Consider the following 70,360-nt stretch of genomic DNA (forward strand, 5'->3'; position numbering starts at 1 on the left):
TCAAGAAATTGAGAAATATTAGAGATAAAATGTCATCAACTGCTTTGAACAGGTTTGAAAGCCGTTATGGGGATATTTTGGACTTGCTCAAAGTTAAGGTTCAAGAAGAAGCGATCACCGCTTTGATCCAGTTTTATGATCAGCCGCTTAGATGTTTCACTTTTCAGGATTTTCAGTTGGCTCCTACTTTGGAGGAGATGGATGCTATGCTTGGGTTTTCAAGGGTTAAAAAAGTATTTTATACAGGTGCTGGAAAAAGGGTTGAGATGTCTGATTTGGCCAAAGCTTTGGAAGTACCCGTTGCGGATTTAGAAGCTAATCACAAAACTGATGGAGGAATACAAGGAATTAAAAGAACTTATTTAGAAGCTCAAGCTATGTCTTATGCTCAAAAGAAACAATGGGAAATTTGTGGACATTTTTTAGCTCTTTTAATTTTTGGTGTTGTTTTATTGCCTAATAAGGCGGAATATGTTGATGATGCTGCTATCCATGTCTTCACCTCCTTTAGAAATTCAAATGAGGATCCAACTCCTACTATTCTTGCTAATATTTACTATACTATCCATGATCGGTATGAAAAGAAAAGGGGAGCGATATCTTGTTGTCTTCATTTGTTGTACTCTTGGTTGACTTCTCATCTTTACAAGGCTAGCTATTTAATCAAAGATTTGACTAGGCATGAATGGTCTCAAAAGCTAAGAGCTCTCAATGCGGATTCTATCTTTTGGTTTGCAAGGAAATTAAATTCTGAAAGAATTATTTATAAATGTGGAGAATTTAATAATGTGCCTTTAATGGGAACTTTGGGTTGTATTAATTATAATCCCGTGCTTGCGTTGCGCCAATTGGGTCATTCTATGGATTGTGAGCCTTCCGATCAACAAGTGGAAGGATTGATTTTGCATGATAATGGGAAAGGAGATCCAAGAACATTAAAGAAAATAATTCAAGCTTGGAAACATGTTCAAACAAAGAACTATGGGCCGAAGAATATTGTTGCTAAGGAACCTTACACTAGATGGGTTCAAGAGAGAGTTGGAAAGATTTTGCTACCTTTTGTTGTGGATCCCGCATACAAGCCCGATTCTCCTAATCCTATTTCTCTATCCATCGAAGAGATAGAAGGAATCAAGGCTGCCCTAGAGGCGTCCCGTAAGGAAAAGGAAAAATTAGAGCTTGACATACATCGACTTTCCAACGAAAAAAGCCAACTACGCTTCGATCTTAAGGAGAAGAGCCAAGAGCTTCAAGCCGCTAAAGAAGAGAATGATAGACAAAGGAATAAAAGGAAGCGAGCAACCGAAGGAGTACTAAGTGCCAACTTTGATTTAATTGCACATAATGAAAGGTTGGAACAAGCAAATATAGAAATTGCAAGGTGGAGGAGGCGTTATGAAAAGGCTTCCCATGACAAAGCAGAATCCGAGAAAAATCTAGAAGTTGTGGTCTTTGAATTAACGGATAGGACTAAAGATCAAGAGGTAGAAATAAGAGATCTCAAATTTGATCTTCAAGAAGCCCGCAATTCTGGACAAGAGGAACGCACAAGGAGGTTGACCGCGGAAGAAGCACTTTTACAGCGCACCGATGAGCGTCAGAGAGCACTTCAGGCTATGGCTTTGCTTAGGCAATTACTTATAAGGCAAAAGGAGATGTGTGAGGCTGCAAGGGATGAAGGGGATTATTGGAAGAGGCAATACACAATTGTTTCTACGGCATATGAGCATGTGAGCATGGTTCCCAAGATGCTTGAAGAATATGAGAAATGTCGTGACAATTATGACAAGTTGGTCTATTTGTGCAATGATTTAATCCTAGACATTCCAAAGAGCTTGGCAAAGGCGGAATCATCTCCTATTATCCTTCCTGAAGAAGTCAAAGAATTCATGGAGCATTGTAGGGACATGGTGGACAAATTCAAGGAGGACATTCATAGGCGTTCTTAGATATTTATTAGTTTTTTTATTTTAAATTTAAAAGTCTTATTTCTATTTTTGTTTATTTCTTTTCACAAAGTTGAACAATTTTAATTTGTACTTTCTTTAAAGTATTTTAAATTAATAAAGTGTGTTTATTTCCGCATTATTCAATTTCTTTGCAATTTTTCACCAAAAGGGATTATTCAGAAAAAAGAGATTCTTACTACCAAAAAAAAAACAAAAAAAATAATATATATATATATATATATATATATATATATATATATATATATATATATAGACATATATGCTAATATATAAATATATATATATATATATATATATATATATATATATATATATATATATATATATATATATATATATATATATATATATATATATATATATATATATATATATATTATAATAACAATGTGGATAAGAGACGAGCATAGCATTTGCATATCATTCATAGCACGCATATCATTGCATTTTTTTTTAAAAACATTAAAAGGAAAACTGTCTTCATCTCCAGTCACGCCATTGCAACCCGATCACTCATCCAGACAAGAGCTTAGAAGAAGAAAGCAATGGAACAACTAGAGCAGAATCAAGCCGCCCTTCGCGAAGAAATGACCCAACTGAAAGGCACTGTTGAGGACCTCAAGGGAGGGATGACCCAAATGCTGAGCTTCATGAAAGACCTCAAGGATAAGCAAGACAAAGCTAAGGAGGTTCAGGATCAGTACGAAGAGATACCAAATGATGGCAACCCATTGTTAGGATATGTTCGAGGCCATGACCCTCACAAAACGAATGCTCATGCATCTAAAAGGGTCACCACGACCCATGAAGAGGGAGAAGCCTCTCAAGAAGGGTTTATTCCTGCTGCTCAGAAGGAAGGGACGTCTCGCACAGTTCGCATTCCTGTCAACAATCCTCTTAGGGATGAGGACTACTTGGATCTACAGTATGGGGACACTGATGCCACAAACCAAGTCCCTCAACCCAAGCTGACCTCTACTAATTCTGGGGAGGATTCTAAGGATAGTGGATAAATCAAGGCATTGGAAGAGAGACTGAAAGCTGTAGAAGGATATGATGCCTTCAACGTGGATACTTTTGAAATGAGTTTAGTCCCAAATCTGACAATTCCACACAAATTCAAAGTTCCAAACTTTGAAAAATACAAGGGGCTCACATGTCCGAGGAATCATTTGCGCATGTACGTGCGAAAGATGGCTGCTTATGCTCATGATCAAAAGCTGATGATCCATTTTTTTCAAGATAGCTTGAGCGGAGCGTCGGTTGACTGGTATATGCAATTGGAGAAGTCTTACATCCGAAGCTGGAACGACCTTGCTAATACATTCCTGAAACAATACAAATACAATTTGGACATGGCACCCAATCGGATGCAACTCCAAAATTTGTCACAGAAGAAAGAGGAATCGTTCAAGGAGTATGCCCAGAGGTGGAGGGAAATGGCTTCCCGAGTCCAACCTCCCCTGTTGGAGAAAGAACTTGTAGACATGTTTATGGCTACGTTGCAAGGACCATACTATGATAAAATGGTCGGAAGTGTATCCTCAGGATTTTCGGACTTAGTGGTTATTGGTGAAAGGATAGAGAACAGAATTAAGAATGGGAAGATACAAGGGGCATCATCTGGATCGTATCAGTCAAAGAGGCCTGCTCCCACCTTCGCAAAGAAAAAGGAAGGAGAGACTAATGCAGTGGTGCATCAGGAAGCTAGACCTCCCATATCATTCCCACCGCAACAAAACCGGTTTCAGGGAAGTCAAAGGAGATTCGATCCGCTACCTACTTCCAAGATGGATATACTAAGATATCTGATAAATGAGTCCTTGGTAGAAATTAAACCATTGGCACCTCCTCCTCCAGGCAAGATCACACCCAAATACAAAGCTAATGAAAGGTGTGAATTTCACGCCAATTCTCCCGGACACACATTGGAGAAATGCTGGGCTTTCAAACATATAGTCCAAGACCTGATAGAGTTAGGGGCAATCGCCTTTGACAAACCCAATGTGAAAACAAATCCTATGCCACACCATGATGGCGCAGTCAATGCAATTGAGGTCGTTACTGAGCAAGAGTTAGTTCAACAAAGAAGTTCCCCCATAGACGCCCTTAAGAGGTATCTATTTATAAAGGGGTTCGTCTTAGAACACAATGAGGCTTTTAAAGACACTTTGCAGAGGCTCATGGATCAAGGATTGATTCAGCTGAAGGAACATTCTGAGGAAGAGTATGTGGCTATGGTGGATAGGAACGAGCCGTTGATCATACCCAGTCAAGGGGCAAGAAAGCCGTTAATCATCCCCTATGTGAGACCACCATTGATGATACCAACGCAAGAGCATACTATGATAATCCCAATCAAGGATCCATATCCTTTGGACAAAATGAAAGTGATGCCTTAGGAGTACAACTCTGGTATCAATCCTGTTGTGTCAAGCATTGTAGGACCTGGGGGCATGACCCGTAGTGGTCGTATATTCAAAATTGCACAAGCGCAACCCACGTCTAATGAAAACTCGACGCAATCTGGTGATCAAGCTGTCGTGAGGCCAAATAACAAGGCTGAGCCCAAGGATAAAGAAGCTAGCAATAAAGATGCGGAAGAGTTTATTGCTTTGATCAAGAAAAGCGACTACAGGGTGGTGGATCATTTACATCAGACACCTTCTAAGATATCACTCTTATCATTGCAGATACATTCTGAGAGGCATCGAGACGCCCTGATGAAGATTTTAAATGCTGCCCATGTAACTAAAGACATCACAGTCAATCAGTTTGACGGAATGGTGGCTAATCTAACTGTTGGGGCATGCTTGGGCTTCAGTGATCATGAGTTACCTCCACAGGGAAGGGCGCACAATAAAGCCTTACATATCTCTATACAATGTGGAAAGGCTCATCTGGCTAGAGTTCTGATTGACACAGGTTCATCACTAAACGTGATGCCAAAGGCTACATTGGATAACATAGCTTTGGAGGGTCTTGTAGTTAGACCAAGTCGTCTGGTGGTTAAAGCATTTGACGGATCACAGAGTCCGGTGTTTGGAGAAGTAGACCTTCCTGTTATAATTGGCCCGCATACCTTCTGCATCAATTTCCAAGTGATGGAGATTGAACCAGCTTATACCTGCCTACTAGGGCGTCCTTGGATTCACGCAGCTGGGGCAGTCACCTCCACCCTCCATCAGAAGATAAAGTTTGTGGATGGAAATTCTATAGTGACCGTTAGTGGAGAGGAAGACATATTCGTCAGCAACCTGGACTCGTACAGATACATTGAGGTCGGAGAAGGGGCACTGGAGACTGCATTTCAGGCATTAGAGATTGCAACTGCTGTCACACTACCCGTGGAGAAAGTGCGAAGGGCGGTAACATCCTGGAGAGATCTACAAGACTTGAATGTAGAAGGCTGGGGCAAAGTACCGGAGATCTTAGAGAAGAAGGATCGTCTAGGACTGTGATATCAACCATCAAAGGTCACAAGCACTGTGAAAGAGGAGCGACAATTCCCCCCGATTACGCAGACTTTCGTAACAGGAGGATATGAACATGTGGCTATGGTATCCAACAAGGATTCTAAGGAAGGAACGTCCAACTTCATCCGAGAGGTCAGACCAGGAGAATAGCTTCAGAATTGGACGAGTCTGGAGATACCGGAGATAGTTTTTATTTCAAAGTAATTTGCTTTTATGTGTTTTATTTCCCTTTCAAATAAAGAAAAACAATAACGCTTATGCCTCGCCCGAAGCATAGAGTTGGTTTGTAAGGGCCCCATTTATTTCCAAGTTTAAAAGTTTATTAATAAAATTGTCTTTGCATTTGGTATTGAAAACATTGTCTTTTCCCGCATTTATTTTCCTTTCAAAATGACAAATAAATTTCTTGCACAAAAAGCACGTTCATACCTGCATACTAAAAACAAAACATAAAACGTGTGCAGATCACCTTCTAACACTACCGATAATAATACTGCTGAAACTCTACACAAACTCGAGGCTCTTGCTAATGAGTCTGAAGAAGGGGATGAGGAAGACGATGAACTTCCAGAGGAGTTGTCAAGGTTAATGGATAAGGAATCCAAAAGCATGCTCCCTCCTCAAGAGGCCATTGAAACCATAAATTTGGGTACAGGCGAAGAACCCAAGAACATCAAGATTGGGGCAACACTGAACGAGGACGTGAAAGCGACGCTAATCAAGCTCCTCCACGAGTATGCAGAGATATTTGCTTGGTCATACCGTGACATGCCGGGGTTGGATACTGATATTGTTGTACATAGGTTACCACTCAAAGAAGGATGTGCACCTGTCAGGCAAAAGCGCCGAAGAGTTCGACCGGATATGGATAGTAAAATCAAGGAAGAAGTGCTCAAACAGTTCGACGCCGGGTTTCTTGCTGTAGTTGACTATCCTCCGTGGATTGCCAACATAGTGCCAGTTCCTAAGAAAGATGGGAAGGTACGCATATGTGTGGATTACAGGGACCTGAACAAAGCAAGTCCAAAAGACGATTTTCCACTACCACACATAGATGTCTTAGTGGACAATACAGCGCAAGCTTCGGTGTTTTCCTTTATGGATGGGTTCTCCGGGTATAATTAGATCAAAATGGCTCCCAAGGATATGGAGAAAACAACCTTCATGACATCATGGGGTACCTTCTGTTACAAGGTAATGCCTTTTGGATTGCGATATGCAGGGGCAACATACCAAAGAGCCATGGTCACACTATTCCATGACATGATTCACAAGGAGGTCGAGGTATATGTAGATGATATGATTGCCAAATCTTGCACAGAAGAAGAGCATATCACGCACCTACATAAGATGTTCGAGCGTTTAAAGAAGTTCAAGCTGAGGTTAAACTCGAACAAGTGTACATTTGGCGTGAGGTCAGGAAAGCTATTGGGATTCATTGTGAGCCAACGAGGCATAGAGGTTGATCCCGACAAAGTAAAGGCTATACAAGCAATGCCTGTTCCAAAAACAGAAAAAGAGGTTCGTGGGTTCTTGGGTCGATTGAATTATATCTCGAGGTTTATTTCGCATCTGACGGCTACATGTGAGCCTATATTCAAGCTGCTCAGGAAAGATCAACCTATCAAGTGGAATGACGATTGTCAGGTAGCCTTCGAAACTATAAAGAACTACTTGCAAGAACCACCGATACTCTTACCTCCTGTACCAGGGAGACCACTGATCATGTACCTCACAGTTCTCGAAAGATCTATAGGGTGTGTACTGGGGCAACAAGATGAAACAGACAGGAAAGAACACGCTATCTACTACCTTAGCAAGAAATTCATGGATTACGAATCTCGATATTCACCATTGGAAAAGACATGTTGTGCCCTAGCATGGGCCTCCAAACGTCTAAGGCAATATATGCTGAACCATTCCACATGGCTGATATCGAGAATGGATCCTTTGAAATACGTGTTCGAAAAGCAGGCTCTCACGGGTAGAATTGCAAGATGGCAAATGTTGCTGTCAGAATACGACATACAATACGTCACCCAAAAGGCGATAAAAGGGAGTGTACTGGCAGAACATCTTGCTCACCAACCCATCGAAGAATATCAGTCTATGAAGTTCGACTTCCCCGATGAGGACATTATGCTAGTAAGAGACTACGAAATACCAGGACCCGACGAAGGACCCGAGCCGAGCTTGGTATGGACACTTACGTTCGATGGAGCCTCAAATGCATATGGACACGGTATAGGTGCCGTCTTGACATCTCCTGACAATCGACACTTACCCTTCACTGCAAGACTATGCTTTGATTGTACCAACAACATTGCAGAATATGAAGCATGCATATTGGGGTTAGAAGCAGCCATTGATCTAAGGATTAAACTTCTTGAGGTGTACGGGGATTCAGCACTGGTAATCCACTAAGTCAACAAAGAATGGGATACTCGAGATTCCAAGCTAATCCCGTATCGAGACCTTATACTGGAGTTAATGGCTGAGTTCGAGACGATCACTTTTACTCATATCCCAAGGGACGAAAATCAAATGGCTGACGCATTAGCAACACTTTCCTCTATGTTCAAAGTGACCTGGCCAAACCACGAACCACGGATAACGGTTAGACACTTTGATGAGCCTGCTTACTGTCTCACAATCGAGGAGCAGTCTAACAACAAACCATGGTACCACGATATCAAAAGGTACTTGGAGAAACAAGAATACCCGGAGAATGCCTTTACGATTGATAAAAAGACACTAAGGAGATTGGCAGCTAAGTTCTTCCTGAGCGGAAGTATCCTGTACAAACGAAATTACGACTCGGTGTTATTAAGGTGTGTGGATAAAAACGAGGCCAAGGAGATCATCAGAGAAGTACACGAAGGAACCTTCGGAACTCATGCAAATGGACACTCAATGGCTAGAAAAATACTGCGAGCAGGGTACTACTGGTTAACAATGGAGGCTGACTGTTTCCAATACGCAAGAACATGTCATAAGTGCCATATTTACGCTAACAAAGTGCATGTACCGCCAAATCCGTTGAACGTTCTGAGTTCACCGTGGCCGTTCGCAATGTGGGGGATTGACATGATAGGGATGATCGAACCGAAAGCTTCAAATGGACACCGATTCATATTGGTTGCCATAGACTATTTCACCAAATGGATCGAAGCTGCCTCCTACACCAACGTGACGAGACAAGTAGTCACTCGGTTTATCAAGCATAACATCATATGCCGGTATGGGGTTCCAAGCAGGATTATCACCGACAATGGGTCGAATCTAAACAACAATATGATGAGGGAGCTATGCGAGGAGTTCAAGATTGAACACCATAATTCTTCACCATACAGGCCTAAAATGAACGGCACTGTCGAAGCTGCAAATAAAAATATCAAAAAGATAATACAAAAGATGGTGAAAACATACAAGGATTGACACGAAATGCTTCCCTTCGCCCTACACGGTTACAGAACCACGGTGCGTACATCCACAGGAGCAACACCATTCTCCCTGGTTTATGGTATGGAAGCAGTCCTCCCTATCGAAGTGGAGATTCCTTCATTAAGAGTCCTGGCTGATACAAAGTTAGAAGAATTGGAATGGGTAAAAACTCGTTTCGATCAGCTTAATCTCGTTGAAGAAAAGCGACCGACGGCTTTGTGTCACGGGCAACTCTATCAAAAAAGGATGAAAAAGGCGTTCGATAAAAAGGTCCGTCCTCGAACTTATAAAGAAGGTGATATGGTTCTCAAGAAAATACTATTACCTCGACTTGACGCCCGTGGAAAATGGACACCGAATTGCGAAGGTCCATATATTGTAAAAATAGTGTTCTCAGGAGGAGCATTAGTTCTCACTGCAATGGATGGGGACGAGCTACCGCACCCAATCAATTCTGATGCGGTCAAGAAGTATTACGCCTAGCAAAGGCAGGATTATTGATCATAAGCTGAAGACAGACTACGAAGGATAGGGATTCGTGCAATCATCTACTTCTAAGGTCGAAGGATTACTGGGACCCTTGATAACAAAGGAGCAACGGCAGTATTAATATCATTTCTATTTGTCATTTTCTTTTCTTGCATTTTTGTACACTCGCCAATTCAAGGCAATATCAATAATAGTTTCTTTTCTTGCATACTACGCTTTCTTCCTCATTTCAATACCATTTGCAAAGGTTAAATTATTTTCATAAGCTTTAACTTGGATTTAACATGAGAAACTTACAAACTTTCAATACAAAAGCAATAGGATAAAACTGCGAAATCTACGGAAGGCTACATACGCCCTACGCTGCAATCACTCTGATCTAATATAACTTTCACAAAGGATAATATCAATGGATCATTCAAATACAATCCGAGCTAGGATTCACAAATACTTCAAAAAGGGTTAAGCAAAGGCAATGGGTGATAAGGCGTTGGGGTTATCATACATATTCATTTACATACATGTAACATCTGCATGTGTAAACATCCATACACATACATTATACAAACAACAGGGGCATGCGCATAACGCATAAGCATGGTGCATACGCATTTACAAAACAAACTTCTATGCAGGTAAGCTTGCCCGAACCAGGGTAAGCAATCCTAATGGTGCAGGTGAACTTGCGATAGCACCCGCAAACAATCCTAATGGTGCAGGTGAATTTGTGATGACCCTCGCAGATGACCCTAAATGGTGCAGGTAAGTCTGCTATAAAGCATAACAAACTAGCCTAAATGGTGCAGGTGAAGTTGCTATAAGCATAGCAAATTAGCCTAAATGGTGCAAGTGAAGTTGCTATAAGCATAGCAAATTAGCCTAAATGGTGCAAGTGAAGTTGCTATAAGCATAGCAAATTAGCCTAAATGGTGCAGGTGAAGTCACTATAAGCATAGCGAATAATCCTAAATGGTGCAGGTAAAGTTGCTATAAGCATAGCAAATTAGCCTAAATGGTGCAGGTGGAGCTGCTATAAGCATATCAAATAATCCTAAATGGTGCAGGTAAAGTTGCTATGAGCATAGCAAACTAGCCTAAATGGTGCAGGTGAAGTTGCTATAAGCATAGCAAATTATCCTAAACGGTGCAGGTGAAATTATCCGAACTAGGACAAATGATCCGAATGGTGCAGGTGAGCTTGTCAGAGCTATGACAAGTAATCCTATTGGTGCAGGTGAGCTTGCTAGAGCTATAGCAAGTGATCCTATTGGGGTTCACAAACTATGAAAACTTACTAGAACTATAGTAAGTGGGGTTCACAAACTGCGAAAGCTTGTTAGCAATACAGTAAGCTAATTACACAACCAACGGTAAGTCCTCGCTATGTAAGACTCAGGCTTTAGCAGGACGATTCTTTCCTCACACTCAAGTACAAAGTAAATTTAGGGGTCTTCCATTATTTAATAACTCTTCGATCCGAAAAGCGTGAGACCTGCGTATTCTCACGCCATTCAATCCAAGGTAATTAAATAGGGGCAGCTGTCATACCCCAAAATTTACCCGGTGTAATTCCAATTTTAATTTATTAAGGGTGTTAAAAATTAAGAGCCATAGGGTTGAATACACCTATTATTAAACTCGCTCTCTTATAAAATGCCCGTATAAATTGGTGGAGGTGTGAACATCAAATATTTGAGGTCCAATTTATTTTGGCCCATGTGTTTCTAGTCATTTACTCATTTTTATTACAAATTTTTCATTCTTCTATTAAATAATATTACTATTATTAATAACTATTTGGATTATTATTAATAGAATTATTATATAATTTTGTTTCTAAAAAAAATAGGAGTTCAATTATATTAAGACTAATCATTCTTATTAGGGTTTTATTAATTTTAATTATTAATATTATTAGTTGATTAGTTTGTTTTTTTACTGATTAACTAATTAATTGAAGCTTTTTGGTTTTTTGTTGTTGGGCCAGATGGAGTCAATGGGCCTTATGGGTCATCAGGGGTCGGACCGGGTCAAACCCAACCCGGTTCCTATTCACCTTCTCTCCCAAATGAAACCCTAGACTTGCGCCTCCAGCCAAAGGCGCCGCCCACCTTCTCTGCACCACACAAACCCTAAATCCAAATTATCCAGGCCCAAGATTCAATCAAATCTTCAAACTCAATCAAATCTCAGAAAACGAAATCAAACAATAACGTAAATCAAATCTTAACAAATTGAATCAAATAATTTTATTTAATCAAACAATGATTTACAATTTACAACAAAAATCAAATCCGGACTAAATATTGAATCAAAATCAAAACCTAAATAATCTAATCTAACTATTCCTAAATTAAAATCTAACCTAGCCTATAAAGCAGAAAGAAGTAAACAGAAGAGAGGGTCGGAGGATTTTGCAGAAAAAAACCCTGAAAGGATCTTGTGCCGCCGCGAACGCCACAAGCCCTAAGAGCCTTGTTTTCGTCTTGACCTGCAGAACGCACACACACAGGGAGAGATTAGAGAAGGAGTGGAGCTTACACGTTCCAGAAGTTCAAGAAATCAAGGTAACTAACTCTTTAACTTAGATTAGGTTTCATCGATTGTATGTTTGTATGTTGTGTGTTTGTGAATCCGGGTCGATTTGGGGGTTAGGGTTTTGTTTTTATGTTGTTTTCTGGGTTTTGACATGAAGATGGTGATGGGGAAGATGAAGATCTTAAGGATCTTCATCTGGATTTACGCTTCTGGGGAGTCTGGGTTTATGGGGTTCGAAGGTTCGAGTTCTCCGGTTGAAGATCAACCGGGAACTGGGTTTCTTGTGGAGGTCTGAGGGTGGTTTACGGCGGAGGGGTGGGTGGTTTGCGGTGGGATTCATAGTTTTGCTGGGGTTTGGTTGAAGAACGAAGAACAAGAGAGAGAGGGTCTGAGTTAGAGAGAGAAAGGGAAGAGAATAATGAGAGAAGGGTTTGCGTGGTCTCTTTGATAATTATCCCTGGGCATCCCGACCGTCGCCATTTGTCCTCTCATGGACACTTGGCAAGCATCACTGAACATGATTCAGTGTGTGCTTCCTAACCATGCGCCCCCAGGTTCATACACATTCAGACCTTTAGATAGCCACATATAAGATCCAACGTCTCTGATCTTGAGCGTACACCCTAAGCCATACGTCTTCACCACATGTGATCAACTGGACCTCTATCTTAATGGGCCTGGTTCATGACTATCCACACCCCCAAGTTTTGCTACTAAGAACAAAATACACCCCCCTACGAAAATAACAAAATTAATAACTTAATCTTGTAAATTGTTAATTATTTAAATGATTGTTTTTTGTATAATTTAATTTTCTCCTCGAACCGACTAAATCTATTAGTCGCAGTAGACGAGAAATAATTTGGATCAATTCAATTAATTTAATAATTTTAAATCAATTCTCTCCTCGACCCGACTAAAGCTATTAGTCGCTTTAGACGAGAGATGAAAAATAATTAAAATTAAAATACATTTTAATTTGCTGCCCGCGACGGTCAATCTATCGATCTGAGTAACCAGCAATGCCCTTAATCCGTTAGCTATACTGACCAAATCTATTGGTCACCGCATCTAACGGTGCCATATCAGGGTTGTATACCAAACCTCAAAACACTTTCATCTTTCAAAACAAATTTCAAAACTACGACAGGCCACTCAAAAAGCCTTTAAACAATTACAAACAACCTCATACTAATTCAAAGGCGTACAACCCTGTGCCTGAACTACGTTGACTCTGATCCTCCATAAGGAGGAACGTAGGCACTTGGTAACAAGGCGAGTCTCCCCCCTTAAGATTTCAATTCTTTCTTAAATTTTATTTTTTTACCCTTTTCAATGCATTAGCTATAAACCCCATAACTGTTGCCATAAACCTTATCTTTACAATGTTAGCCTTTAGGAAAGGGTTGAGGGTGCCTAACACCTTCCCTCAACCTGATTATAATAACTTACCCTGAATCTCATATCTGCGTAGGGTTTCCTATTCGCCCTTCAGAATAGGCGGCGACTCTAAAATCTTAATTTTTAGGGCAGGTTGCTACAAAGAGGTCATGAAATATGAAAAGTTTTGCATTTTATAGACACAAATAAAGCCTTTGGAAATCACGACAATGTTTGAAAATAATTAGAATAATTATGCATTGGTTCAAGAAAATGTTCCATGAAAAAGTGTCATGAAAAGATATTGCAGTGTTATAAAATTTAGGTGACGTCATATGTTTTGATTCATTTGTTTTTATTTAACTATGTATTTAGGTGCTGACTTGATTTTTGTATCTAATGTTGGATTGATATTAACAATGTAAACTTGATATATTTTGAAACATTTGAATGTATATTTTGTTTTTCTAAATTTTAGTGTTTCCTAACAGGATCTGCCTCAATAATAGATTCTACATGAAAACATGTTTTATTTGTCTGCTTCAAGACGCACCCGATTTTATAAAAAAATAATACTAACAAGGGATAATATAAAACTGCATTTATTAAGAAGCCCTTTTTCATGTGATTTACAAAGCGCAACAGGGTTAATCTTGAAGTACATCTCTGGAATATCCTTTGAGACAAGATTGGGTGTCTATGGTCTATATTCATCTAAAACTTGAATAAATATGGATACACCTCATATTGTTAGCCAAATCACACACAAAATGTCTCAATATTCATATCTCTTTTTGTCTACTTCAACGATGAGAGGCTCCCTCTTGAATTTAGGTTCACAGGGATCACTCATCTTGTCGATCTAAAATCCACACTAAAGAATCAGTTATGCTACCCAGATAATTGAATAGTTGTGAAGCTCTATTCTCATTCACACTCGATTGAGAATGAAAGGAAAATACAAATCAACAATTTTAAGTTGAAGACGGCGATGCAATTTGAGCTCTATTTATAGGGTGATGATATGATATTCTCGCTAAGAGATACTCACAGCTTGCTTAGTGCACCTACTTTCTTTTCCCTCAATACATGTCGGCTCATCCTGCAAGTGGTCTTTTTCGTATATCCTCGATTATCGCACCTACAAGCTCGTTTAGCGAGCAAACTCTTCCTTGCCCATGAAGTAACTTATACTTTAAATTTTGAACTGACAAACCTCGCTTAGTGCACCTAATATTGCACTGATCGAGTTTTGTTTCTTTGCCTTGAAGTTAATAGGATCTTAAGTATTCTTTTGTCACCTTTGCTTTCTTAAAAATGCCTTTCTTTTAGCTAAGAGGGTTTGATGCATGAGGAGTGATTTTTGTCTAGTTTTGGTGCTTTCTTGGTACTTTTTGCTCTTACTAATGAATACATTGTTAAAATTTCATACCATCATTATATCGTGTTTTACTGGTAAATTGATTTTTTTTCATTGATTGCTTGCAAAATAAGTTAATAGCTGCCTATGCATTTAAAATATTTTTGACACTTATCAGTTTTCCCATTCAAACATCATTTCCTTTTAGGAAAGTTGATTAAGGGTTTTACTATTCTTTAAGTTGACAACTCCCTATTGTCCTACATAGAAGTTTCAAAGTATCATTAGTCTTTCTTGCTTGGCAACTTTAGCTACCATTCTTTTTTCTTTAGGAACGTTCTCCCTAACAAATTTGGTAAGGTTGAATTCTTATAGGTTATATCAGTTGCTTGACTTTTCCCCTATGATTTGTAAAAGGACCTTTAGATGACTGAAGCTTTAAATAATAATATAATGTTTTAATAGGTCGTGAGTGATTTGTTCAACCTTGGATGACTTAAGAGTTTTTAAATCACCAAGAACATTGACTATTAGATTTTTTTCCTTATATAAAAAATGTTCCACTCATCTTCACATCTCTCTCTAGGGATTTCGATGAGATGACTTAGGTTTCCAAACTTACTTCACCTTTTATTTATCCTTCTCATCCATTTTGAAACTCAAAGGTTTTGATAAAGACACGATGTCCATACTCATCGATGGAAAAATACCGGTCTCGACAACCATCTTTGTGATTCTGTTATTAACCAAGTTAAATATGCCCTTCTTGATAGCCTTCTAGATAACTTTCCATAAATATATAATTAGTTGTCGTGTGGTTATATGACTTATGCCACTTGTAGTACCCCTCTGCCTTTGATCTCCTCGACTTTAGGATTGTGGTATCAAATACATATTTCACCTTACCTTATTATGAATTGATGTTTTCCCTTTAACATGTTTCAATGTAGTACGTAAATATATTTCCTTTTCCAGATCTAAACTGCTATTATATCTATTGTTGAGTATGCTGACATATCGCCATAAGATTCTTCCATATTTCTGGTAAAGACTTGGTGTGTGCCTCTTTATTGGCTAACGAGTTTCTTCCTATTGTACTGAATGATTTTTTTGTAGCATTATACACTAGAAGCTAACTCATACATGTACGAATATAATTTTACTAGGCCCTAGTAATAGCGTCAAAATAGAGTTTAACACCTAAAGGAGGGCTAACACCCAAAGAAGGGGCAACACCCTAAGACTAGCACCTGGTAGCATAGTGAGAGGATAAGCCCCCCTAGGGCTGGCATCTGGCTGACCAAAAGTGGTCGCCCCCATGGCCAACAATTTATAGCCAAGTGAGGAGATAAGCCCCTACGTGGATGGCCCCTAGAGTCCCAAGAGTGGTTGTCTCAAAGGCTAACACCTGATAGCCCAACAAGGGGATAAGCTTCCCCGGAACAGGAACATGGTAACCTAATGAGGGATAAGCTCCCCTTGTTGGAATTAGGCTAAGATACTTAATTCAAAGATCCATTCAAAGTAAAAACCACTTCCTCATTGATTATATGGGAGAACAAGCCTCCACCTGACCACTTTCTTGGTCATGGAGCGGCCAACTAAGTCTGCAACCTAGACTCGAAAGAGCCTATATAAATACCTCACCTCTAGCATGTAAGAGACAAATAATAACTTACCCAATATAACTCTATAACACACAGCCTCTCACCTCACGTGGGTTGGCCCTCTCTTACCACTGTGATTATTATCGAATATGGTATCTCACCACTGTGAGCAAGCCCTAACCACCCTTAACTACAAAGAATTATGAGTATCCCCTACCCGCATAAGGTTACCATACACTCATGTACTTTTGAAAAGTACAACGCATATCATGGCAAGATTGTCTAACCAATTCCTCTTTTAGTTAAGGTTGAATGTAATTAATGGCATATGAGGCATATTCAACGTCAAGAAATTGAACGGAATATTTATTGACCTTCTTTATGAACATCTCAATGAAATCAACAATTGATTCATCTACTTTCTATTTCAAGTTCATCATATTGGTTGTCCTAAGTTTGGGATGATGTTAGTAGAATATGTCATGGAAACATCTTTTAATATATATCGATGTTTATATAGAATTTAGTGAGAGAGAGAAGAATACCACAGAAAATATTGTTCCTACCAAAAATAAAGAAAACAATTGTAATATGTAGAATTTGTCATGGTTTCCCTCACCGTGTTGAGCTATAAAGCTTCTTTCTAAAAGGTAGCAAAATCAAGAGTTTTGTAACCATTGGCAAGAGGAACTAATATGTCCATTAATTTATAATGAGCTTCCTTTAGACCGACAACTTATTCACGAGCTTAAGTTGTATACTAAAGTACCCCTTGATTGTATTAGCCTCGACCGTAGTTGGCTTGTGCCACACATTATATAAAGGATTTTAAAAACCTGTGAAAGTGAACCTAGGGTAGGGATTCCTCTGGGTGCTCTTGGTTTATCTCAACATTTTTCTCGCATGAATTCCAAAATGCATTAGTGCATTGCATTGGTAAATTAAATTTTGTAATCCATGGTTATTCACCAACATAACCAACAACTAATCTAGGTGTCTTCAAACCCACCAAGGGGAACTGTTAAATTAGAATTTGGCAATTATGTTGTGTGATTAACCAATACATATGGGTAACTTTCTCATGGTTTTTGATTCTGGCTATTGGGGTGACGACTTGTCCTATGTTGAAGGACATGTTGTTGGATTGTATAATGTTTCCATAAGGCGATAATCACTGTATATTTATGTCTATATGTATTTTCCCAAATTAAAGATTAGCCTGATTATATGTACCATTCTCCATTAAATGCCCCTCCCCACCGCCTTAAGGTTATCCGTGGCAAGAATACTCGGCTCAAAATCATATAGAGTAAAATATGCATGTCTTAAGAAATTAATTGGACAGTGGAAGCCATATTGTTGTATTGATCAACTAACTTTGTGTGATAATACTTGTTTGGTCTTGATTTCCTGAAACTCTTTGCATGGTAGACGTGACAAACTTTCACCTGAATTGACTTGTTTGGTCTTCAACTCCCTTGTTGGTTGGGCCTTGTTTTGAACCATATGTCTTACAATATCAACAAAATGTTAAGAAATCCTTTACATGATATCATTTATCCCAATATCCAAATGCTCTCTAACTAAATAGTGGCAAAAAAATTGTCAGATTAATGATTGTGGTGATTATGTAACGGTTAGAGAGTAATGGCTTGAGATCGTTAGTGCCAATGTCTTAATTTTAAAACAAAATAAAAAATTAAAAATAAACTTTTTGTCTGTTTTCAGTACTTATTGAAAAACGGTTTTGAAATAAAGTAAAAAATCAAATAAACTTTATGGTATAATAAAGAAAAATTATAAAAATTTTAAATTTTTTTAAAAATTATTCTTTATTAATAGCATGAAAAGATAAAATAAAAAATATTTAATAATATATTTTTTCAGTCTCAAAATATAAGAGAAAAAATAAATATCAGACTTATTAAAAAAAATAATAACATAATAATTTAGATGAAGATTTTTATGGTTTTCTTAAATCAATTGTCTTGAGAAGATGTAAAAACAATTCTAATTAATTGTTAATTATAGAAAAAGTAAAAGAGAGAACAAATTAAATGTAGTTTGTATTTAAATTTATTTTAAAAAATATGAAAGTTGATTTTTCTCTTATATTTTATTTTAGTATATGAAAAATATATTTTTTTCTCATTATTAATCAATGAGTAATGCTATTTAGAACGAAAGAATTTGGAGAAGAAATGCAAGAATGAACATACGTCACTATATTATAGGAAAATTTTTAATTTAATTTTAATTTAATTTCCTTTTTAATAGAAATCATGGGGTGGAAGTGATAATGAATGGTTGAGATTTATTCTTGCCTTTGTTGTTTTTATGTTTTCTTAACGATTAGCATTTTCCTTACTCAATCAATTATCTTTGAACCGAGTGATAAATTAAATATTTTGCCTTTCCCACTTTTTGTAGTAAAAAAAAAAAGAGAGAAAGTTCTAGAATATTTAATCAACTTTTTTTCTACCATGAATTTAAAAAGTCTCAAAAGTACGGTTGATTGTATACACTGCATTGCATTCATTCACCGGTATTAAATAAATTTCATTGTTAACTTAACCAAACAGGGTCTAATTAAAAATCCAAGTCATTATTAATTTAACTAATTTAACTACAATTAAAAAACACAAAAATAATAATAAATTTCAAATTCAAATCCATTCTCCAACGGTCATATTTGCCTACGTGTCAACGCTCCATACGAACCCAATCGCAGTATAAATTCCCACACACACTCGTTTCTTCTTCATCGAATACCCTATTCTTCGCTTATTTGTCTAAATCGCCGCAATCACTTCAAAAACCTCAAAACATCTTGTTTTGCTTTACTATCAATTCTCATTCATGGAGTTTCACGGTCTACCAAGAAAGGAGCTTCAAGCTCTTTGCAAGAGGAACAAGATTCCTGCTAATATGACCAACGTTGCCATGGCTGACGCTCTCGCCGCTCTTCCTCAGGTAATTAGTTCTTCATCTATTTACTGTCTTTATGTCTATTCGATTCATTTCTAGGGTTTAATATCTTTGATTTGATTATAGGTTTGTAATTGTATTAGTCATTGTTTAAATATCAGTGTACTGTTAATTTCGTTTCTTTGATTTTAGGTTTGTAAGTTTTTACTAATTTTTAGGGTTTAGAGTTATTGATCCTCATGCGATGAATTGTTGAAATTCGACATTATTATAGGTTGAGGGATTGGGTGAAATTATGAATCCAAAGGAAGGTGTTGATATTGGTACTCCGGCTGTTCAACCTCGAACAGCTGGTAGAGCTACAACTCAAAGGAAACCGGTGAAAGAATCGGAAAGCTCTAAGATCTCTACCCGACCTAACCGTGGGGCGAGATCTGGAGTAGCTGAAGGAGAGGTTGAGCAGGAGAACAAAAATGCAAATGTCCCTGTTACTACTCCTGCTGTTGTGCCGTGTACCAGGAGAAGAGGTCCTGCGGTTTCTACTCGTGGAAAGAAGGAAGTGATCATTTTAGATGATGATGAGGAAGATGATAAGAATGAGGTCGATGAAAAGACGAAGGATGTGCCGGCTAAAACTCCTGCTGTAGCGCCTAAAAGTAGGACAAGAGCAGCGGGCCGATCGGTTCGCGACAAGAAAGATGTCTCGGCTGGAACTTCGTTGCAGAATGCTTATAGCACAAGGAGGTCTGTGAGAGTGTTGGGCAAGAGCTTGTCCAAGGTTAGCTTGGTGGAGACTGAGGACAAGGAGCAGACCAAGAGTGAGGATGTTTCTGAAGACGGTATGCTGGTTCTTTTTGTTTTTAATTTTATAATTATTGTGAATTGCTGTTCTATTTGCTTCGATTTTTTTAGTGTGTTTTTAATTAACTTGTGTTATCAATCATTGCAGGAACTAGTTTGCAGACAGAATCAAATGGGGTTTCTCGGAACAATGATGAAGTGGAAGTTTCCTCTGTAAACAAAGCTGAATCTGAAACCAAGTCACATGATTCTGGTTCAGAAGAGAAATCTTCTGACGCAGAGGATGTGTTGCAGGCTGAACCAGAAGTAGAGGGTTCAGAGAATGTTAATCAAGTGGAGGCACATGAGAACCTAGGTTTAAATCTGGAAGACAGTTTTGAGACATGTGTTGATTCAAAAGAAGCAGGTTTGTTATTGATCCGCTGCTGGTTCTGAATTTTTGTTATTGTTTTTGTGCATACAATGATAGTTTACTTTTGTTTACTCATTTGAACATGATACTGAACCCTTTTCAGAATCAGAGCAGCCTGACCTGGAAGAATCTGGTAATGCTGATGGAACTGAAAATAAGGAAAGCTTTGGAGCCAAACAAGATCAAACTATGGAGTTTGCTGCCCCAGAAGAGACACCTCTGGAAGTTACTGACCAAGCTATTGGTGATACTGCTGAAATTGAAAATAAGGAAACCTTTGGAGCCAAACAAGATCAAGCTAATGAGTTTGTTGCCCCAGAAGAGGCTCCTCTCGAAGTTGCTGACCAAGGCATTGACGCTTCGACTGATGTGGTGTCTGGTGATATTTCTATGGAAGTTGCTGACCAAAAAGAAGTTGCTGGCTTGTCTGTTGAAGCATCTGAGGAAGCTTTCAAGGGGACTGCTGAACAAGCTACTGTTGGCTTGTCCGTTGAGGCTTCTGAAGAGGCTTCTAAGGAGATTTCTCACCAAGTTATTGCCTCTTCAACCGACCTGGTGTCTGATGATTCTAAGGAAGTTTCTCACCAAGAAGAAGTTGCTGACTTGTCTGTTGAAGCATCTGAAGAAATACCCAAGGAAACTGCTGAACAAGCTTTTGTTGGCTTGTCCTTTGAGTCATCAGAAGAAGCTTCTAAAGAGATTTCTCACCAAGCTATTGCCTCTTCAACTGATGCTGTGTTTAATGATGCTTCTAATGAAGTGTCTGCTGAGGTATCTGAAGTGGCTTTTAAGGAGATTGCCGAACTAGCAACTACTGAGGTATCTGAAGTGTCCCTTGAGTCATTTGAAAAAGCTTCTCAGGAGTCTTCTCACCAAGCTATTGCTCCTCTGGATGTCGTGGTAGCTGATGATGCTTGTGTTGATAACCTTGATGAAGGTGTTGCTGACATGGTAGTTGAGGAGGTAGAGAATGTAGAGGGTGCAGTTTCTGCTATTCTAGCAGAAAAAGATGAAACTTCTGGTAGAGCTGAAGATGAGGGCGAAAAAGAAAGCAGCGATGTTGAAAAGGTAATTCTTGAACTTTCAATGATGGATGTTTCTTCAAAGAAAGAGGCTGACCAGAATAATACATCCCAGAAGCTGGAAGTAGCTCAAGCTGAGGAACTTGGCACAGAAGGACACGCTGAACTTGAAGATGAGAGCGAAAAAGAAAGCAACAGTGTTGAAAAGGTAACTCTTAAACTTTCCATGATGGATGTTTCTGCAAAGAAAGAGGCTGACTTGAATAATACATCCCAGAAGCTGGAAGTAGCACAAGCTGACGTACTTGCCACAGAAGAAAACCCTGAGCTTGAAGCGGTGGTTCAAACCAATGATGAGAAAACCAATGAGTCCGTGGCTGTTGAGCAGATAATGGAAGAACCCATTTGCTCGCCTCAGTTGGAAACTAAGGAAAAGTTGAAAACCATTCAGGATATGAGTGTGCGGAGACTCAGAAAGTTGCTGAAATCAGGAACCAGGGAAATTTCAAATGAATTTCAAGCAGTTACTAGTGTTGACAGTGACATGAACAAGCAGGTACTGAAATCAGGAACCCAAGAAATTTCAAATGAAATTCAAGCAGTTACTAGTGTTGACAGTGATATGAACAAGCAGTTACTGGAATCAGGAGCCAAAGAAATCTCTAATGAAATTCAAGCAGTTGCTAGTGTTGAGAGTGATGTGAACAATCCAAATGCGAAGAAGGAAAACTCGAAAACCATAGATGTTCAAAATATGAGTATGAGAGGTCTGAAAAAATTGCTGAAGGAGAAGTTAGATGGAAAACTGGCCATGTCTGATAATGATGATGTTCAAATGCAGGGAGTGGAGAAGAAGAGAACTGCACTGCAAGCACTGCCACAGAATCAGTTGGCTGAGAAAAAGGCCGCGTATTAGGAGTGATAAAGTAATATTAGGTGAGACCACTTAGAATGTGGAGTATGAGAGTTATACTTTATGAGGTGGAGAATCCAAACCTTGGTTTGGTTTATGTTTTTCTCATTTTTACTGTGCAAGTTTTAATGGTATTGCATTGTTACAAACACTTATTGGGGCACTCTTTTATGCCCCAAATTGCCTATTAATTTTATGTTGCTTTATTACCTGTTAGATTTTGAAACAGTTTTTAGATGAAATTTATAATATATTTTGAGACATATTTATGAATCTCTAATAAACTTGGAGTTCAAGGATTATCATTTGAACATTAATTGATATTGGAGCTTAAAATTATTTTTGAACATTATATGAATCTCTAATAAACTTTCATGATTCTGTAGTGATCACTGAAAATATCATGCATTTTTAGTCTAAACTACAATCAAAGTTCTCATGGTTTGTGTTTACCATAAAATCCTACTGCATTTTTTCGTGGTTTCTAAAAATGGAGTTTGCAAGGTGGAGAAATTGAAAATGCGTGGAGTTTGGCCACTGTGAAAGCAAAATTCATTAAAAATAATTAAAATTATAATGTTAAGTTAAATTAAATTACTCATAATTTATGATTTCAATTTGGTCCTTTAACTTAGTAGTCCATTCGATCGGATTAAAAAATATCAAACTGTTTGATATTGAAAATCTATTGTAAAATAAAATCAGAAAAATTTGTAGCATACTCCATTTAAAAAGTTCAACACATCTACAATCTTTTTTCTTCAACAATGGGCCCCAATCTCCATTGAATTTCATGCTAACAATCAAAACAATATTTTTATCTCTTTCAGAACTTACCATGTTCCCAACTCAAAAGATGATGAAGTTTATACCCCACATGGGATTTCTGATCATGTTATTTGAGTTAGAAAATATACTTCAAATTCTTTATGAAATCCCAATTTTCCACTGAAGGAAAAATAATATGAGAATTTCTTCTAAAAGCGGCCTTATGTCTCGACGAAAACTCCAAAATACCTCCGGCATTCGAAAATGCATATTCAACTCCATAATTTTAAGTTTAGAAGATTTTCGGAGATGTATATCCGAATCGATTTTAAGTATATATTTAACGTGGACAGAACCCCTCATTCTTCCATGCTTTTTATTTTATTCACACAAACACCTAAATCATTCATATCCCCATTTTGAGCAAGTTACCGAAACAAGTGTTTCAGAGATTTTGAAGAAGTAAGTGTTATCGAAGAAAGTGTTTCTCCTCATTTCAACAAGTTTCCAAAAGCTCCAAATTTGAGTAAGTTTCTCCGAATGATTTGTTTGTTGTACATTGTTGCATGTATGTAATATGTAGTTTATTATCATTTAAAATCATTAGATTGAAGTTTAATCTGGAAGATGTGGTTGTTTGAGTCATTATTTTAAGTTTATTAGGTCACTTAGGACAAGAACACATCTGTTTATCCATGGTTGTTCGCAGGGGTGTTCAGATGTGCATATTCAAAATTCCCTCTGCGTAATTTTCAGATATGCCAATCTGAAATGTTGTCTGAGTGTTTTTTTTTCTTTCATATTTGTTCAATTGCTTCTCTTTAATTAATGTTTTTTTTTTCAGGATTATGGTTGAGAACCCTAGATTGAAAGAGAGAGCTGAGCAGTCTAGAAGGGCACAACGAGCATCCACTTCTGCTCTGAGGAGTCGTCGGGCTCATTCTTCCTCGTCTCGGAATCACGTGGATAATGAGCAGGAACCCGAGGAGGAACATCTTCGAGCACATGCTGCTCCTGATATGCAGGTTGCTCCTGATATGCATGTTGCACAACTACGTGCAACAATGAGGGAGACTGCCCAGAGGTCTGCCCAGGAGTATCCAAGAGGGCCCTATGATCCCTCCCTTTTGATATATTACAACACCAATGCCGCTCCGCATGTTTGGCCAGGAGAGGTATTTTTGTTTACAATTTTTCATCCAATGTTTCACTCACAAATATGTTAACGACAAACATTGATATTAGTTTTTACAGGAACGACTACCCCTAAAGTCTGTGAACCACGCGCAAAAAATATTTGATCTTCTTCATCCCGGGAGGATTGGTTCAGGAAGGCCATCCTCGGCTCCGGACTTGTCAGACTTTGTTGTTTTGGTAATGGGATTATCAGCCACGGAATGCAGGGGGAATTTTTTGGGCGATGGCACAAGGAAACCTCATATTTCCATTTTCCTGTTGGGGAGATAACGATCACACTTGATTAAGTCACATGTCTGCTACATCTTCCTATTAGAGGGAGGTTACTTAACCACTCCCGGATCAGTCGTGATGAAGCGATTGAATGGATGGTCGAATATTTGAGAGCTCAACCATAACACATTTTTCATCAGTGTGCCTCAACTAATATAACTCATGCCAAGTTCTCCTTCCAGAAGGTATTATATGAAGAGCACCTGAATGCGGCAGAAGTATTCGCGAGCGAGGGCAATGATTTTTTTGTTCAGTACCATCGTACTTTTGCTTTGCGGTGTCACTCAGTGTTCTTGGTTGACACGCCCATTTTTGTGAACAAAAGTGAAACCTACATGGATGATGCATACGTCTAGTACTTCTTTGATTTGGATACAGTTAGCGAATGGAACTAGGGGGACGACTTTTTGGTATACCTATAAGGCAGTTAACAGACTCTTGCACGCTACTGACGACACTTTTCATTCCAACTATTAATTTTTAATTTGGTATTAATATTTTGTTCTTACATAGCTCTACATTGATGAGGAGTAAGAGTTACTACGGGTTGTCATATATCTTGCAAAAAGGGAGTAATGACGTGCTGCCATTCTGGATGTATCTTGATCGGACTATTCATGATGACATCAACTGGATGTCTTAAGAGGATCACATGGAGATGGTGCCCTTCGACCCCATCTCATTATATTCAGGGCGGCTGGCATGTGGGAGTAACACTATGGTTAGGTATCTTCTTGAGCGATTCGGCATGCGATAGTTTGGCTATGTGCAAACCATCCCCAAATTTCCCTTTCCGGCTGCTCCTGACACCATTGTCTGTCGAGATCTGGATGGAAACTTTCAAGATTGAGAGCATCATATGGTGCCAGAGGAGTATCAAATGATACCAACATCGAGCGGTTGACAATGTGTGGATGAATATGTGACATGGTTCTACACAATGTCACACCTTATCTTGACACCGGGTGCTCTTGGACGTCCACATAGGCTAGCTTATGAGGAGATCTTAGAGAACCAGCAGGCCCAGGATGACCATGCCATTGATTGTTTGTTAGCGTATACAGTTGATTGAGCAAGAAGCTTTGCACTTAGGAGTGATTGACAGAAGGGGTCCTGAAGTAATGGACATCGTAGAAAGGATGGTTAAGGAGGCATTGAGTGTTGCAGAATATAGGAGGCAGAGGGGGTTAGGGGGTTAGGATTAGGCATACATGGCTATGCCTTTTTTTTTAAAAATTTTTTCGATGTATTAATCTTACATTTAGTACTTTCTGAACAACAATTGTATTATTTTTCGCTATATCAGAATAATATTTCCTACCTTCATTTTGATTTTTTATTGTTTCTCCGTTTGCGTGTTTATACCTCAAGATTCCTGCCTCTTTGCGTGGCAAAAACTTTGTCCATCAACCTCTGATAAGTAGCCCCTGCATTCTTGAGGCCAAAAGGCATTACCTCATAGTCGTAGTTACTGTGATCGGTCATGAAAGCGGTGAAACTGGCATCGGCCGGGTTCATACGAATATGATTGTATCCGGAATAAGCGTCCATGAAGCTGAGAAGTCGGTACCCGGAGGAATCATCGATCAAGCGATGGGCAGAGGGTATGGATCCTTTTGGCATGCTTTGTTTAGATCAGTGAAGTCAACACACATCCTCCACTTGCCGGTTTTCTTCTTTACCATGACCAAATTAGAGAGCCATGTCGGATACTTGATTTATTTGATAAACTTTGCGTCTAGCAATTCTTCACCTCCTCGGTTATGGCTTTTCTTTTCTCGTCACCACCTTTACGCTTTCTCTAGGATATGGGCTTCTTCCCGGGATCAAGTTCCAAGTGGTGGCACATGACGTTCGGGTCGATGCTGGGCATATCATAAGGCCTCCATGCGAAGAGGTCAATGTTTTCGTGGAGGATTTCCACTATCTCGGCTTCCTCCTTGGGGTCCAGGTTAACCCTTAGGTATGTGATATGTGTTGGGTGGTTCCCGATCTGAACCTTTTTAGTTTCCTTCCAAGGGGATATACCGTCCTCAGGGGGTCATCTCGGGGGTCTATATTAACTAGCTTTACCGTGTTCATCGTGCTCTTTCCCAGGTCCTGTGGCTGGGCCTTCTTGTTCAACTTTAAACTATCTTTGTAACATTTTCTAGCCAAACCCTGGTCACCTTTGACAGTACCTACTTGACTGTCTCCCAGCGCGTACTTCTCCCAGCGGGTACTTCATTGTGAGGTATAACATCGACAAGGCGACTGCCAAATCGTTGAATGATGGCCTACCCATGATGGCGTTGTATGGCGAGGATGAGTTGACCATTAGGTAATGAACTTTAATGGTCTTTGCGTTTTTTCCACTTCTTAAAGTAGTAAGGAAGGGCAAGTGCCCCATTATTTGCACCTTTTCGCCGGCAAAACCTACCAATGTACCCCAGAAGGGGAGCAACTCGGCTATGTCAAATTCCATTTCCCGGAAAGCCTCCTAGTAGAGTATGTCAGCGGAGCTTCCCGGATCCACCAGAACGCGCTTCACGGTCCAATCCCGGATTTGGATTTTGATGACCATTGGGTCGTCTTCATGGGGCATGACGCCCATGGCATCTCGCTTAGAGAAACCGACTGGGTCCAGCTCCTGCTCTGTCTCCGGCACCATAGTCTCAGAGATGTGCATGACAGCTCGGGCGTACTTCTTGCGTGAAGAACAAGTTTCCCCTCCACCAGCAAATCCTCCAGCGATGGTGTTAAGGGTGTGATGAACAGTTGTGACCTCATGGGAAACCGCGGTTTCCTTTCCTTTCTTGTGACGTGAAGAGCCCTCAGGTTCCGGTTCCCTCTTCTTAGGCGGCCTCTTTCGATCGTCTTTCATGTAGGCTGGCAGGTGTCCCCTTTGGATAAGTTTTTCAATTTCCTTCTTCAGTTGTTTGCAATCATCAGTGGTACGTCCCCGAAGGCAATGATAATTGCACCACTCCTCGGTATTGTCGCCGAGCACGGCGTTGGCTCTTCTAGGCTTTAGAGGATCATGAATGATATTCAAGTGAGCCACTTCTCAGAATATATCTCCGACGATGGAACTAAGAGCATTATGAGTCTCTTCCCTCGGCTGGGGTCGTTGGAGTGGCTTTTGAGAAGGCCTTTCATCTCGCCTCTCCCGGGGAGCTTCCCTCTTCCCGGATTCTCCTTCTCGGGGCCTCAGATTTATAGCAGAATCCCGGATTCTCTTTTCGCGATTGTCGTCTTCTCTCTTTATATAGCATTCGGATTGGGTTATGATCTCGTCCATGTTGGATTCCGGTTTTTGGACTAGTGACTCGTTGAAATGCCCAGCTATAAGTATGTGCTGAAAAGCTCCTACGAACAACTCCTGATTGGGGTGAGATACTTTAGTAGTCTCCTCGTTGAATCGTGCGAGATACTCCCTGAGGGACTCGGAGGGGCCCTGCCGGACTGTGAACAAGATGGTAGTGGACACTTTCCTACGCCTAACGGCCGAGAAGTGTTGAACCAGCTTCTTGGTGAGATCCTGGTAGCTGGAGATAGATTGTTGGGGAAGGATCATATACCATCTCAAAGCTACATCTTTCCATGTGCCCGCCATAAGGTTGCACTTCAGAGACTCGGTGGGGGCGATTACTTCCATTTGGTTATTAATAGCGATCACATGCTCTTGAGGATCTGACTTCCCGTCATACATAGCGAGAGAAGGTGGCTAGAAATTCTCTGGCACTGTATCTTCCTAGATTTCTTGCGAGAGGGGTTGAGCCTCGAAAGGCTCCTCCTCTGGAGAAGGATCAGTCTGGTTCTGAAGCTGCAGCCGTTGAACGCTGTCCTGCAGTGTATCATTGCTCTGGCGCAGCTCGTCAATTAAATTCAGGAGTTGATCCATGTCACGTGGCGTTTCTGACATTGTTACTTGGGAGTGTGGTTTGGGACAAAAACTTTACCGAGTTCGCACAGACGACACCAATGTTCTTGTGTAAAAAACTGAGTTTGATGGAGCCTGCCCTCAGAGGTGAAGGTCGCTCGAATGGATGGTATTTGTACGTATTTTAGGGGATTTGGAAGTAGTGAGTTGATCACTGAATTCCAAGAAGTGTGTCTTGCTTATCCCTCTGGCGGGAGCCCCTTTTTATAGCTAGTTTGGCCTTCAATGCCTCATTTAAGAAGTACCCTTTGGCATTCCAACGTTATAGACGTAGTGCAATCATTGAATACAAGGTTCATTGATGACCTATTCACTTGTCAGTTACGTCTGACTTATGTGTAACCGTGAGACGTTACATCTGAGTTGTGTTACGCCTTTGCGTATTCTCTTGGTACGCGGCCCACTCGAGTACCCGACTGAAACATAGTCGTGGCTTCTCGGCATCCGACCACGTCTACCCAGATGATACTCACGCGAGTGCCTTTTCCGGCTTGTATACTCGGCCAGTTTTCATGGATGTTACCGGGTACGTTAATGGGATATCCTTCAGGAGCTTCACCTTGGTGGATCGCGGCCTTTGCAAGAATCCTGATCCTGGAACACCCACTTATTCAAACGACTAGTGCTACCGACCACCCATCGAGCCCATACCTCCACTAATATGACCAAACTTTGAGAACATGAGTAACCGACTTTTCGAAAGCAGATATTTTGGATAAGATGACCTAACAGATTTCATGGACTCAAATCGCATTGACTTTACAGGACCCTCGACCCAACCGCAACAGAAAGTTCATAGAGGACGGCGAAAATTAGATCTTGCTGTAATTTACATTCCCACCATGTAATCGTTTATTTAAATTAATATTATTAATTTTTGTAGTTTTATTTTTAAATATTTTTATTATTTTAAAAAAATGCAAATACACTCATGCATCAGCTAAGATGGTGCATCCTCCTAATACATGCATGCGTCATTTGAGTTGTCTAACATGCAGTGCATGCGTCAAATAAATTGACGCATCTCCTTAAATTAAGTGTATGCGTCATCTCAATGTGCATAATTTTTCATTTATGAAATCTAGTTATTTGTGATTTGATTATTGATGTATTTTAATTTCAACTATTGGTAAGAAAAAATCGAGAAATTGTGGGATGAAGTGGGGGTGTTAGGATAAAATAGACAATAGGCCCGGAAGGGAGTCCATTAACCCGGCAAGAAAAAAGCCAACTCATACAGAGGGACAAACACTCACACACCACGACGCAGTTCCTCCGCTGACGGTGACGGAGGTTGCCAAGTGCAAACCGGAACAACCTTCTAAAATCTCAACTAACGCTACACCAACACTTCACTTTCAAATCTTCAAAACGACATCGTATATAGGTATCTATTTTCTTCCACCACATCTAATCGTACAATGCTTACACTGTTCGATTTCCCAACCGAGAAGCGGTAATTGACCATTTATGTGATTAATTTAGTTTGATTTAACTTAATGCGGTTCTAGGGCTTTTCATGGAGACGCAACCACACGATAATTTGCAGCACGCACCGGTTTCTTCAACTGACGCCGATATTCTACCCAACGACGCGGTGGTCGATGCGGTGGCCGATGTTTCTAATCACAGGTGATTTGCTAATTCACTCGCTCGTTTTTCTGTTTTAGAAACTGTTGGTATAAATTTTGTTACTGTGGTTGATTTTTTAGAGAAACTGAAGAAAAAAACCATGTTTCAAGGGATGAAGTTATTCAGATTCTACAAGCTATTGCATCCTCCGGGAGGTTCTGGTGAGAGTTACTTTTGCGCTTTAAACGGATGATGATAGTTCCTTGCGTGAATTTGAAATGTAGATGTGCCTTTTGGTGCCATTGACTTAACTACCTTGTGTTTTTGCACTAATAATATTGGAGTCTGTGACTATGATAATTAGTTATTTTATGATATTTGTGATCCTTTTATCTCATACAATTATTGTTTATTCCTTTTAGTTCCAATTGCAGCAATACTGCCTTTTTGAATTGATTCAGTTAAGTTTGCTTTGCTAAAGGACTTTTAATTGTAAATGGAAATTAACGACTTTCCAACACTTTGAAATGATGATATTGTTCAATTATTTATTTGTTTGGTTGCTTTAGTGAGCCTGAAATGTATATGGAGAATACTGAGTATTTAATTACACTGAATCACATCGTTATAGTGCCGATACAGCCTCATTGCATTGTGTTGCCAGAGGATGTTGGGTTTGGTAAGGAGGGCTGACTAGATAGAGAAGCATCCAGTAGAGGGGGATTAAGAAATATTAAAGGTTAAACTGGTTATTAAGAAGTGTTTAGATATGAATGGTTGATCTTTGGGTGTAAGTTCAACAAAGATGAGGATGTTGCGTTGGATGTGTGGTAAGACTAGACATGATAGGATTAGAAATGAAAAATATTAGAGTGTTGGGGTAACATCTATAGTATAGAGGACAGCGGAAAATAGACTCGGGTGGTTTGGACATGTAGAGAGAAGACATGTAGATTTAATGGTAAAGAGAGTAGATCAGATGGAGAGAAGTCAAACAATTGGAGTAAGAGGAAAGCCTAGAAAGACTATAAGAGAAGTTATTAAGAAAGACCTCGGGAAAGTTGATCCATGTAGCGGACCCCACTTAGTGTGGGACAAGGCCTGGTTGCTCTTGTTTTTGTTGTATCTTTGGGTGTAATACATGCTAGGTTTTTATGGCATTGATTGATCTATTCAGCTGATTCCAGCTTATGAGGTCTTTGTGGATGTTGTTGTTATGTTATCTTTCCCCTCACCATTCTGTCCTTGAGGTTTTGAAAGTATGCTTTTATCGAAAGTATTTGCAAATTGCTTTCTAATATTTATTCAGAAGCCACTATCATTGTATTCACTACAGTAGCTTAGTTGAAAGATAGTTGACTTGGAGATGGAATGCACTTTAAAAACTAGTGTGGTGAATTTTTGTATAACAGGCATGACTGGGATAATCTCAAGAGTATGCTATCATTTCAGCTGAAGCAGGTATGGGGAGGTATGCTAGCATGCATTCTTCTTTATATTATGTTATTTCTTAGAGGTATGCTAGCATGTAGCTTTTCATATTATTATGTTAATTCTTAGAGGTATGCTAGCATGTAGCTTTTCATATTTTTTGTTGTTCATATATAGTTTATTGGATTTTTTAATTATTGTTCATACATCCCGCTTCAAATACGTGATATTTTCATCTTTTTTTTTTAATTGTTGTACAGGTATTGTCTGAGTACCCTGAGGCAAAAATGACAAGTGAGCAGCAATATGCTTCACTAAGAGAATCCTACTCTGATTTGGTCCACAAATTGGATGATGGTATGGTATCTCACTATTTTTTTAGTATCATTCAATTTTATAGACATCAATTGGGAGAATTTAATATTGTTTTTAAAATATTGAAAATTATATTAATATTCTATTAGTCTTTAGTAAGTGAACAAAACTGTTGGAAAATTTCTGCCTTCAGGTCCGCCCCTAGTCGCCTTATTAGCGGCATTTGGCTTGCCTTCATTGCAGCCTCCAACACCTTCGTTGTGTTGGGTTTGAAGGGATGTATTAAGATTCACATTGCTTAGAGATATGGCTGTGTTGTGTTTGTAAGTCGGGGCAATCCTCACCTTTCAAGCCGGTCTTGTAGGGATGAGTTAGATCCAACCTAAATTCTGAAATAAACTATTAAATTACTTTTTCAAAAACTAATAAATGTATTTTGGAAATATCAGTTTTAAAGTTTTGGGAGCAATGTTTCATACTCATCTCTCCCCTGGTGCATCTAAGGGTAGTAAATTTTGGATCTGTTCAACTTGTCAATTACTCTGATACTTGTTTTGGAGTCTTGACTGTAGCAGTTCCCAGTTGAACTGGACTGACCCGCCTTCCGGTTTTCAAAACATTGGCCATAGCTACCAGTGTGTCATATTTCTATGTGTAATAATAATACCTACGCGGATAATTTGATGCAAATATACAAACTGTTAATGGTAAAATAAGTGGCTTTTCTGTCATCTCTACATAGAATAGTACATTATTTTGTAACAAAATTTTCTTAGAGAAACATCTATGTTACAGATAATGACATTTATTTTAAAAATATATTTGAATTCTTTCAATAGTTGACTTTTTAGTTGGCCAACATGTATGTCTGGAACGGAGATTAACTGACACTTAATGAAACCAAAACTTTTAGAAGAGTATCGTTTATACATAAACTTCCTAGTGATTGGCATGAGTATCCCACACATACTGATTTCCAATTTTACTTTAAAACTATTTGACGCCATAATGAAGTAGCGACAGTCATTTAGCTGCCAAACTTTTTTAGGATGCCAATTTTGTTAGACTAGGCCCAGATCCTGTTCTTTCTTAATCACTCACCTGCAACGAGTCTCTTGAATAACGATCTCCTTTTAGGTTGCATATGCCATGTTACCTTGATGCTTATATTCTTTTAGTAGTTTGAAGCTGTTACTATTAAATGCTGTATTAATTATTTTTTGGGTACAATCTTTAATAATTAACTATGAAATTCTTTTCTGAATTTCAGCACTTACGTGTTTTATTGATGGCCCACCATTTACGTTGCAAAGGGTTTGTGAGGTAAACTTTCATCCGTTGTGCAATATTATATCTTGGCTCCAAATTTCGTCAAGTTTAACATGATAATACAGAACATTGTTGTCTGATAGCTTGTATTGAACAGATTCTATTGGACGCAAAAAACATTTATCCAAATCTTTCCAAGCTTGCTTTAGCTCTTGAAAAGGTATGCATCATAATGTGACATGTGCACTGTTTTTCAAATGTTTTACTTAACAAAATTAAAGATTGTTTGTAAATGGTTAATCATTCATTTTTTTGGTTGGTAGCACCTGAATTGTGGATAACTTATTTAAACATTTTGCTTGACTTCGTATGGTTTTTCTCTCTGTAGAATTTTTTAGTTACATCTACATTGACAATCTGCACTGATCCATATCCTCAAGAACCAGTACAAGAGACTAATGCCATAGAGAAGCCAAGTGAAAAGCAGCAGGAGCAGCAATCTGATGACGCGCAAAATGGTATTGAGCCTTTGGTAACAGACAATGACGAAGTAATGGTTGACGCTGATGCGGGTGATGATGTGACCATTGAAATGGAAACTTTTGAAGATGCTAAATCATCAGAAAATGATCCTGAGCCAAATGCTAATAATGCACAAGTTTCGTGATTACTATCCATATTTAAATCCATAAACTGTTAATTAAGCATAGACTCGGATGTTTTCTTGCAAGGAACTCCAAATGCTGAGACGTGTATGAGGAGGGGTGAGGTCATTGTGTTATTTAAGCTCTCTGCTCTTGTGATAGTTAGAGCTAAGAATTTCATAGCACTTAAAATCAGAACAATGTCCCTGTTTAGTATCTATTGGTTGTTATGCTTGTATTGGTAGCATGAGCTTGAATATCTCACTGTAACGTGTTTTTAATTTGTACTCAAGTTATATTATAAAAAATTCTGATATAACATTTATATCATCAAAAGTTGAATTTATTATGTTCTTATACACGAATGGAAATTCTGATATAACAGGAGCAGTAAAGAAGATAATGGTATTATTTTCTTCATATCTTGATGTGTTAATTTATACACACACGTGGTAGCTGATAAAGATAGTTTCTCGAGGAAAAAAAAAACAGTTTTGTATTGTATGGATGTGTATTTTGACATAAACACAATTGTTTCTTCTTCCAAAAGCGTATTTCAACTCTTGATGTTTATTTTTCTTAGCTATAATAATAAACAGGGTAGTGGAAAAAAATTATCAATATAAATTATAAAAATCTTCAAATTTAAAGGAGTGTATGCTGATGGAAGTTATTATTAAGCACCAATCCAGGAAAATTATTTTGCTGCTTCTCTATTGATTATTGAGGTTTAATAGAAATATTAATTATTCTATTTTTTCTATTGTTAAATTTTTGTTAGTTTTTTAAATGTCGTTTTTAAAATTCATAGTAGTAATTGTACATTTGGCAAAATTACTTATTATTTATTATTGAAAAAAATGTCATTAATAATTAAATTAAATAAATGAATAATCAATTGACCAAATAATTAATTGATATACGAGTAAATGAGAATGAATATTTGTTTTTTTATTTTTGATGGGTGAATGATTTTTTTTTCGTTGTTGGTAAGAATGGGTGAATGAGTATTTGTTTTTATCCTTATAACATATTTGAACATTAAATTTCTACTGTATAATATATGAGAGTTTTCTGTTTATATTTTAAATTAATTTCCATCAAAATTAGCTTATGTCAATATGAAATGCTTTTTATTTGTAATTCCATGCAAATATTTTATTTCTTTTCAAATAATCAATTTTTTTTTATAAAAAAACTCTTTTTTAAATTAATTCTCAAACTAACCACATTTTAAATAAATAAAAAAATTTGCCTCACAAAGGTGTAGCCACTCTGTGTAGCACATGCACGTATTTTAAAGAGGAGGCACCACACTGCATGACGCATGCTCCTCTATCATGTTATGCAATGTGGTGCATGCATATACTTCTAAAGTGCAATAGTCATTTTGTGTCACTACTCAGTTGTTTTGATTTTTTTAATTATATAAATAAAAAATAATTAATAAATTGAAATAAAAATAAATTATAATAATATTACTTGAAACAATAAATTACACAAAATTGGATATTTTTTTAACGACCCCATCCCCGTCCACCCAAACGCCCACGGATAAAACAAAAATGGTCTCGTATTTGTCTTTGAGACCTTTGATTTCCCAGAGGTGTTTGAGGTCTGTTTTGAGTCGCTTGAGGCATAGATGCTTGATGTGATGTTCCTAGAACATCGTTTGGATCATACAACTCCTCAACCATTTCTCCGCAATTTACATTGCTTCCAAAGAGGTCGGTGCCCATGTTGTCGAAGTTGGGTCGTGTTGGTTGGGTTAAATGTGGATAAGGTGGGTGGGGTGGCTGGTAGAATTAAGATGTTGAATTATTGTGGAAACAAAGTAATGGTTCTTGTGGTGTTTCAAAGACATGTGATGGATGTGTGTTGTAGTGGTGTGATGTTTGGCTGCACATTGGTTGGATGCTATGGTAGGAAGAGGAGGAATTATATGTGTCACTGGTGCTATGGTACGATGTGGTGGAAGCATATTGTTGGTGGTGGTCTAGACCAGGCTCTTGGTTTTGAGTTTGTGTGTGTGGATGTGGTGGTGTAAGGTTGTTAGGATTGAGTTGATGTGGTGGTGTAATATTGTTGGGTTTGCGTGGTTGGCAATGTTGTTGGGTTCGGTACGGTTGTGGGGTTGGTTGTTGGGCGTATGAGGTTGATTGTTGGACGTTTGATGAAGCTCTTTGGCGCGGGTCGACCAAATATGTCTTCCGAGACAGATACAAATTTGTAGAAACTGATGTATACCAACACATATAATGCCTAATTGGTCTCAAAACTTCCTTGTTGATTGGTTCGTTTAAGACTAGGTCATGTCAGTGCCTCCATTGTACCCTAGCAAACTCCCTCAAGTCACCAAATCCCCATTGGCCACCGACTCTTAATTGATGCTATTGTACTAAACATGTAGGGAGTTATGGGATATTTTACTGCAGGCCGAAATGCAGTTTCACACGGTCATTGTGGTGCATCTCCAGAGTAGTGAACCTGATGATTGCTGTTTTTGTAGTCTAAACTACAACATCCTCAGGGTTAATCTCATGGTCATGGTTGAGACTTAGATAAAGTCTCCAGACAAAAGTATTATGCTCTGGGAACTGTTATTAGTTTGGAGACACTTCCGACATTTGCGCCATATAGAACTTGTGTTTATGGAAATAGAATATTTCATCGATTGTTTTGGGCGTATGAACCATGTATCGAAGGTTTTGCATCTTGCAAACCTATTATACAGATTGATAGAACCTGGTTGTACGAGAATTATAAAGGAACTTTACTCATGGCAAAGGCACAAAATGACAATAGTAATAATTTTCCAATTACTTTTGCTATAGCTGAAGGTAAGACGTCTGGTGGCTAGGATTTCTTTCTCAAGAACCTCTAGTTACACGTTGCTCTTCACCCAACTTCTGTTTGATTTCAAACAAACGTCTTTCTATTGAGAGTAGTTACATTAACCCTGATAATGGTTGACAAGAACCTCCATTCGACGCATGTCTATTGCATTAAATATTGCTCTAAATTCATGAGGGAGATAAAAGTCAATACACTTCGAAAAAAGGTTATTAATGCGGCATATGCCTTAACAAAGCCATCTTTTCAGCACTATCGCGAAGAGATCTGGTTGACAAATGCAGATGCATTAAGGTGGATTGGTAACATTCCAGTATAGAAGTGGACTCAGACATTTGACAATGGTCAACGATGGGGAGACATGACAACAGGTCTAGTGGAATCAATGAACTTGGTCTTCAAAGGCATCAGAAACCTACCGATAACCGCGTTGATTAGAGCAACATATTTTAGGTTGAGGTCACTATTTGATACCAGGGGTTCAAAATGGCGATCAGTGTTACAATCAGGGCAATTGTTTAGTGAAAGCTATATGAAATTTATTCAAGAGGAAACTGCCAAAGGAAACACACATGGTGTTACCGTATTGACGTATTAAAGGTTGATTCAATGTACATGAGACAATGGAACATAATGAGGGTAGGTAAAATGGGTACTATCGGGTCGAACGAGATAGAGTTTGGTGCGATTGCGGAAAGTTTCAAGTCTTTCGTATGCCTTGCTCTCACGTCATAGCGGCATGTGCACATTCTCGCCTGGATCCTAGAAGATATTTATCCCACGTTTACAATGTCGAAAATGTATTAAATATGTATATCAATACGTTCTCGGTAGTAGCAAAGGAGGATTATTGTCCTGCTTATTAAGGGGACATTGTTTGGCACAATGACCACATGCGAAGGAAGAAAAAGGGCCGCCCTAACAGCACCCGTATTCGAACCGAAATGGATACGATAAATAAAATGATAAGATTATGCAGTATATATCGTCAACCGGGACACAATTGAAAAAATTGTTCGAATATTGGGTCTAGCTCTCAACATAATTTTTTATGTCATTCTTGATATGTAATTTATTTGTTGTAAGCAAGAAATTTCAATTTAAGTTATACTTTCATTTCATATTCAAGTTAACATTCGGGTATAACATAACACAACCACGAAAAAAATAACAACACGATAAATAAATAAAATAACTAAGCACATCATAATAACTATGAGATTACAACCATCAAGACAATATCGGCTAGCTAGTCCAAGCATCATCATAAGAGTGTCATAGTCATTTTTCACATATTTCCATGAACGAGTTACTCTGTTTTCATTGGATACCGTAACTTGCCTATCAATTCTTCTAAGTTGTTCACCGTCCTGAATGTCTCAGTCTAACCATCTGATCAATCAACTCTCAAAATGCTCGAATGTCTGCATATTCCAAAGTTTAATCTTCATTGGAGGCTTTGTTGCCGAAAAAAAAGTTGAACATCTCTTTTGATTTGTGAAAATATTAGAGGGATACTGGAAGACATATTTAAGAAAGAAATAAAAAGATGTGTGGAAAGTGGTGGAGATGCATATTTGTTTCTATAGAAAAACCAAAACAATTGAGTAGTCACATAGAATGACTACTGTACTTTAGTAGTATATGCATGCGTCACACGACATGTCATGACAGAGGAGCATGCGTCATGCAGTGTGGGGCTAATTTTTTTTTTGAAAAGTGATTAGTTATAGAATTAATTTTAAAAGGGGGTTATTTGAGAATTTTTTTTGAAAAATGTGATTATTTAAAAAAAAATCAAATATTTAGCGTCGGTGAAAAAAAGAAAAAAAAATAATTCATATGCATGAACGTTGTGCAGTATATTATAATATAACCTAGTATTTTTCAAACAAAAACAAGAAGAGCATCATCGTAGATTCCTTGAGGGAAAACAATTGTTGAAAAAATCAAATGAAAAAGTGTCGGTAATCAAGAAATGTTTGAATTGTGCGGCGATCTATGAGAAGTGGAGATGCTTGGCTCCACGTGCTTTTGTTGGAATTCAATTACATTCGATCAGTCGTTTCCAAATCACCCTCAAATCTTTTCTCTTCCTTCACCCCTCCCTCAATGGCCTCAAGGTTAGTTTTTTTTCTGTGAATTCATTACTGGGTCAGCGAAAAAATATGATATTTTTATCATATGAACGTGAAATTTGCATTTTTTTTTTTCATTTTTCCATTACGGTAACCATATGAAATTTTGTTTTTTTGTTATACACAAGAGTTATGGAGAATTGTTTTGATCTATAACTTACAACTTTGTGGATTGTTATTTGTTGGCAGTGACATTAATTTGTTTTTGTGCAATGTGCATAGTATCTTATTCTGTCTATGTCATAGCAGGACAAGGTTTTGCATCAGGAGTTGTGAATCTTGGTGAAATTGAAGTTTCCAAGGTTACACGGTTTGATTTCATTTGGAGCAGTGCTATACTAGACTTTAAAAAAGCTGTTATATTCTACAAGCCTGTCGGAATACCTAACAGTTTCCATGTCCTTGGTCACTATTGTCAAACCAGTGACAAGCCTTTAAGGGGTTTTGTACTTGTCGCGAAGGAAGCACGAACTTGCATGACCGAAACTAATGAGGAAAAGTTACCTCCTTTGAGGAATCCTGTTGATTTTAAGTTGGTTTGGAGTTCGAATGAGCCTGGCAGTCTTGAAATTTCGAGTGGATGTGGTTATTTTTGGCTACCTGAACCTCCCGAAGGTTACACGGCTGTTGGATACTTTGTTTCAAACAAACCTAACAAGCCTGAGTTGGATGAAATGTGTTGTGTTCGTGCTGATCTAACTGATAAATGTGAACCTTATCGTGTGATATTTGCTGTTAGTTCTAGAATTCCAGAGTGTTCATTCCAGGTATGGAGTTCAAGACCCTGTGACCGTGGCATGCTAGGGAAAGGTGTTTCTGTTGGGACTTTTCTCTGCAATAGTGGTTTGAGTAATGGAGAAGAGCACCCTGTTGCATGCTTGAAGAACCTGAATCCTGCGCTACCATCAATGCCTAATTTGCAACAAATTCACGGGCTTATTGAGCATTATGGGCCTACTCTTTTCTTTCATCCCAAGGAAATTTACTTGCCTTCTTCTGTTGATTGGTTTTTCAACAACGGAGCCCTTTTGTACCAAAAGGGTGAGTCTGCAGGAGAGGGAATTGATGCAGCCGGCTCAAATTTACCGTGTGGAGGATCAAATGATGGCCAATTTTGGATAGACTTGCCCAATGATGGTCGGAGGGATCTCGTCAAACGCGGGGACTTAAAAAGTGCAAAGCTTTATATTCATGTGAAACCAGCTCTTGGTGGGACTTTTACAGACATTGCAATGTGGATATTTTGTCCCTTCAATGGGCCAGCCACTTTGAAAATTGGACTTAAGAGTATACCTTTGAGCAAGATTGGAGAGCATGTTGGGGATTGGGAGCATTTCACGCTTCGTATATGCAACTTCGCCGGAGAGCTCTATAGTATATACTTCTCGCAGCATAGTGGCGGCGAATGGGTGGACGCGTGTGACTTGGATTATATTGATGGCAATAAAGCTATTGTTTACTCGTCAAAAAGTGGACATGCAAGTTACCCTCGTCCTGGAACATATATCCAAGGGTCTTCAAAACTAGGGCTTGGCATTAGGAACGACGCTGTTCGTAGTAACTTTTATGTGAATTCGAGTATCCATTATGAGATTTTTGCGGCTGAATATCTTGGAAATGCTGTCCCTGAGCCTAATTGGTTGCAGTTTATGAGACAGTGGGGTCCCAAAATTGTTTATGATTCAAAAACTGAATTAGATAAGATTATCAACGCACTTCCTCACATGCTTCGGTCTTCAATGAGAAACTTGTTTAACAAGCTTCCGTTGGAGCTGTATGGTGAGGAAGGTCCTACTGGGCCTAAAGAGAAAAATAACTGGATACAAGATGAGAGATGGTGAGATCTGACGATTTGTACACTATTGATGGAATAGTAGCAGATCTCTCACCACAACTGGGTTGAAACGAATGAGAATTCTTACACTCATTGCCTCCTCTGTTTGGCATTCAACATGTTTTGCAGATCCAAATTTATTTAGCACGAGACTTTACAGGAAAAATGCAGTAATGTATTAAGGGCCGGCGCAGTCGAAGAATCATATACCCAACACGTGTTAGAAATGTTTTAAGGGCCCGTGCAGTTGTGCATATTCTGCAAAGGCCAAAAGCAACTCAAGGCGTTGAGCATCTGACAGTTCTATAATTTCCTCAACAAATTGGGCATTTAGAATTTTGAAGCACCAACTTGAGGTGGGATTATGAGAAATATATTGTTAAATATGTGTTATAGTAGCTGTAATCTCCATTTTTATAGATTTATAGATGAGGAAATCTCAACATATCATATATCTTTAACCAATTGATAGGCATTAGCTATTGTAGGAATGTTTATAGGATTAACATTAGAAGTATATTCTTGAGTAATTGTAGGAGGTTGGAGTCTAATCTTTGATGTTTATTCTTGTATATATATTCTTATAATATCAATGGAAAAGTTTGACACAATTCTTTAGCTATTTCATCTTTGTTCTTAGTCTCTCTATACTCAAATATGTTCCTTTTAAAATATAATGATAATGATTACTGAATTCTTCTATTCATTTTCTACATGTTCTTGTATTTTTTCATTTTCAGCTCCTTTCCTATTATATATTATCGTACTCACCATTTTGATCTCTTGTAACCTGTTGGATGTTAAACATCCAGAATGTGAGTTTAGTTCTGCTTTTTACGCAAAATTTCGCATACTACGCAAATTTATTACAACATTCATATTTTGTGATACTCGTGGTTGCTATTGGAATTGTCAAGGTTTCCAAGAGTATTTTTACCAACTACTTCTTCTCTCCCCTCTTTATTGAGAAATTGAATGATTCCAAGTACGATAGTTGGGCCTGTGACATTAAGTTATGGATTTTTAGTCAAAGTTATAAAGACCATCTCACTACAAAGTCTGATACAGAAACCGAAATAAGAACAAATCGATGGTCTGTTGTTCATTTTTATCAAGTCCACACTTCGCCCTGATATTAAACTGATCTTTCGTCAACATATCTTTCACTTTGTTAATGAGCTCCTACATACTACAACTGAACAAAAGAAGGAATGTGAGCAACAAAACACCTTCTTCATCCCATTGCTTTATATGGCTTGCCTTAAAAATACTTTATAACTCATGATCAGATTTAGAGTTCTGTCAGTATTTCAAATATCTCTTATACCTCTGTTATTCATCTCTTGAGTATCTGCAAAAAATTTACTTCAGCTTTTTGTTGCCCCTCCATCACTTTGAAATAATTCGAATTGCTTTCAAGAAAGGTCATCCAACTCTAAACCCTGTCCCAAGTGTGAGTATTGTAACCGACTAGAATGTACTATTAAACGATCATTGAAGTTGCATTACAAGTCTCCACACCAGGTGAATGCAACTCAAATTGATCATTTAGACATTATTCAAACCATACCTTCCCTTCAGGGCTCTCCGGCAAGCTACGATGATTTCCTCAGGTAATGTCAGAGTAATTAGAACTATACTGTTTCAGTTATCCACATTGGTAATTCATCTATTTTGTTCTCTCTATCGTCATCTCTTGCTTTTGAATTCTTGATTTTGGTGCGTCAAATCATATTATCTGTGAAGATGATCTTCTCTTTCACTTGGTGGTTCATCTTCTTGGATATTTATATTCGATCTCGGAAGAATCTCCATAGATAATTTCAAGAGTGTCTCATACTTTCTTGACTGAATTATAATAAAAAAACAGAAAGGTTGCTTAGAGCACTCATCATCAAATACTTAACTTTAAAATCAAATTTGACTTTTATCTTCTTCGTTTCAAGAAGTATCTTGTTTATTCATTACTTTATTATTAATACAATATGTAGGAATAAACAAATAATTGATAACACAATTCTACACTTCAAAATCATCAGCTTCAATAAAAAAATTTATTCTACTTTTTTATAAGCACGCCATTGTTCATGAGATTGTGAAGGAAAATAAGAATGCCTTGCCAATGGAGAGGTGTACAAGGACGGGGAGCAGTTCGCGAGCCACCTAGTAGGATTTATTTTGTTTAGAACTTGTTGGTATTATGTATTTGCAAATGATATTATATAGTTGCATTTTGGTTATGATTATGTTTATTTTGTGTTATAATATTACTTTTTTTAATGTCATGTTATAGTTATTGTTTGTTTGTGTAGTTTGAACTTTGAAGGTACAAATATCAATAAAACATACATTTTGCCATAAAATACAAGTTCAGATTCAAGAATCTAAACACATGATGAGAAGGTGTTTTCCATGTTTCTGGTCCTATAATCCAAACCCTTTTTGAGACAGTGTTTTGCATGTTTAAGATTTTATAATCTGAAACGTATCAACCGTGTGACTTTTACTGTATATTTTAGACTGCATTAATGCGTTTTATGAATTTTTTTTTTTAACCAAAAGAAAGATTATGAACTAGAATGCACAAAATCTTGTATAAAATAATGTGTTTGGTACATTTGAGATTCACATTTGAAAAACATTGAACTCTTACCCATACCTAGGTAGAATGAAATATAGTCTAGTTTGCAAATAATCGAGTTTTAAAACCAATTTGAGTGTAAACCAGAATTTAATCAAAAACAGGTACAGAAACTGTTCACAACTGTGAGCCAGTTTTTTGAAAAAAATAGTCTGGTTTAATAAACGTGAACCAGAAAGTGGATTGGTTTCTATGGTATGGTTAACCTTGCACATCCTTAATTGTAGCAACAGTTTCCAAATATACAAAGCATTCTGATAGGCAAAAAAAGAAGTAATGGCAAACACACAACACATTGCTGCAGCATAACAGAAAATTGTGGCAAAATCCCAACGTATTTCCCAGAATCATGAATTTTATGAATCAAGGCACCAATGTCACAGCCACACAGAAAATAACATTTAAGTAAGATGGGGAAAATCAAGGGAGAATAAGCAACTGATCCGGCCGGTATCCAAGACTTTTTATCCAATATTCACGCACTTAACGTGGAGTAACAATACAGTAACAGAATTTAGTTAATTTGACATGTACAAACTTCTATAATCATAGCAAGTCACATATCTTTATGTACCCTGAAAGGCCAAGTAACTATATTCTCCGTCAGCTCCAGATAAAACCCAAAGAATTTGATTACCAATCAATGTATTCTAGAACTGTAAATGAGAGGTCGGGAAATCGCAAAATCCCAAAGCCAAAATACCTACAAGAGAATAAAATATACGTTAAAATGTAATGACATGATAAATAAATGGGTAACTCATGATTGAAAGATGAAGAAGATATTTCAAACCCAGAAAACTAGAAAGATGAAGTTCCTAGGCCTAATGAAGAGTATCCAGCAGCTCTCATCTCCTTTAGTGTTGAGGACAACCAGTCCAAACCCTCATAAAGGCCGTCGCCCTTAAGTGCACAAGTGCTTTGTATGTGCCATTTTCTATTTTTGAGATCAAAGAGACCTAATCCATCACATACTTCCCTTGCCGTCATCGCTCCTCTCTGGAAAAGAATATGATAACATTTTATTATAACCAGGCTTTAAAATAAGGCAAAACCTTGCCCCAAAGTAGTTTGTTCAAGAGGAGTGATCAGCTAACAATACAAGGATATCAATGATCATACAAAAGAGCAGGTGTTTTTTGACAGTTAGAAGTTCCATTTATGAAACTTGACACATTGGGAACGGAAACAGTGTCGGTCATGCTCACACGGAGAAGATAGCAAGGAGAATTTAAGTTGTATGCAAGTATGAGTTTAACTTGAACGTGCAATTCAAAAATCACAAATTCCACCAAAATGTGAAAAACCAAAACTATAAGTCTCACTAGAAGAAAAAAATTAGTAGTCGAGCAGAATTTTGGACAGACAAGAAGAAAACAAAGTTTATCAATAGAAAATGCTAAGAAAATGGAAAACTGTTTGTTGTTTTAATACATTTTTGTGTGCCTTGAATTTTTAAAAATGTTAAGTTACACTGTGTTGTTGATGGAAGATGGCGGTCCATGGTTGTTAGTAACTAGTAACCCAACTCAAGAGATAAGAGAAAAGTATTATTAATGATAAAAGAAACTATTATAGAGAATAAATTCTCTATAGTCCCAGAGAATAAATTCAATATTATAAGTGGAGTCCTACCATGAAGTTATGGAAAGAGTGATTGACCGCATATTAAGAAAAGAGTCTCAAGTTACTGAAAATCGATTTGATTTTATGCTTGAGAGGTCGGCCATGGAAGTGATCTATCTACTACGACGTGTGATGAAGCAATATCGAGAACTAACAAGACTTGCACCTAATTTTCATTGACTTTGAAAAGGAGTATGATAGAGTGCCTAGAGAGATTTTGTGGAAAGCTCTAGTGAAGAAAGGGGTTAGAATTGCCTATATTTGAACTATACAAGATATGTATGAATGGATATCGACTAGTGTGTGGACACATAGTGGAAAGACGGAAGATTTCCCATTACAATAGGAGTGCACCAAGGTTCAACTCTAAGCCCCTACCTTTTTACTTTAATTTTGGATGTACCCACATAACACATCCAAGAGCTAATAACGAGATGTATGTTTTTTGCACATAATATAGTCCTACTTGGAGAGGTCGGAGACTTGGAGACAAGTCTTAGAAACGCATGGTTTTGACTAAGCAAAAGTAAAACATAGTATGTGGAATATAAGTTCATCAAAAGGAAAAGTGTTTCTAACCTAGAGGTGAAAGTTGGAAACCATATAAGAGAAACTATTATGAAAGATCTCGAGATTAACGCATTGGATAAAAAAGTGGTCTTAAATAGAACATTATGGCGGAATTCGATCAATGTAGCCGACCCCACTTAGTGGGATAAGACTTGATTGGATGGTTGGTTGATAATCCTAGGATAAAGCTCCTCGAAGGAAGAAAAAAAATTCTTCCTTTGCCCAACCCTAAGATTCTAGTACAAAATGATATTGAATCTTTCCGTCTCACACACACCATATACTCCCTCTCACGTGTAACTCCTTTCACTATCTGTAACTTTCCAGCTCAGCATTCCCTCTCTCTATTTGGGTTTTTCTCTTAATGGGTCATACTAATGTCACCCTATTCTAATAAACGCTCCACGACCGCAAAAATATTTGCAACAAATTGGTATTGATAGATGTCAATACCGATACCGTTATTCCTTGTTTTTATGTTAATGAACAAATTATGGTTAATTCACACCGCAATATTGACAGAGAATAAATTCCCCATTATCCCAAAGCAAAGCTCCTCAAATGAAGAAGAAATTCTCCCTTTGCCCAACCCAATCCTAAGGTTCTAGTACAAAATGATATTGAATCTCCTTTATCTTTCCCTCCCACACACCCCATATACTCCCTCTCACGTGTAACTCATTCCACTATCTCTACCTAACTTGTCAGCACAGCATTCTCCCTCTCTCTATTTGGGTCTTTCTCTTAATGGATCCTATTAATGGCGGAGTCAACATACCATCAACTTTGTAACGCAGAGCCAAAAACCCGCAATATTGACTGATATTTACCAATGCGACAAGTCCAAAAACCGCCACTATATCCGCTATGGCTGATAGTCAATAACTTTAGGACACAAGAGTATTGGAAAAAGTTACACTTGGGTATTCACTAACCTACCTCAAGATATAAAGAAATTACACTCAAGTTGGAATGTCCTAAAGCAAGTTTTTTTTCTTATAACTTTTTTAGACAGCAGAAAGCAAAAAAATAAATCAATACAGATGCTGCAGCAAGATCAAAATTGAGTCAGAATGATCACACGGAGGACCAGTTATAGGAATTACACAGACAGTATAGATATAGATTTGTCAAGCTTACTAAGTTTCATATTTCTCTTATTATCTAAGCTACCTATCAGCTATTTGCAGGGAAAAAGAATTGTGTTATTTAGTACTCCCTAATCCACTAGTTCCTTATTTATTGTATAGAACGGTGGGTAACTCAAATGAGACACTTATAATAAGACTGAGGGAGTACCGGCCACACAAATGTTGGAGGGAAAATTGAAATATAGGAAAAATACAAAGATTTCTTTAGATAAACATTGAAATTTAGGAAGAATACAAATATCTCTTTAGATGCAAATTCAGGAGCAAAAGGTGCAGAATTGTTTTTATGCCAACGAGCATTATATAGGGAAAGAAATCCTAAACCTTCCAACAAAATTCCAAACATTGCAACTATTTGAATGCCTGATATAAAACCTGCCTTATTTGCAATGTTGGCATTGGTAAATGCATTAGTTATAGCACATTCTCCTAACTCTAATAGTATTAAAAAATGTCAACCAGTTCACATACTTAGAGTTTGGGTTAATCTTTACAGGTCATTCAGAAAAAAGAAGTAGAACACATGTCAAGAAGATACACATACCAAGTCCTGTTTGTTGGCTAACACCAAGATGACACTGTTGAGCATAAATGGATCATTTATAATATTCTGCACGTAATCCATAGATAAGTTCAAAGTCTGAAGGGAATATCATGGTGTGTGTGTGTGTGCAGTAAGTTTTTTACTCCATCACCTGAAATTCTTGCTTTGCTTTCCCAATTCTCTCGCGGTCCAAACTATCAACAACATAGATCTGCATAAACAAGCACATATGTATCAACCTTGATACATTAGACCCGTATCCTGTCTTTTCAGTCCGATATAGAAAATACGAATGCTTGTAGCAAAAGGAAAATTTTACAAACCAAATGACACAGAGAAATCAATGCTTACCAAGCCATCCGTGTTGTTAAAGTAATGCCTCCAGAGTGCCCTCAATTTCTCCTGACCTCCAACATCCCAAACGGTGAAAATAACATTCTTATATTGAACCTTCTCTACATTGAAACCTACAATGCATACAGACTAATAAGCCTCAAGAAACGCATGGGTTATTTCTAACTATAATTCTCCTTCTCTTAACCAAACCAGCCACAGATATTTTCAGTACAATTAATTACATAAGCCAAAATCTCTTTCATCACGCGAACGAAAACGAACTCCATCATAAAGAAATCCGGTACAATAACATGTCAACATCACAGTCAAGAGGATAATAAAACACCTCAACTCACAAACATATTCAAAACAGACAAAGAAACAACCCACCAAGTAGATAATAACCAACAAAAAGAAGCTAATAAATATTCCACTATAACTGCTAAAACAACTTCATTAGCATTAATTAACAACAAGATATGTATCTTTAAGAAATTTTAACAAAGGAAACAATAAATTTTATTATGAGTTTAATAAAACCAACCAATTGTAGGAACTGTGGATAAAACTTCTCCAATGTGAAGCTTGTAAAGTATAGTTGTTTTTCCAGCAGCATCAAGACCAAGCATGACAACCTAAACCACATCAAATTGAACAATTAAACAAAACAAACCTATAACCATATTGCAAATAGAACTATATTAACAATTCGAGAAAAAAATTAAACTTTACTAATCCTAGGTACAAGTTAATAATAATCAAGCACAAAATCAGCATCATTACGAAAAAAAATACATTTATTGTTCTTATATTATTAATTTACAAAAAAAAAAAAAACAATTTTTAAAAAAGTGAGATTGAGAAGGAAGAGAATGGTTACCCGCATCTCGGTATTGCCGAAGAAGGTATCGAAAAGCTTGCGAAAAGCTTGACCCATGAGATCAAAATCGAAGAAAATCGTTGTTTGATTGATTATACGATTCTTGGAAACAGAAAAAGAGGTATTTGAATAAGGAAATGCAAAGGGAAGGGAAGGAAAGGGAAATGGAATTGGATTGAATTGCGTTTCCTTCTACCTTCCCTGTTGCGTTTGATTTGGAAAAATGAATTTTCAGCACCTTGTTATTATGATGCTAGCTAAAACAGAATGGAATCTTTCACCTTTTCGATTTTTAAAACATTTTAGATATGGAAAATAATAGTACTATATTTTGTGAAATTGACTATTCAATCATTTGTTTGTTGTGAAAAAAATGGTTAAAGGACATGCATGATTATTTTATACTAAAAGCTAATCATAGCTTGTTTTTACAAAAATTAGGAATTTAAAATTTTTTTTTTAATTTATTTTGAGAATTTAAATTATTAATTTTAGGGGAAGTGGTCGAAGTGTTAAAAGTGGATGTCGGGTATGCGAGCATTCGAAATTTTATCTCATTCTTAAAATATTTCATGTACCACAAAGTAAGAGAAGACTCTCTTGCACATCTTTGTCGTTTTTTTAGTCTTAAAGGAATTATTTATTTTTAGGATGTTTGGTTATGAATGTCATCCAACATGTGTTGAAGTCGTCTTTGTTCTGTATTAATCACTTTTAGCTTACAGAAACATGAGAGTAGAGAGAGAGGAGAAAGGAGGGAGGAGGGAGGAGAGAGGGACTGGGGGTAACGAAGAACGAATGGACCAGGGTGGGTGGTAAAAAACATTCAAATAAGCAACTGAGTAAGTGGGACTTCGCTAAAAGCGGTAGACATGATCGCAAGCGGGGAAACAAACATGGACGAAGATTTGGTTTTGTACGAGAATACTTCCCCACAAAAACAAATCATTCAAATAATACTATATTTTGTACGAGATTTCCGGAGACTATGGTGTGGTGGATGAGGTGACTATTTCAGCGCGGAAAAACAAACATGGACGAAGATTTGGTTTTGTGTGTTTCTTTGAGGTTAGCGACGTTGATATGATGGCGATCAAGTTAGACAATATTTTCCTGGGCAAGCAAAAACTTTTTGTCAATCTCCCAAGATTCTAGTGGCCATAACGGGATGTTTCGGGTGTCTCGAAGCCTTCTGAGTTGGGATTGGAGTTTCAAAAGGAAGAGCGTTTGAAGGGAGGTTATAAGTTCAGGGATAGAAGATCATACGTGGTAGCGACTAAGATGAAGCTTTGGTTTTCATCGGCGATTCCTTCATATCAGTTGGTTTATGAGAAGATTGATGAGGAAGATTTCATTAGATTCAACGAAGCTTTTGTTGGGAAAGTGGAGAAGGTTGGTTTAACCTACAATATCCAAGATGTCTTCGACATGGAAGGTTATTTTAGGGTTAAGGTACCTCCATTGGGAGCAAGGTTGTGTCTTTTCGAGGATCGTGGTGATGGGGAGCTTGATGACCTCATTGTTAGTGGAGCATCTTGGATGGGCAACTGGTTTGTGGAGGTCAAGAGATGGAACTAGGGGTGGTGATGATGAGCGTGTTACATGGGTTAGACTATTTGGATTTTCGTGTCATGTTTGGAGTGATGTGTTTTTCAAATTTATCACCACTCCCTTTGGAGCTTTCATTTGTGCAGACGACGTATGGAGATGATGATTCCTTGGCATCAATGGGGGAGTTTGATGATGGGAGTGACAGTGGTGTTAGTGAATCAGAGGCAGAGGTGGTGGTGGATATGGGTGGTGTGGTGGGGGCTGGGGGTGCGAAAGTGAAGGGTTTCGAGGATGGTACGGAAGTTGATCCATCTTTTTCTAACATTAATGGTGATGGAACAATTAACATGAATATGGGAGGAAGTTCTTCTGAGCCACTTCTGGGGAAGTATTTTAGCCCTAATTTGTTGGATTTGCATGAGGGATGTGTTGAGTCTACTAGGGTAGTGACAGGTGTAGATTCAGATGCTATGAGGAAACAACTTTTTAATGCGGGTCCCACAGCTTCTTTGGACTCTTTGGTTGTTTTAGTTGGAAAGGGGTTTGTACCAATCTAGAAATGGCTGGAAATAGGTAAGGTTGTTACAGCATGTGTGGACCAATTTGATTTGGCTTTAAAAGGGCTTGGGCCAAATGTTTATGGAAAAAAGGTGAAGCGTCCTATTTATGTTCCAATTAGTTATAGTGATACAAGGACGAAGATGGAAATTTCTCGTCCGTTCTTTGAGCCTTTGTAGAGAGAAGGAAAACTATTGTAAAGGTCAGGTTCAAAAAGCCATCAAGGAGTTTCGGGAGCGGCTGTTTTGCGGAGTCTTTCAGTTTCTTCTGATGAGATTTCTGATTCTTGTCTTGTCAAAGAAAATGATAGACTTCTGAAGGATTGTTCTGAAGAGGTAGCATTAAAACTCTGGTCCAAGGCGATGGCGTTTGGGATTGTTCGAAAAGGGTCTGATGGTGTTTTTGTTGATGCAATTATGGAGTTGGAGATTAGGGATGGAATCACTTTATCCCAGAAGGTTGATATTGTTAGAGTTTCCTTATGAGAGGTATCTCTTATTATCTGAAGGGGTGTGGTTGTCCTATTAAAAGGAAGTGGAACAGCCAGTTAATTAGGAAGGAAAAGTTTGATTTTTGCTTGATTCAAGAGACTAAGTTACAGAAGGTTGATGATAAACTGGTTTATGAGTTGTGGGGTGGTTTGAATGTTGAATCGACTTTCAAATCATCTATTGGTAGATCGAGAGGCATTTTTACTTTGTGGAGAAAAGGTATGTTTGATCTCTCTTTCAGATTTACAGGAGAGGGTTTTGTGGGGTTGAATGTGTGATGGAAGTGTGTTAATTTATATATTGTGAATGTTTATGTGGCGTGTTGTTTAGAAAAAAGGCAGCTTTGCAGGGATTTTTGGCTTGTAAGGGTAGTTTCCGGAGGGGGAATGGTGTGTGGGTGGTGACTTTAATGTTGTTAAATCGGAGGAGGAGAGAAGGGGTTGTTCGCGATTTGTAAATGTTAGGGAAATGGAGGAATTCAATGGGTTCATTGAGAATTTGGAGGGGATAAATGTGGCGGTGGTGGGTAGAAATTTTTCGTGGTTTAGTCTTGATGGTGCGGCTAGAAATCGGTTGGACCTTTTTTATTTAGTGACGGTATGTTGGGGCTGTGGAAGGTTGATAATCAGGTGATTGATAATATAGAGCTTTCAGATCACTGTCATATATGGTTTAAGGGTAATGTTAAAAATTGGGGGCCTAAATCATTCAAAAAAAAATAACTGTTAGACTAAGCATGAGGAGTTTTTTAGTTTTGCGGAATCTTGTTAGCGTTCGGCTCCTTGTGGTGTGAAAATGCTTTTTCCTTTTAAGGAAATATTAAATGTCTTAAGAGATAATCTCAGAAGATGGAATGTGGATGTTTTTGGTTTCTTGAATCTCCAAGAGGAATAAGCTTTTAAAGATCTTAATGCTTTTGACTTTGTTATGGTGGGAGATGAACCGATGGATATTGAGTTTTGACCATTAATCAGTCGATGGCTTCGAGTAGAGTTTGTAAAGCGATTCATTTAAGGAGAATGTTCTTTGTCAAAAGGCAAGAACACTTTGGCTTAAGGAAGGTAATTCAAATTCCAGTTTCTTCCATAAGGCATTGAAACAATGTGTTGTGAGGAATTCTTTAGTCGGGTTGAATTCGGTGACGGGTTGGTTAGATTGCGTGGTGTTGGTAAAGGAGGAGAATATGGGTCATTTTGAGAAGATATTTTTCGAAACTTCCTTCTTGCAGCCATCTTTAAATGGGATCGATTTGGTGTAGTTGTCTGATGAGGAGTCGACAATTCTTAAGGTTCAGTTTTCTAAGGCAGGAGTAAAAGATGTTATTTTGAATTCTGTTGGTGACAAAAGTCTGGGTCCTGATGGTTTTAATATGAGGTTTTACAAGGTGTGTTGGCCTTTCTTGAAGGAAGATATCTTGAACTTTGTTAATGAATTCTTCAAGTTTTCTACTCTTCCTAAAGTGGTTACGGTTTCCTTTATAGCCTTAATCCCGAAGGTTGTTAATTCTAGTTCCTTGAATTACTTTAGACCGATTTTTCTTATTGGTAGTATGTATCGTATTTTAGCTAAGTTGCTTGCTTCTAGGCTCAATAAGGTTATTGGAAAGCTAATTTAGAGTTGTCAATCGGTTTTTGTTCCGGGAAGGAATATGTTGGATGTTGTGTTGGTTGTTAACAAAATTTTGGATTTATAAAGGAGGCATAAGAAGAGTTGCATGATATGATTATGTCGCATGGGATTATTTGAGATATTTGTTAAGGATGATGGGTTTTGGGGTAGATGGAGAAGTTGGATGGAATCGCTCATGTTCAATACCACTGTGTCAATTCTTGTTAATGGTAGTCCAACTAAAGACTTTGCGGTGACGAAGGGTCTTCGACAAGGGGATCCTATTTCTCCTTTTCTCTTTCTCTTCATGGCAGAAGGTTTGTCGGCTTTGATGAGGAAAGCCTCGTGTTTGGGTGAGTGTGTGGGTTTTAAGGCGGAAGAAGACTTACATTTTAAGATGCTCCATGATACTCTTTTAATTAGTGATGGCTCGTGGAATAAATTGTGGAGCGTTAAAATTATTCTTAAGGGTTTTGAATTAGTCTCGGGTCTTCGGGTTAATTTATTGAAGAGTTGGTTTATGGGTGTGAACTTGGATCCAGATTTTGTTGAACGGCCTCAACTTTCCTTAATTGTGTGGTAGGATCTACTTGCTTTTCTTTTATGGGGATTCTTGTGAGAGTCAATTCTAGGATGAGGGAGGTGTGGAGGTTGATAGTTTCAAAGATGCGAAGAAAATTGGAGTCGTAGCAAAATAGGCCTCTTTCTATTGGTGGTATGGTGGTTCTCTTGAATCTGGTTTTGTATAGCATTCTAATTTATGTCTTCTCTTTCTATAAGGCATCTAAAGTTGCTATTAAGGAGATCATTAAGCTTCAAATGGTCTTTTTATGGAGGGAAACAAAGGATAAGAAAAAAGTTGATTGGATTGGTTGGGATAAGGTGTGTTTGCCAAATAAGGATGGTGGGTTAGGAGTCAAATATTGCAGGAAGTTCAATCTTTCTTTACTTTGCAAGTGGAGGTGGCGGATTTTGTGTGAGGAGAATTTTTTATGGACTAACCTTCTTTCTTGTAGGTACGGTGACATTAGAAGAGTTATGCTCTCCGTTTCGGTGACTCGTAGAAGAAACAAGGTCTCTCTTTGGTGGAAAGATTTGTGTCCATTCGGTTCGGGGGGGACGAGTCTGTTGGAAAATTGGTTTCCTTCTTCCATCTCTTGCAAGTTAGGGTATGGTGATGGACTTGATGTTTGGCTTGATAGGCGGTTGGGATGTTCTCCTCTTTGTGACCGCTTTTCCTTTTCTTTTTCGGTCCGTTGAGCCCTCTTGTGCTAAGATTAGTGATAATGGTTTTTGGATTTCAGGTTCATGGGAGTGGCGTATTAACTTCCGTGAAGGTTTTGTTGATGATGAGGATGGGGAACGTGTTGAGAATTTAGTTACATCTTTGGGAGGGTCGAAGCCTACCGTGGGTATCGCAGACTCGTACTTTTGGTGGAAAAACTCCACGGGTTTTTCTGTAAAAGCTACTTATGACATGATTTTGGAGGGGAGTTATCGGGTCCATCGCTTAGAGGTTGAGGAGGTTAGTGTTTTATCCTATTTTTGGAAGACAAAGATTCCGAACAAGGTCTTGATTTTTGGTTGGAGGCTTATTTTGAATAAGATTCCCACTATGGTGGCTTTGTCAAAGTGTCATATTTTATCGGGTCTGCTTAATCTAGTGTGCCCCTTTGTGGGGTGGAGGAGGAAGACACGGATCATCTCTTTGAATCTTGCCCCGTTTCTTTGGTTTTGGTGGAGCAAGTTTTGTGGTTGGCTCGACATTAATGTCTCTACTATTACGGGTAAGATCTTTAATCATCTTTTAGCTTTTGAATTGGCTTGTAAGTCCCGTTTTGTGGTGGACACTAGATGGATTTTTGGGATGGATTTTTGTTGGGGTATTTGGAGTTGTAGGAATGAGATTCTCTTGAATGGAGGTATTTTAATTAATTTTGATACCCTTGGGATGATTAAATTTGTTGCTTAGGAATGGTTCCTTTCTTTTTATAAGGTAGGAGATTCTCTTGTTTGGGCGAATTGACGTGTTAATCCGGCCATGTGTATTGGGACATCATAGTTGGATTTTCTTGTTGGTGGTTGGTTATTTTTATTTGTACTCTTGGGTTAGCACCCCCTGTGCTCTTTTTTTAATCCATTTTGCTTATGAAAAAATCACTTTTAAAAAACATGTGTTTAGGTAACTAAATATTTCTTAGATAAAAGTTTTGTCTATGCTTGTTTGTCGGGTGCCCTTGCAATTTGTTCCTTAGGATGTGTATTACTTATGCTACTATGAATTTCTTCAACGGATCTTTGGGATGGAATTCTCCATTTATCTACAGCGCAACCAACTAAGGGTTGAATTTGAGGCACTTCCTTTGGCGTATATTTTTCGATAAGCTTGAGGACAGCAATGCATGATTCATACACTAGTTTGATTATTTGATATAGGGAAAGAGAATGTAATGGACACTTCCACTTTTTAATCCTTTTTCACGTTCTAGAAGTAGACATGTTCAACTACTTTTCAAACTTGAGGACCCGTCAACAAAAACAGTTCAGATGGTACATAGTTTATTAGTCATGTGCATCATTTCTACCCCAAAGTTCACTAGAGCATGAGTCTTTGGGGTTTTACTCGCTTCAAAGCAGATATCAAACTCATCAAGTTTCATAATTTTATCATCTTCTCCTTATATAAATGGAATGGGCGAGAAATATTGGCACAACTTTCTAGCATCAACTATCAGAATTAAGTCATTTTCTCAATCCTTTTGTATTTGGTCGTATCTCCCTTGAAATCTCCGTTCACAAAGTTTCAAGGATATTGGGTTTCTCCATTTTCACAGTCCAACTAGGCTATGATAATTTCTACTAAAACGATTAGTGGGATAAAAATAAAACAAGTCACGGGACAACGACTTATGTCTCGGTCTATTTAATGTTGAGTTTGACCCATAATTAATTAAAATAAAACAAAACATTACTACAAAATTCATGATTTATTCTATTAGCCTTTTATGAATATATCAAATGTTTTAAAAGTCTTAACATTGAATATATTTTTAAACAGGTAAGATCAAATTAAAAAAATAAATTATTTAATGAAAATTAGGTATTATATTGACTTTAATTTAACAAGTAACTGGCCTATTTAAGTAAAATTTGATATATCCTTATAATTGTTATAATGTACTAAGTACTAATTCATTTGGATTGACTCGCCAAGTTCGATAAATCATAGGATTTGAACTTTAATAATAGAGCTCATATTTTTATAAGCTCATATTTTTATAAGTTTTCAAAGTTTTTTAGCCAAAAACTAAGAAGCTTCATACTCATTAGGTATATTCTGTATAAGCCGCGGATAGCCCGTTAGACCTGCCCCGCATATATTTAAAAAATATATATTAATATTTATATTTCTCATTCCAAAATAACACATTAATTTTTCTCACATCACCAAATTTTATCTCTATTATATTCAATTTTTCTCTTTTAAATATTATACATTAATATAATCAAATTAATATTTAATTATTTTACAATTTACTTCACGGTTTTTTTATATTATATTAGTTTCTTTTATGTCAAATATTTGAGTAATATATATACAATTTAGACATATATTATATTTAAAGATATATAATAGTATTTCTAAAAAATAATAAAGTATTTAAAAATGTTTAATATTTAAAATAATATATTTTTATTGCATTTAGAATAAATATTATGAGATTTTTACTTTAATGTTTGCTTTAAAAAAATCATTTAAGGTCGGACTAGTGGATGAATTTTTGAGTCCATATTACAACAAAACTTTTTTGGCCCATTTTTAAAAAACTTGAAATCCATCAAAATCGATCCATTTAAGGTCGAATAACTCATTTTAACAGCTCTTCATGTCCTTACCTATTCACATCACTAACAATTCTGTATAAATAAAGTGACACTTACTCTAGAGTCCTAGTATTGATGAGGCTAATGGTTGTGAAAGGATTTTCATCAAATTTTTATATGTTGCTTCACACTTTCCAATCCAAACTTTTTTCCTTAAAAGTTGGCAAAATAGCAGAGCATGTTGTGATGACTTTGATACAATGGAAAAATTAACGTGTGTTTCAAAGATACAAGTTAATAAGTTGTTTGTAGAAATATTTTTTTGCAACACGTGCATTCAATGTGTTGAAAATTTAAATATAATTTTATCACATTTAATTATATTTAATTTTTTCTAATTATAGTATCATTAACATGTATCATTAGGGCACATGTTAGTATAACTATTGATATCAATATAAAGAGAGCATTGATCATGTGTGCATGTATATTCTTCTTTATGAACCACATATCCATCTCGATTATGGTCTTTCATTCAGCAGGATTAACTTTGATTCTTCATTTTGTCATGTGAAACCTTAGGAATTTTCTCGCTTTAACTTTAAATGTGCATTTTCCAAATTAAAGCTCATATTGTATTTGTATACTTATGAAAAAAAATTATTTCTAAAGTGAATTGTGTGTTGCACTTCTTCAAATTTTACAATCATGTCGCATATATACACCTCAAGTATATCCTTTATTTGGTTTTTGAAAATTATTTTTACAATTATTTTATAAGTGGCTTTTGCATTTTTAAGGTCAAACAACATGATGTTATATAAATAATTAGCATTGTTAATTATGAGAGGAATGTTTTCTCTTTCACGATAGTGCATTAATATTTGATTGTACATCGAATAGACAGAAGGAAAATCATAATTGAAATACACAGTAGAAAATAAAAATTTGTATTAAGTTGATCTTCACAAATGAGCATGATCAATAATAGGATGGTTACCTCTTGTAGCCATTAATAGCTGATGCAGAATCAGGAATGATCACGAGCGTTGAACAAATAGCCATTAATAGCTTACGCAGAATCAGGAGCGATCACGAGAGTTGAACAAACAATAATACCTCTATTTAGTTCACACATTATTCTCAGTCTAGTTGTTATGAATGAAGATGTTGTGTGTGTGGAGAGAGAGAGAGAGAGAGAGAGAGAGAGAGAGAGAGAGAGAGAGAGAGAGAGAGAGAGAGAGAGAGTGAGAGAGAGACTAGGGTTTCATAAATCAAATTTTTTGTCAAGCAACAAATACATTAACACGGGGGTTCTATTTATAGAACCTCTTATGTTAGCTACAAGCTCAACAAGCCCATTAAGCACATCGTATACAGAATGTTGTATTTTACTTAAATGCATCTTATCTTACAATGTTTCGTATTTAACTTGAGTATAATGCACCTTACAGTATTCATATTCCACTTAAATACATCATATCTTCCATTGTACCGTGTTTCTCTAATTAACCTAGTGAATACATCATATCTTCCATTGTACCGTGTTTCTCTAACTAATCTAGTGCATTGCAAGATTACACAATCTATTAAGCTTCATTTATTTATTTTCTTGCATCAATCTTTCCTTGTGTTTGTGACCTTGTAGGCTCTCATGGAGTTGGAAATTATATCAAATCAGACATTTTATATAATAAATAGTAAGCGGTATTTACCAACACATCATTGTTATCCAAGTCACAAAAATGTCATGTGATATAAAAAAAATTGTAATAATGTTTATGTGTATAGTTACCATTTTCCCATATGTCTATATTGAACACAAACAATCAGATGTACCACTCTTGTCTAATTGAATATTTGGCCCTTAAAATTTTATCATGTTATGTGGAATGAGAAAATTCCATCTAGGTTACTCATGTCCTTCAACATGATTTGTGGAGTACCCGTGAAACATCTTTATGATCACCATACTACAGAAAATATTTGATTGACAATAAAGTACTTGACTTCACGTCTAGGGATCCAGAGTGGTTCCAGGTTGAAGGTATACACCACTATCCCTTAAGAATAACTTATGAAACTTGCATAACATTCTACCTAGTAATATCATGGTGGGTCAGTCCAATATAAATATTACTCATATTATGTATACCTATGTAAATACTCGATAATCTTTATCCATGATCTGTGATATATGATCATCTGTTTATCCATATAATAGTTTCAATATTTTAATATTTTCACATTTCACACTAAAGTTTGACTATATATACTTTAAGAATAATGTCATTATGTTTAATAGGATCTCGAGATTCAGTCACACTTAATGTTGTTGGGTCATCAATTTAAGGAGTAACATAAGGGGGAAATTTTCATTAAGGTCTTTCTTTATGAGCAAATCACTGTGTGAGTCCTCTCACTTATGAAATGCTCAATCTCCAATTTTCTTATCAATGTAGGACTTTCTCACTCTTATTTCTTAATACTCTCCCTCAAGTGTGAGTCTATCAACAATGCTTCTTCTAAAGTAGAAACTCTTTCATTCAGGTACACTATGTACCGTTGTTGAAACTTTTTCAACGTAACATGCCTTCTATCCACCACCATGTGAGGAAGACTTTTAATACAACTCAGTTAATCCTTCACTCGAACTAACGACCATAGATATCAAATTATAGTTTGGCTTAACTCATTCTTACAAATTATAATTTGACCTCTTGTCCTTCCTTTGAATACATTCCTTTAAAAGATTTATTTTCATTCAAAAATCAAAATCCTCCTTATTTAAAAAAATTAAAATATGAATTTTAAAAAATCAAAAAATTGTATTGGATGAGAAATTTGAATTTTTTTGAAATCCTTGAACAAATTATTCAAATATGACTTATGTTATAATATTTCAAAAATTAAAAATATATTTATGATAAATATCCTTTTATCACTTATACAAAAAAAAAATGAAGAAGTTCAAGATTACACAATGTTTTAAAAAAATATATATTTTTGAAAGTCTTTCATCCCCCTCCCTCCCTTCTAAACCCCCAAATATCACTAGTGATGATAAGTCAAAATATTACCAACTCTACTTAAGTAGATAAGTCAAAATATTATCAACTCTACTTAAGTACAGGACATAACGGTCACAAACTTTCAAAAATGTAAGGTTCAACGCAATCAAGTCTATGAAACACATGGTTAACATTTTTTCATCCGACCTAACTTGAGACCTTTAGCTTATTTATACTTGTTTTCTTTTGAAAATTATTATAAAATAATCATATTTTCAATCAAAATTGTTGTATTCGCCATTTATCATGGTGGATGATATTGACTACACCAATTTTAAGAAAAAGCATGGTCCAATCATAGAAGTATTAAAGTTATGAAAGTTTTCAATAATTTAGCTGGTCTTATTAGGTGTTCTAATTAGTTGGCGTGCTAGAAATTTGAAGTTAGAAAGCAAGACATTATAGACAAAATAATATCTCTCTATTGGGACGAATGGGGCACATAACACTAACATTAAGTGCACTCAGTACATCAATATCCCTAAGTATATTGAAGGGAAAAATACAAAATATAAAACCACAAGGGTTTTCTGCACAAACCGCCAGAAGTTAGGAGGTCGCCCCTAAATAGTCATCATCACTTCAAACGAGACTTCCATCTTCGTTCAAGACAAAGATGCCTTCACAATACAAATGACCCAACATTATCATCCTCGATTAGTAAACAATAATCTACACTCACCCCATGGACAAGGCAATGTTGACGGCTAGGTAAAACTCTGAAAAACCTGCCAAACCAGTCCCAACATAAAATATTGAGAGTAAAAACTAGGAGAAAAAAGTTGCACCTATTCTCAGAGTCATTGTTAATTGATTGAATCACGGAGCCTGTGAAATACACTAAAATGCCCATGGTATTAATATTAACTTCCACGCTGTTTAATCTACCTATGAGTCCACCATTTCGTCTTGCAACTAGATCTACCTATGAGTCCACCATTTCGTCTTGCAACTCGCTTGGTGCAATCAGCCCCGGAATAGAAAGCATTCTTTGTCGTTCCCTCTCTCTTTGTGCTGCAGCCTCCTCGGCATAGAGATCTTTGTTATCCTGAGGTACAGAGGATGACAAACATCAGATATGTGTAGTAGGGACAGGAAGGAATACAATCAACAATTTACAAGGGTGAACATGATAAAGCTCAGAAACATCAAAAACTGTAGCAATGAGCTAATAAAATGATCATAGAAAACAATCATGCAAGTAAACTTAAATTACAAGATTTAATGGTCAACTTATAGGAGTCCCAAAAAAACTTCTCAATTTGTTGCTTTTGCCCAAAATACACCTGAATTCAGCACAAGTTTAATTAGCAAAACTAAATAAAGCATTACCTGAGCTGAAAATTCTTTTGACTGTATAAGAAAATCTCGTATATGAGTTTTAAATGTAGAGAGATCAGTTGTAGACTTGAAGAGCCCGTGAACAAATTGGGTAACCTGAAAATTTGTCGAAATTAGTCATTTGTCCTAACAAAAGGGAAATAAATATTGTTTATCTCTTCAATTACCTCAGCTGTTGTCATGTTAGGAAAAGAAGCACTTAGAAGCTTTATAGTATACTCACGTACAAAATCTGCATTATTTGCATATGAATATGAAGTTGTAGTAACATCCCATAGGGGCTCGGTTAGCAAACCAGTTTCCACCTGAAAGGTCAAACTCATTATGTGCTCTTGCTAAATTGAGATACAAAAATAAAACCAAAATCAAAAAGCATGACTATGACACTGTACCAGACAAAACAAATGCTGAAGCACCAAGACATGTAATTTGAACCCAGGCTTATGGAAAGTATCAGTTAAGACAGCAAATATCTCATTCTCAGTTGTCAAGAAATATGTCCGGTAGAATTGATTACAGAACTCTGAACCCTGTTGTAAAATAAGACATTCAGTCAAAATATAGAAAATGGTGATATATGCAGAAGTTGCAATAACTTTGTCATGAATGGAAAATAAAATTTATCATTGATAAAAAGACCAAGTGTGACAAAGATAAGAAGTCCTCAAAAACATGAAAACCTGTACACAGAGTGTGCAGAAAAACCCTACGCCGGTTAGGGTGCAAAGTATTTGCACAGAAAAACCATACCTGAAACTTCTTCAACATCTCCAGCAACAGGTTCAGACCAGTTTCAGCAATATTCCTTTCTGTATGCCGAAATGCCCACATGATTGAATCCATAACAAGCTTCAATTGCTGACACATGAGCCCAAAAATATCAGACAGAATGCAGAGATTGCAAATTTTGACATGCAGGCGCAGTTAATACCTCATACACTAAAAAAACTGACATGCGACTGATTCGTTGTGGAAAAAGGGGAAGAAAAAAACCTGACTTGACAAGCAGATTAATGCAGGAAAACAGTGAGTAGCTATGGCACGGAGTAGAGAGAAGAACTTAAGCCGGTGCTCTGGGTAATCCTCGAAATTTTTTGTAATCATCTGGGTAATAGAATAAATAAAATATATAGTTCAGTTGATAATCTCAGAATAATTATTGTAAATTTTGAATCTCCAAATAATCCTTATAAATTTTACTGTAAATTAACATTTCTAGTAACAATAAAACTAGATGTCTTATTTTATCAAAAATATTTAATTTACATTTAAATCTGTAAACACAAGTCCGTGATCTAAATACAAGACCATGACTATTTTATTTCAAAGCTAAAAATATTCAAATCAAAGGAATTAGTATATTCCAAGGTGGATATCAAACACAAGGGCCGCCACCAACCACATAATAATAATAATAACAATAATAACAACAACAATAACAAACTAGAACATTTACAAAGCTGAATATTCTGCATAACTACCTCTAGTGTGCACTGAAAGACAGCTTCAAATATGCGAGGTACATCTTCAATCATGGTAGCCTTATATCTGGAAGTAAGAGGGATAGAGTAAATGAGTGAAACATGTGCTTATTACATAAACCTCGGGAAGTAAAGAATATAAGCATGCATAATGCCAGATGTCAAAGCACCGTACGCAATCAACAAAAAAAATAAACAGAAAAAAGAGAAAGAAGCATACTTGTTTATTATTGTAGCAAAAAGTGACAAAACCTCTGATTCCCTTGCATCAGGAACATTCCTAGCATAATCTCCCAGAACAGGATCCATCATTGGTGGCACAAATTGTTTTCCAATCTGGGGTTGATCTTCAGCCTTATCCAAGAATGTCTCAATTAGTTTAAGTGTCTCCCTCTTAACCGAACTGCATTACGAAGAATATATATAAAGGGACTGAACAGTCATCATATTTATTAAAAACCAATATAATCTCAATTAATCTTACCGTAGAAGCTTCACATAGGATGTTTTAGATGCATAAGGTCCCCCTTCTGAAATACTTTTTGAAATAAGTTCACTGTACATTCTGTTGAAAACCAAAAAACTGATTTAGCATATATCGATCAAAAAAATTAATCAAATCAAACTACTTATTGCTCTGTATCAACTGTTATTAGCATAACTGATACAAAAAATATCAGTTAACAGAACACACCTGTACACATTCAACATGTCCAAAAAGATCAATGTGATTTGGGGAAGGAAAAATGTCCCTAATGAAGATGCCACACTTGTATTCGTCTGCAATTAGGAGGAATTAAAACACAACATTAACAACATAAAGTAGCAGAACAACAAAAATAAAAGTGAAAGACTTGGTATTTATTACAATCATAATTGTTAAGAGTCCCCGACAATGAAATATGGCTTGAACATTTGTTTATAAGTAACCATCGCCTTACAAGTCTGTTTTGTAAGGTTGAGCTAGGCCCAGCCCAAATTCTAAGATGGACTCAAAGTAGTTCAAGATACGTTGGACGACATGTTTTTCGGTTTCTGCTATCAGACCACACACATCACTTATATCCACGCATCAAGAATGTTAAGCGTGCAAGGGGTGTATTTAGAGTCTCACATTGGATGGAATATGATCTAAACATATCTTTTCAAGTAGGGGAAATCTTCGCCATACAAGCCGGTTTTGTAAGGTTGAGTTAAACCCGGTCGAAATTCTAAGAATAATTACACATCGAGACGTAGAAAAACCAGTAAAAACAGAAGTTGTGAATGAATAAAGGAAACTAACTTTCCCATAAATTTGCAACAATTAATAGTGGGTACCAAAGTCACGTGCTAACTGTTTAAATTCCAAAATAAAACTAAGAAAATACATCCCTACTCCTTTTCCATGCTTGTAACCAACTAAGTAATCCAACAACATAAACAGTGTTCTAACAAGGACTGACATGCGGGCAATAAAGTATTAAATGAAATTTCAATATTCAAATGGCATCCTAGCATGCACGGCAAATTATGAAAAGAATATCCAGCAGAATAACACAAAATTACAACAACAAAAAAAGACAAAACAATACCTGCAGTATATTAAGTACAGTCCGTATTACATCCTGATCCTTCAAAAATTCAACATTTTGATGTGCCTGACCAATAATTTCCATCCATTTCTGCAGGAATAAAAACCAAAATCATAGGCATCAACTATAAGACAGTATTTCCAGGAAGAAAAATTACAAAATTAAAAAAAAAAAAAACATGAAAGTCATTTGGCAAATGACATGGCTTCTTAAGCAGGCAAAAGACCTGATTAGGGAGCCCCATCAACCGCTGAATATATTCATCTCTCTTTTGTGAATCAGACTCTGCTTGAACCATATGAGCAACCTACAATTTTCAAAAATATAACTTACATTGCAGACACAAGAATAAATATAGAATATACGAAATAATATATAATTAAATATGAAAAATTTAAGTAATGAGTTTAAGGAATCTAAAAAGAATACAGATTCATAGAAGGAGTGTATCTGATGGGGTTCAAGATCTGCAATAGTGATTGGAAGGCCTGATAGAAGTTCCGATACAAATGGCTCATTTTCGCCAACCTGAAATAGCAATTACTTTGACAGTTGTAGTTTACATCACATACTAACATAAATGGACGAATTGTGGGACACGCATTAGTCATTTTTATTTAAATTCAAAAAGATGAGAAAAGGAAGGAAATTATTGTCCTTATTACCTGGGTGATCACAAACTTCCGCTTGCATTTCTGAACTATTTTCAAAAAAGTGTCGCAGGCCATATCCTAAAACAATTGAAACAGGATCAATAAATATTATCAACGGAATATTACATTATTTACTTAAAGTGTAATGCAGATTATTTTTGAATATTTGACACAGACATGCGGATATTATAAGGTACATATAGATTAGAATAATACTCCAGCAAGCCATAAGTTAGACGCTTAGTGTTCACCGGCATATAATACACAATTGAAGTTAAAGAATTGAGTCCTTCATCGGATGATAGAAGTTAAAAGTTAGCTTATTTAGAGGGTTAAATAGGCTATAATGCTGCCATGAAGAATATAGTGTATCTTGTCAAATTGCTATATATAGTACTATATAAGAAAAAATTAGTCTGAACTCAGAAAGCCTTAATTAATAAGACAAGGTTCAGGTTAATCGGATATTTAAATTATTGCAGATAAGAAAATCAAGCTAGCTTAGGAGAAAATAAATCACAACATAGGTTGCTTTTAACAATTACAAATAATTAATAATATCATTAGATGTAACAGACAAGTTGAAACTGAAAGTAAGCTTCAAAAGGATAAAAAATAACCTGAACTCCAGGATGTGTCTCATGCATAAACTCGAACAACTTGTTAACAACAGTTTTAAGAAACTTCCAATGAGCTCTTAAAAAACGTGGATACTGGCCAACAACATACCTATCAACCGAAGCAACTGAACATTATATCTAAAATATAGCAATATTAAACAATTAAAATTGCAAATATAAACACTTCTTACATGATATTACTTGCAATAACTGCTTTATTATCTTTTCCCTTCGTGATTTCACATAGATTTAATAAATCACGAATTACCATAACCAAAAATCGGTTTTCCTGTCACAAATCCAAGGAAGAAGTCCAACCATAAATAGGGAAATAAAATACCAAAACTGATAAAACAATGCCATAAAAGAATTACAGATATAGTTAACAAAGTTTAATGAATCAGTTGAGAAAGTGATATTACACATTCATCAGTCCTAGAAAAGACAAAAACAAGCCAATATGTGTGTGCGCAGAGAAAGATTGGCAATTCATGGAAGAGTAGTTGAGGATCCAAAAAAAAAAGGTCAAATTGCTTGACGCTGCTGCTAATTAAAACATTCAATATGCCTTCCAAGATATACCCATATGCCATCGAGAATCATTAAAATTTACTAGACGCTGCTGCTAATTATGACATTCTATATGCCTTCCAAGGTATACCCCTATGCCATCGAGATAATATTGAAATCGGCATGGATGTCCACAAAAATTTTGTTAAGAAAAAAACTTATAACCAACGGGATACCGCAATAATGGAAATGCCTCAACAGATTACAAAAGCTGTACATATATTTAATATTGAAAATAACCCATGCACATACGGATATAAAGTCAATCAATAAATACCATAAGGTTCACAGTACCTGTTCTTCAATCATGGAACCAGATATAGATCCAATTGCCCAGCAGAGTGTGTTCAAATTGTTCCATGTCCAATCCTCACCACTGAGCTGTTTGCTTAATTTCCTCAGCATCTGCACATTACATGAAACGAGGCAATTTAATAAAAAGTGTAACAAATTATGATAGGTAAATTCGTCAAAAAAAACAAAAGTTTATGATAGGTGGCCGTTACACCCTATCACTCTTAACCAACACAACATACTAATATAATGTTGCATTTTTAGGTTATTCAATTCAACTTTAGGTCATTAAAAAGTCATATTTCATGAAAGTTGCTATCGTAGTTTCATAAATTGATAAATAACAAATCGTTTCATATTTTAAACAAATACAAATGTCCCAACAATAAAAACTAAAACTGATCAAAAAACAAAACCACCATATAATGTGATTGCCTTTGGAGCAAAATAAAAGGGTGGTTCTTTTGGGTTCATATACCTGTTTTTCAGTATCTTCATGGTCAAGATGTGACAAGTAAATTAGAGTCTCCCTCATAATCTGTATAATTAAACAATGGTATGTAAGTCTCAAATTTATTGCATTTGAGTTGATTGAGAGCAATCAATAAAATCTAGCAAAGATATGAATATCAGACACTAAAATCTAGCAGAGCTTAGATATGAATATCAGACACTAAAATCTAGCAGAGCTTAGATATCAGCTTATAACCTTATATTGAACAAGAACATCATTGTCCTTCAAGGTCTCACGGACAATATTTCCATTTTCATCTTCAACTATGAGAACCTCTTCAGGCTTAGCCATTCGGCAGATCATTAGCATCCTCAACTTTGACATGGAACCAGAATAAAGCTGTCGGCGTTGAAGAAGCGGAGAACCATGCCCATCAACCATACCAGGAAGCATTCCTGATACCTGCTTGCTCCATTTAGAAAAATACGTCAGTAAGAATTATACACAGCCACTTTTCTCAGAAGTGAGAAAAGAAATACTAGAAACACACAAAAGACATTGAGATTAGTGAATCCATTTTATAAATTTGAAAATATCATAAATATTAGTGGTAGTAACACCACAAGCATGAATCCTTTTTATATATATATTACTGTGTCCATGTCATAAATTTGAAAATGAATCCTTTTTATAACATGAAGATTAGTGGTAGTAACACCACAAGCATGTTTTAAAATTGTTTAAACAATACCAAAAAAAACATAGATTAAGTCGAGGAAAAATGAGCAAAATAAGCAAAATTTTAATAGTAACTAGGATGACTGACCACATCTAATCATATTATTGATTTTAGTAATTTAATTAGTCACTTTCCAACAAAGTATTAGTTCTTGATCCAATAATAACAGACATGCTAAACAAACAGTGACACTCTTACGAACATTAAGAACAAAGGACAGGCATTAAAAAATGAAACATCTATTAAAGATGCTAGGTTATAGCTTGTAAGAAAAATGTTTTAATAGGGGAAAAGAGAATTGCCAATTCTTGATTTTGACAATCCACGAGTCATATCGTAAGTTTCACAGCACCTGAAGTCCCATCAAGTTTGCAGAAGCTGCAGGATTATCCAAACTTCGGTGTGGCTCAAACAGCTCCGACACCAAGGAATTCCAGTAGTCCAAACACACCTATTATTTTCAACAAATCAAATACAGTATCAAAATTTGGGTGTTTGGAACAGGAGACTGGGACACACAAATGCAGTATGACATACCTTAAAAACCTCGGTATCGTCAACATATGAAATGCTGATAAGATATTCAAGGCCCAACAGCAAAGTTGATATATTTTCTTGAGTGGATTCCAGGATGCGGATATGAACCTGCATAAATAGAAGACTGTCAGAATATTTTTACCAGAGAGCAGAACACCCAGCAAGCACACCAATAATGCAGGATCTATTCTTTAAGTCAAAAATTCAGCTTAAAGACACCAGCCTCAGCAAAGTAACATTCTTTCACACAGTTTAATTATATCTGTTAAGATCCTCACCCTACGAGCCGGTTTTGTAGGGTTGAGTTAGGCCAAACCACATTTCTTAACAATATCGTTTGATGATTATGCATCACAATAAAATTAAAGACATGAGATTTTAAAAATCTAACCTTATAAAATGAAGTGAAGAACAGTGCCAGGTTCTGTATAAAAGCCTAAACAGTGGAAAATAAGCATGGTCAGACAAATACTTCAAAATTAATTAAGCAAATTAAGAATCTTATTTCAGTAAAAACCCACTTGTTCTTCACCAGAGCCATTTGCATATGCCTCGGGTATATTTGTTGTAGGCGGGAGTATGCTCTACATTTTACATTATCACAGTCAGCCAAAATGCTCAAGCATAATCAAATGAATAAGCATAAGAATGCTGTACATGCTACAAAAAGGAGTTCAATCATACACACCTGCAATTGACCTATGAATATACCATACATCTTGACATACTGCACATCATAATAATCCCCAAATTGAAGGGATGCCACCTGGAAACATAAAAAGTGAATATATTGCTATAATAAAAATTCAAGTAAAAACATCAGAACTGGAAGGATGGAACATACCTCAGATAAACATTGCAATGTTAGGTTCCGATATGCTGGAACCGGGAAAAACTTTAGGAGCGTCTCAAGCTGAGAGACAAAAGTTAAAAGATTTTGGTTAGTGAGTTCCTTAACAAGAAATTCATTTTGAGCAGAAAAATGAACCTACCAATGGTGATTCAAATATATAACCCAAGGGAATCCATGATAAGAAGGCATGCAATGTGGACAGTGTAGCTCGTATGAGCTCAGCCCTTTGAGATGCTGACAGCACATATAAGCATAACTCGTGTATGAGTTGAAATTCACTGCAAACAATCAATTATAATTCTTAGCAAAAGATAGACACTTTGTAGAAAGTAAAGGTAGATAAATAAAAATCGCTGAACAAATAAATAGTCATCCAAAGCATGCATGATAAAGAATGTTAGATATAAAACCATTACCAAGTTTCCACATAATTAATAGCTTATGCTTTCCGGATAAATATAACAAGGGAAAGCAACAATATGTATATCAAGCCAATTAATATAATAAAGAAACTCCAGCACATCATTATATTATACAACAACAAAGTCGTATCTCACTAAATGAGATCAGCTACATGGATCAAACCACACCACATTGTATCAAAAACCATATTTCTATCCAACTCGTTTATCTCGAGGTCTTTCCATGTATAGTTTTTCTAGGCCTTCCTCTATATCTAGTAGTTTGACTACCCTCAATCTGGAAACTTAATGGTAAACTTAAACAGCGAAATTCTGAGCAAAACTATTTCCAGATCATAAACAAATTAGTAAGTAATTAAGTCAATAAGTAGATTCCAGTTCAAAACTACAATCAGCATCCCCTCTAGCACCTATTGAGGATAAGATTGTATGCATCTACGCTACGAAGACACCGCCTGGTGGGAGCCCCGTGCAAGGGCCGTCATCTTTTAGTGATAATTCCTGGATTAGAAAACAATTCTCCTTTGTGTAACTTACCTAAAAGTATTCATGTTCTAAAGAGACTAGGCAATTACTGATCACCAACCAGAATGTTTGACGTCAATCGCCCCAGTCTAACTATTACAGGCAACAAAGGCAATTACCAAATCACAAGTAAGGCAATACAAATCCAAACTACAATATACTTTCTCACTTATTAGTTAAAACCAATTGCTCTACCTAGCCACTTATATATGCAGTTCTTACCAATTGCTAGTCCTTCAATCTATAGAGCACATTCCAAGAATATAGTGTACACAAGAAGTTATAAAACATCACAGGTGAGGATTTTAAGAATGCAGCCTAATGAATCCATTAATGTACAACAAGTAATTAAAACTCAATCTTTCGGACACCCAACTTAGAAGAAAGATGAGTGAAATGGAAAGCGGAAAAGAATACATAGACATTGAGCTATCAACAGCTACCTGTTCAATGACTGTTTAAGCTCTTTAATCTTCTGCTGTGTCATTTCTCCTCTCGAAAAATCAAAAACCTCTTCACTCAAAAGCTGAGCACACATTTTTTAAGTTAGTCATTGACATTGACATAAGAAACATAATTTATGAAAAGTGGGGAAGACTTACTTTCAATATAGCCATGCAATTCTCACAGATTGTTTCACTAGTTTTAGCTGCTGAGACAAGATCAGGAATAAAGCTTCGCCATCTTGCTGGCCACTCATGCTTCAAAATCTGCGTGTGAGACACACCCACCATTACATACAGCCTTTTGGTGAATGCAAAAAGATACAATAATACTTGAAAACAGAGATTTTGAATCCAGAAATACAAAAAAAAAAAAAGTGAAAAAGAAATCTACAACCATAATATAAATGTGAGTGTATTAAGTATTGCAGAAAAAATAAAGACTT

General features: G+C 36.8%; 7 protein-coding genes across 11 annotated transcripts in view; 4 read left to right on the forward strand and 3 right to left on the reverse strand.

Moving 5' to 3' along the window:
* Positions 1-18,996: 18,996 nt before the first annotated feature.
* Positions 18,997-22,607, forward strand: LOC131623948 (uncharacterized). 4 transcript variants are annotated; one of them, XM_058894952.1, is made up of 6 exons: positions 18,997-19,237; positions 19,467-20,031; positions 20,142-20,399; positions 20,509-21,473; positions 21,543-21,635; positions 21,705-22,607. In XM_058894952.1, the coding sequence occupies exons 1-6, from the start codon at positions 19,124-19,126 to the stop codon at positions 22,341-22,343; spliced, it is 2,634 nt and encodes an 877-aa protein (XP_058750935.1). In that variant the 5' UTR covers positions 18,997-19,123; the 3' UTR covers positions 22,344-22,607. The 4 variants fall into 4 exon arrangements, with proteins under 4 accessions (XP_058750935.1, XP_058750933.1, XP_058750934.1 ...); XM_058894950.1 differs by having other exon boundaries at positions 18,998-19,237; positions 20,509-21,635; XM_058894951.1 differs by having other exon boundaries at positions 18,999-19,237; positions 21,543-22,607.
* Positions 22,608-27,624: 5,017 nt separating this feature from the next.
* On the reverse strand, positions 27,625-28,269 carry LOC131623912 (uncharacterized). Its single transcript, XM_058894907.1, has one exon. The coding sequence runs from the start codon at positions 28,267-28,269 to the stop codon at positions 27,625-27,627; it is 645 nt and encodes a 214-aa protein (XP_058750890.1).
* A 1,409-nt stretch (positions 28,270-29,678) lies between these two features.
* LOC131623949 (uncharacterized) lies at positions 29,679-34,100 on the forward strand. The gene is made up of 8 exons (XM_058894955.1): positions 29,679-29,887; positions 30,012-30,132; positions 30,213-30,293; positions 31,485-31,533; positions 31,764-31,860; positions 33,089-33,141; positions 33,245-33,307; positions 33,476-34,100. Exons 2-8 carry the CDS (start codon positions 30,020-30,022, stop codon positions 33,752-33,754), a joined length of 735 nt encoding a protein of 244 aa, XP_058750938.1. The 5' UTR covers positions 29,679-29,887; positions 30,012-30,019; the 3' UTR covers positions 33,755-34,100.
* Positions 34,101-38,483: 4,383 nt separating this feature from the next.
* LOC131623883 (hypothetical protein At1g04090-like) lies at positions 38,484-41,159 on the forward strand. The gene is made up of 2 exons (XM_058894881.1): positions 38,484-38,707; positions 38,972-41,159. Exons 1-2 carry the CDS (start codon positions 38,599-38,601, stop codon positions 40,561-40,563), a joined length of 1,701 nt encoding a protein of 566 aa, XP_058750864.1. The 5' UTR covers positions 38,484-38,598; the 3' UTR covers positions 40,564-41,159.
* Positions 41,160-43,628: 2,469 nt separating this feature from the next.
* LOC131623950 (uncharacterized) lies at positions 43,629-48,591 on the reverse strand. Its single transcript, XM_058894956.1, has 7 exons — positions 48,305-48,591; positions 47,969-48,059; positions 47,440-47,555; positions 47,240-47,299; positions 47,089-47,154; positions 43,991-44,196; positions 43,629-43,900 (listed from the first exon to the last, which is right to left on the reverse strand). Exons 1-6 carry the CDS (start codon positions 48,359-48,361, stop codon positions 43,999-44,001), a joined length of 588 nt encoding a protein of 195 aa, XP_058750939.1. The 5' UTR covers positions 48,362-48,591; the 3' UTR covers positions 43,629-43,900; positions 43,991-43,998.
* A 4,045-nt stretch (positions 48,592-52,636) lies between these two features.
* Positions 52,637-54,428, forward strand: LOC131623913 (uncharacterized). Its single transcript, XM_058894908.1, has 5 exons — positions 52,637-53,008; positions 53,293-53,420; positions 53,529-53,725; positions 53,817-54,037; positions 54,324-54,428. The coding sequence occupies exons 1-5, from the start codon at positions 52,637-52,639 to the stop codon at positions 54,426-54,428; spliced, it is 1,023 nt and encodes a 340-aa protein (XP_058750891.1).
* A 5,379-nt stretch (positions 54,429-59,807) lies between these two features.
* The window catches only part of LOC131623951 (protein EXPORTIN 1A), a 12,788-nt gene continuing 2,235 nt past the window's right edge, over positions 59,808-70,360 (reverse strand). Inside the window, exons 5-33 of one of the 2 annotated variants that reach the window (XM_058894958.1) lie at positions 70,074-70,181; positions 69,915-69,997; positions 68,664-68,802; positions 68,516-68,584; positions 68,360-68,437; positions 68,193-68,255; positions 68,063-68,107; positions 67,672-67,779; positions 67,487-67,585; positions 66,651-66,857; positions 66,420-66,479; positions 65,942-66,052; positions 65,269-65,366; positions 65,078-65,186; positions 64,470-64,535; positions 64,234-64,332; positions 64,031-64,111; positions 63,805-63,894; positions 62,925-63,010; positions 62,715-62,795; positions 62,451-62,633; positions 62,231-62,297; positions 61,743-61,853; positions 61,500-61,607; positions 61,142-61,279; positions 60,917-61,054; positions 60,741-60,845; positions 60,297-60,456; positions 59,808-60,136 (exon numbers count right to left, since the gene is read on the reverse strand). In XM_058894958.1, coding sequence (XP_058750941.1) covers positions 60,334-60,456; positions 60,741-60,845; positions 60,917-61,054; positions 61,142-61,279; positions 61,500-61,607; positions 61,743-61,853; positions 62,231-62,297; positions 62,451-62,633; positions 62,715-62,795; positions 62,925-63,010; positions 63,805-63,894; positions 64,031-64,111; positions 64,234-64,332; positions 64,470-64,535; positions 65,078-65,186; positions 65,269-65,366; positions 65,942-66,052; positions 66,420-66,479; positions 66,651-66,857; positions 67,487-67,585; positions 67,672-67,779; positions 68,063-68,107; positions 68,193-68,255; positions 68,360-68,437; positions 68,516-68,584; positions 68,664-68,802; positions 69,915-69,997; positions 70,074-70,181 — 2,853 coding nt within the window. In that variant the 3' untranslated portion in view covers positions 59,808-60,136; positions 60,297-60,333. Of the gene's footprint in view, positions 60,457-60,740; positions 60,846-60,916; positions 61,055-61,141; positions 61,280-61,499; positions 61,608-61,742; positions 61,854-62,230; positions 62,298-62,450; positions 62,634-62,714; positions 62,796-62,924; positions 63,011-63,804; positions 63,895-64,030; positions 64,112-64,233; positions 64,333-64,469; positions 64,536-65,077; positions 65,187-65,268; positions 65,367-65,941; positions 66,053-66,419; positions 66,480-66,650; positions 66,858-67,486; positions 67,586-67,671; positions 67,780-68,062; positions 68,108-68,192; positions 68,256-68,359; positions 68,438-68,515; positions 68,585-68,663; positions 68,803-69,914; positions 69,998-70,073; positions 70,182-70,360 lie in introns of both variants that reach the window. The other variant, XM_058894957.1, reaches the window with a different exon arrangement.

Source organism: Vicia villosa, unplaced genomic scaffold, assembly GCF_029867415.1.
Source record: "Vicia villosa cultivar HV-30 ecotype Madison, WI unplaced genomic scaffold, Vvil1.0 ctg.000089F_1_1, whole genome shotgun sequence".
Lineage (NCBI taxonomy): Eukaryota > Viridiplantae > Streptophyta > Magnoliopsida > Fabales > Fabaceae > Vicia > Vicia villosa.

Excerpts from the sequence above, each read along its gene's own strand:
- LOC131623948 (XM_058894949.1), top strand. The coding sequence starts at position 19,124 with ATGGAGTTTCACGGTCTACCAAGAAAGGAGCTTCAAGCTCTTTGCAAG. Across the intron at positions 20,032-20,141 it reads TGAGGATGTTTCTGAAGACG|GAACTAGTTTGCAGACAGAA; the intron begins GTATGCTGGTTC and ends CAATCATTGCAG. Across the intron at positions 20,400-20,508 it reads TGTTGATTCAAAAGAAGCAG|AATCAGAGCAGCCTGACCTG; the intron begins GTTTGTTATTGA and ends AACCCTTTTCAG.
- LOC131623912 (XM_058894907.1), bottom strand. The coding sequence starts at position 28,269 with ATGTATGACGGGAAGTCAGATCCTCAAGAGCATGTGATCGCTATTAAT.
- LOC131623949 (XM_058894955.1), top strand. The coding sequence starts at position 30,020 with ATGGAGACGCAACCACACGATAATTTGCAGCACGCACCGGTTTCTTCA. Across the intron at positions 31,534-31,763 it reads TATCATTTCAGCTGAAGCAG|GTATTGTCTGAGTACCCTGA; the intron begins GTATGGGGAGGT and ends ATTGTTGTACAG. Across the intron at positions 31,861-33,088 it reads GGTCCACAAATTGGATGATG|CACTTACGTGTTTTATTGAT; the intron begins GTATGGTATCTC and ends TCTGAATTTCAG.
- LOC131623883 (XM_058894881.1), top strand. The coding sequence starts at position 38,599 with ATGCTTGGCTCCACGTGCTTTTGTTGGAATTCAATTACATTCGATCAG. Across the intron at positions 38,708-38,971 it reads CCTCCCTCAATGGCCTCAAG|GACAAGGTTTTGCATCAGGA; the intron begins GTTAGTTTTTTT and ends ATGTCATAGCAG.
- LOC131623950 (XM_058894956.1), bottom strand. The coding sequence starts at position 48,361 with ATGGGTCAAGCTTTTCGCAAGCTTTTCGATACCTTCTTCGGCAATACC. Across the intron at positions 47,556-47,968 it reads ATCCACAGTTCCTACAATTG|GTTTCAATGTAGAGAAGGTT; the intron begins GTTGGTTTTATT and ends TATGCATTGTAG. Across the intron at positions 47,300-47,439 it reads TTAACAACACGGATGGCTTG|ATCTATGTTGTTGATAGTTT; the intron begins GTAAGCATTGAT and ends TTGTTTATGCAG.
- LOC131623913 (XM_058894908.1), top strand. The coding sequence starts at position 52,637 with ATGGGATTATTTGAGATATTTGTTAAGGATGATGGGTTTTGGGGTAGA. Across the intron at positions 53,009-53,292 it reads AATTAGTCTCGGGTCTTCGG|GCATCTAAAGTTGCTATTAA; the intron begins GTTAATTTATTG and ends TCTTTCTATAAG. Across the intron at positions 53,421-53,528 it reads TTGCCAAATAAGGATGGTGG|GTACGGTGACATTAGAAGAG; the intron begins GTTAGGAGTCAA and ends TCTTTCTTGTAG.